The sequence below is a fragment of the Hyperoodon ampullatus genome (assembly GCF_949752795.1).
Source record: "Hyperoodon ampullatus genome assembly, chromosome: 5".
NCBI lineage: Eukaryota > Metazoa > Chordata > Mammalia > Artiodactyla > Ziphiidae > Hyperoodon > Hyperoodon ampullatus.
Genome location: NC_136918.1, coordinates 59,710,321 through 59,771,268, shown reverse-complemented (window position 1 = coordinate 59,771,268; position 60,948 = coordinate 59,710,321). Strand labels below are relative to the sequence as shown.

At 42.4% G+C, this 60,948-nt stretch overlaps 1 protein-coding gene across 1 annotated transcript; it reads right to left on the bottom strand.

The window, feature by feature from the left end:
* Positions 1–458: 458 nt before the first annotated feature.
* Positions 459–26,168, bottom strand: LRRC31 (leucine rich repeat containing 31; the record flags this gene model as incomplete). Its single annotated transcript, XM_079704653.1, is given in 11 exon segments — positions 459–790; positions 5,791–5,958; positions 10,893–11,055; positions 13,887–13,891; positions 13,894–14,055; positions 15,057–15,224; positions 15,444–15,513; positions 15,517–15,602; positions 18,341–18,508; positions 20,255–20,398; positions 25,994–26,168. Coding segments are annotated over 11 exon segments (1,473 nt in total). The 5' UTR covers positions 26,001–26,168.
* Between the last annotated feature and the right edge of the window lie 34,780 nt (positions 26,169–60,948).

Here is a 60,948-nt window from a genome sequence, read left to right as displayed (position 1 = left end):
ATTAAGATACATATAATGGTAAAGAGCATGAAAATGTTCCACAGCTAGTGTCTTTCACATTAGAATTTTACACACACATGCACATACACATAAACACACACCCTTATATTTAAAATATTTAGGAAAAGAGAGGCAGAAAATTCCAGGGCAAGACAAAAGGAGATGCAGTACCAGAATCTAAGCATTTTTGTCAGGGCTTCTAAACAGTAAGTGAACTAACTATATATCAAAACAAATGAAAATCCATTGAAAAGTGTCATTCTTGTTTTATAAAATAGAGAATAAAGACATGCTCACATTAGATTATTATAGACAGTATATATTTACAAAGCTCTTGTACTGTATATCCCACCAAACAGCCCAGAAACTGGTACTCCTTGATTTCACCGGGACTCACTCTTGTTCTTTTCCTCCCCCTTAGGATGGTGAGTAGCTTAGTTGAGCCTTGAGAAGTCAGCTTACTGAAACCCACCATGGTCAAAGTGAATGCTGCTTTTGTGATCTTGGTCAAAGCCTTCTAGTTCTTCCTCCTGTGAGGCTGGGAGGACCCACCTCTTCATTCCTATCTCGGTGATCTCAGGAAGTTTGGTCACGGCACATAACAAGTGTCTAAACCATTGTCCACATTCCTGAAAAGCTGATGGCTGAAAGCTAATATCCAGCTCGGTTAACTCTTTGAGGAGCCACAGGTTTTGGCAGAAGATGGTCCATTCTGCATCACAGATGCTCTCATTATAGCTCAGGTCCAGCTTCCGCAGCCTGGCCAGGTGACCTGTCTGGATTACCGATGCTGAAAAACAAAATCACTCTAAATGCTAAAAGCCAAGGATACTTTCTAGTGTGACCATTTCCCACTTCCAATAACACAACACAGTAGCTCCAGGATTCGTAATGAAAAGACTGATACTTAGTAATGAAATGTTATTAGCTAGCAGTTTTATTCAGGGCATCTGAAATTACTCTAGTAACAAATTTCCTCTCTGCATTTCATGTATAGCTTGAAAATGGATTTTTCTTTCTCTTTCCAAATCCCATTCCAAAGAGTGTCTTTTTTTGTCGAGTTCCTGCTCTCTGCTCCACTGGAGTCTCAACTCTTACTGCAGACTTTCTCTAATTAAAGGTGAAGAGTGATGGCTCACTGGCTTTAACTCAGGACCATTTCTGAATAGTTTTCTTGCTGTTTAATGCTGTTTAATTATTCATTGCTTATTCATTGTTCATTCAACAGTTATTTAATTGAGCACTTTCCATGGGCAAAATATGCTTGGATAATTTCTAATTCATGGGTCAATTAGAGACTTTAATACATGGATCAAGTTTTCCTTTGAATAGCACATATCACAGTACTACCCATAATGGCTCTCAATAAATAACAGTTAATGATGAAGCTAAGAAAAGGAGCTAGGAGAGACAGCCAAAGCAGACAGGACATGCTTCCCTTCTCAGCCAAAAACAGGAATGGATTACAGAGATGAGATGTGTAGAATCTCAGAGTTGGAAGGGACCTTGAAGGTCTCCTCATTCAACCTGATGGATGATCAGAGAGAAATCCCTCTCACAGCTTCTCTACTGGGGACCAGCCCAACTCTGCCTGAAGTCCCTCTTCAGGTTGCCCCAACAGAGGGAAGCAACTCTCAGCGGGAGGAAGCCATGCCTCTAGGCCCTATCTGACTTTCCCCACTGCCCACCTCAGCCTGCTGGGAACTTCAGTTCCTTCCTTGTGCCAACCATGCAATGTTGGACAACAGTCAGGTCCCCTCAAATGTCCCCCCTATAGGCCTAAACATGCCCTGGTCCTTCAATCATTCCTCACACATCATGGCTTCCACACCAAGTGGGATGCTCCATCCCCATCATTTTCATCATCCCAGTCAGGACACTCAAGAGCTGCATTTGGTCCCTAGGTGTTCATGTTGATCGTGTCCCTTCCTATCTTTCTGTCTCGGAACATTACTCACCATGTTCTCAAGACCTAGCTAAGAGTTAAAGATAATGTGCATGCTTTTTCCCTTTAGAAAATTTTCTATTACAGACATTTTCAAACATATAAAAAGTAGATGGAATAGGAGTGAGAACTCCCATGTTCCCATCAATCAGCTTCAACGCTATTTTCATTACACTGATCTTGGCTCATCCAGTCCCCTTCCCCTACTTTTTGTTTGTTTGTTTGTTTTTTAGTATTTTAAAGCAAATCTCAGACATTGTTTTACCTTTCCTATACTATTTGAATTTTCCAATGATGTGAGTATTCCATTTATTATATTTTAGTATTTTATATGCGTTATATATTTTTAAATCTGGGTAATAGTATCATGGGTCATGAAAATACTATTTTTGTAGCTTACTATATGAAAAAAACCAATGCTGTTATTTACAAAAGAATAAAACACAAACTACTAGGGATTAACAAATTCTTAAAGTTTCTATTAGAAATAATCAAAACAGTTAAGTGGCAATGCTTAAAGCCACACACAGCAATACTTGTCATTGACTAAAAATTGAAAGAACAAAAAATACCCTTGACAAAATGTAAAAGTATAAATTTGACCTGAGGAAGAAAACCTGGTAGTAAAAATTAAGAAACAATAAATAATGGCTGGAGCTATGATTAATAAAATATGATGCAGACCAAAAACATTAAAAATTGAAGAAGCAAATTTTAATAACTTTAAATGAAATAATTTAAATATGTTTAGTGGTGTCCAGTTCAGGAAAACAAAACAAACCAAAGGCTTATTTTTTTAGAAGATTGATAATATTGATAAACCTCTTGTGGTAATCAGAATTCTAAGGTGACCCCAAGATTTCCACCCTAATTCCTAGGACTGTGTATATGATGGATTCCCATGATTGGGTTATATTACATGGCACACCTGAGTTTAAGAAACGCAGACCCAAGCGAGGTTAACCTACTCACAGGAGCCCTTTAAAAGCAGAGAATTTTCTCAGCAGGTGGTTGAAGAGGAAGGAGGTCACAGAAGAAGTAGTCAGAGTGATTAGCAGACATTAACAGGATTATAAGAAAACAACTTTATTTCCATAAATTCGACCTAAGTAAAATAGGCCAATTCCTTGGAAGACACAAAGTGCCAAAACTCAAGAAGAAAAAGATAACCTGAATGGTGCTATAACTATTTTTTGAACTGGATTCGTAATTTAAAACTTCTCACAAAGAAAACTCCAAGTTTAGACAGGTTCAGTGGTCAATTCTATGAAGTTTCAAGTTAATGAAAAAATAATACCAAGTCTACAAAATCTTTCCAGGAAATAGAAGAGGCAGGAACACTTGCCAACTCATTTTCTGAGGTCATTATTACCCTGATACCAAAGCCAGAAAAAGATATTACAAAAAAACTATTAGGCAATTATCTCTCATGAACATAGCCACAAACATCCTCAACAAAATATCTTCAATTCATTATAAGAAATCTAGCCAGATTAGGATTCCTTTACCTGATAAAGGGCACATCTACAAAACACAAAAACCTATAGCTAACATTATACTTAATGGGAAAGACTGAGTGCTTTTCCCCCAATATTGAGAACAAGGCAGGGATGTCTGCTCTCACCTCATTCAACATCTACTGGAAATCCTAGCCAGTTAAATAACCAAGAAAAAGAAATAAAAGGTATAGAGACTGGACAGGATGAAATAAAGCTGACTCTAATTATAGATGACATGATTGCCTATGTAGAAAATCCTACAGCAGCTACCAAAAATCTCATAGAACTAATAGATGAGTTTAGCAAGGTCTCAGTATAAAATGTCAATATACGAAAATCAATTGTATTTCTACATACTAGCAATGACCAATTGGGAATCAAAATTTAGAAACCAGTACCATTTATAATAGCACCAAAAAATTAAATACTTAGATATAAATTTAACAAAGTATATGTAGGATCTGCATGGTAGAAACTACAAAACACCAATGAAATAAATCAAAGAGGACCTAAATAAAAAGAGAAATATACTGTGTTCATGGATGGGAGTGCTCAATATAGTTAAGATGTCATTTCTCCCTGAATTTACCTATAGATTCAATGCAATCCCAATCAAAATTCCAAAGGGATTTTTTGTAGATATTGACTAGCTGATGCTAAAATTTATATGGAAGTGTCAAGGAACTAGAATAACCAAAATGATTTTGAAAAAGAAGAACAAAGTCAGAATGCCCATGCTACCTGATTTCAAGGCTTACTATAAAGCTATAGTAATCAAGACACTGTGGTATCAGTAAAAGAATAGATGCATAGACCAATGGAACAGAACAGACCAAAAATAGACCCTCACAAACTGGTCAATTGATTTCTGACAAAAATGCAAAGGCAATTCAATGAGTCTTTTCAACTAATGGTGCTTGAATAGTTGAGCTGTCATATGCAAAAATATTTTCAGCTCATATTTCACACCTTGTACAAAAATACTCAAAATGGATAATAAGTCAAAATGTAAAATGTAAATGTAAATTTAAACCTTTTAGAAGAAAATCTAGGAAAATCCTTGAGAACTTGGGTTTTGCAAAAAGTTCTAAGATGCAACACAGAAAGCCCTACCCATCAAATTAGCAAATAGATAAATAGATCTTTATCAAAACTGAAAGTCTTGGGACTTCCCTGGTGGTCCAGCGGTTAAGACTCCGCACTCCCAATGCAGTGGGCCAGGTTTGATCCCTGGTCAGGGAACTAGATCCCGCATGCCACACTAAAAGCTCCCTCATGCTGCAACGAAGGTCCCGCATGCTGCAACTAAAACCCGGCACAGCCAAATAAATAAATATTAAAAAAAACAAAAAACTGAAAGTCGTGCTATGCAAAAGACACTGTTAAAGGGATGAGAGAACAAGTTACAGACTGAGAGAAAATATTTGCAAGTTATAGATCTGATAAAAGACTTGTATCCAGAAAATCTAAAGAACTCTCATTAAGAAGAAAACAAACTATCCAGTTTTTTAAATTAGGCAAAAGATTAGAACAGACACTGCACCAAGGAATATATACAGTTTACAGATAAACACAGATAAACACATAAACACATAAAAATATGCTCACCATCATTAGTCATTAGGGAAATGCAAAATAAAATCACAATGATTTGTCCACATCTTCTAATTACAGTGTTTGGCCATAACACTTGTTTTGAAAACACGTATTTGTTCCAACTAGATTGAAATATCAGAGAACAGTGTGAGCATAACACAAATTTCTTGTTTGCTTATGCATAATTTATCCACAGGAAACACTAGGTGAACACAGAAAACTGCACCCAGCTGAGCCAAGGTGGGTATAGGCGTAAACACAATCCACACATGCACACACCTCTCAAGGACAAGAAGCCTCACCCATCCACATCCAGTGTTCCAACTTTCTATTCTACATCAGGTAATCCTCCTTCTTCCACCACCATATCTATGTCTATCTCCTTTTTATCTTCTTCTTTTTTTTTAATGTTTGGCCTCACCTTGTGGCTTGTGGGATCTTAGCTCCCCAGCCAGGGGTCGAACCCTCGCCCCCGGGAGTGAAAGCGTGGAGTCCTAACCACTGAACCGCCAGGGAAATTCCTCCATCTCCTTTTATGAAACACTTTCCACTGTCTTTTTGGTTTTAGAATTGCCCTTATCTGATTTAACCAGCTCTCTCCTAAGCAGATGTCAGGGACCAGGGAAGCTGCACAGAGGGCTTAGCTCCAGGCCTCGCTGCCTTCTCCACCTCCCTTGCCCTGGACCGGCAGGGCAGGCATGCTGGGCTCTGAGTGCCAGGACTGCTTTGGATGGAACCAGTAGGTAAAACCCAGAAGAGCCACGTCCTCTGTCACCAGGGAACAGCTGCTCAGCCTCAGCACCTGAAGGGACGTTGAAAGCTTTAGCGTTTCCAGGAGCAGCTTTAGGTTGCTGCCAACACACTTATTCCAAGAAAGGCTGACTATTTCCAGAGCAGGGAGGTGAATGGAGGCTTCAGCTGAAATTGACAGCGATAAGAATAGCAATAATTTAGGTTTCCTTAGAGGTCATAAGTCTTGAATTTGAGGAACCTAGGCTAGGGCAACATATTACTCTCAGTGAGGTTAAGACAGTTGTAGAGACCATTTCTCCTGCCTGAAATTCATGGCCTCAATTTAGGTTGTCTACTTTTATTTGGGAGAAATGTTGGAAACTTTAGAAAAGTAAAACTTGATTAAATGGGGACTTCCCTGGTGGCGCAGTGGTTAAGAATCTGTCTGCCAATGCAGGGGACATGGGTTCGAGCCCTGGTCCAGGAAGATCCCATATGCCGCGGAGCAACTAAGCCCGTGCGCCACAACTACTGAAGCCTGTGCGCCTAGAGCCCATGCTCCGCAACAAGAAAAGACACCGCAATGAGAACCCTGCGTACTGCAACTAAGAGTAGTTCCAGCTCACTGCAACTAGAGAAAGCCCACGTGCAGCAATGAAGACCCAACGCAGCCAATAAATAAAAAAATAAATAAAAATTTTAAAAACTTGATTAAATGGAATTCACTATTGACTGAGATTTCTTTCCTTCACTTCACATTTAAGAGGGAGAACGAGATGAACAGTTTTCACAGCTAGTCACGATTTCCAGAGCGTGTCCTGGTTTTACATGTCCTGGTCGCTGTTGAAATTCAGAGACAACGCCAAACCTCCCTAGAACTCTGAAACACCAAAATGTATTTGTGTTTACTTAACTGCAGTTAACAGAGACAAAGAAGGGAAATAGTGTATATTGGAAAGATTTTTAAAGGAAATTCAAAGATTTTCTGCTTAGTTCTTGGTTTCCCCTAACATTAAAATTAACCAGAGGGCTTCCCTAATGGCACAGTGGTTGAAAGTCCGCCTGCCGATGCAGGGGATACAGGTTCGTGCCCCGGTCTGGGAAGATGCCACGTGCCACGGAGCGGCTGGGCCCGTGAGCCATGGCCGCTGAGCCTGCGCGTCCGGAGCCTGTGCTCTGCAACGGGAGAGGCCACAACAGTGAGAGGCCCGCGTACCGCAAAAAAAAAAAAAAAAAAATTAACCAGAGCAACTTATCCACGAGGTATAGCCATTAATTACATTTTAAACTATTCTGCCTTCTTTCTAAAAAATAATATATGTTTGAGGGGTAGATATATATTCTTTTTATAATAGCTAACAAGAGCACTCTCCCACTCCTATGGTACAGAGACCTATCAATAAGAAATTGAACTTTCTTTTCTCAAAGTGATGTAGAGAAATATGTATTTACTTGATTTACTTCTTTTTTTATTGTTGATTTACTTCTTAATTCAAATTGAATTAAACAGGTCTCCCTCGACTTATGGTGGGGTTACGTCCCGATAAGTTGAAAATATCTTAAGTAAAAAATGAATGTAATACACCTAACCTTCTGATCATCATAACTTTGCCTAGCCTTCTTAAACATGCTCAGAACATTTATATTAGCCCATGGTTGGGCAAAGTCATCTAACACAAAACCTATTTTATACTAAAATGTTGAATATCTCATGTAATTTATTGAATACCATACTGAAAGTGAAAAACAGAGTGGTTGTCTGGGTACAGAGTGATTGTTAAGTTTACCCTCGTGATGGCATGAGTATTGCACCACGTATATATTACTAGGCCAGGAGAAGATCAAAATTCAAAATTCTAAGTATGGTTTCTACTGAATGTGTATTGCTTTTACACCACCTTAAAGTCGAAAAGTATGAAGTCAAACCGTTGTAAGTTAGGGACTGTCTAAAGATTTATGTCAGATGATGTAATTTTGTGTAATATCTACTTGATTGTGATCCATTGATTGTGTAGCTATAATTGAAAAGAGTTGTGCCTTCTGATGGCAGAAGACACAAAGTTAAAAACAAAATTTTCTTTAAAAATATTCAACATTTTCCATCTAGGAAGTATATTTATGAAATCTCATGTTGTCCCCAAATTTATTTTTTGTGGAATTTTCCTAACAACATTAGTCTGAGCAGTGGAATGTGGGGTGTGTGTGTGTGTGTGTGTGTGTGTGTGTGTGTGTGTTTACTTAGCCATTTCGGGGATTATAGCCCCCTTTGAGAAATTTGTCTGTCTGTCTGTCTGTATGTCTATCTATCTACTAATCTGCCTATCTACTTACTGACTTACTGAACTAATACCGAAAATGTGCTTTGAAGGATGCAGTGAAGAATAAACACAATCCCTGCCCTCAAGAAGGTAACAATCTGGGAGAAGTATCAACATTAAAAAACCACACAAGTAAATACATAATTATAAATTCTGATAAAGGCTATAAGGAAGATACAGGGACTTCTAATTCAGAGAGGGGCTGTCTTAAAAGGGGACATTTACACTGAGACCTGCAATCAGAGCTCCCCAGGAAAGACTGGGGGGTAGGGAATTCTAGAGAACAGGAAGGTAAAAGTCAGGAGAGAGCTCGGTGATATGAAGGAACAGAAAGAAGCCAACTGAGGCTGGGTTCAGGGAGCAAGGGGGAGAGCCGCCAGGGGGCCTGTTAGATCACATGAAGGAATCTGGATTTTACCAGAGGTTCTCCAGGCAACCACTGGCTTTTACAATAAAATTTACTTTTTTTTTTTTTTGCCACACTGTGTGGTATGTGGGATCTCAGTTCCCCGAACAAGGATGGAACCTGCACCCCTGCAGTGGAAGTGTGGACTCTTAACCACTGGACCACCAGGGAAGTCCCAAAATTTATTTTTTAAGTAAAATTTATAGACTCTCTCCCCATAATAATATTAACAACTGGCATTTATTGAGCATTTACTATGAGCCAGGCACATTTCCAAGAACTTCACGTGTAATAACCCATTTAATTCTTACAACCCTATGAGATATGATCCTATTATTCCATTTACAGACAAGGAAACTGAAGCACAGAGTTGTTAAGTACCTCAGGTCATGAGAGCCGGAGCCAGGACTTGCTTTCAGATGTCTGATCCCAGGTGCTTTGGAGCCAGAAAAATGTACCATATGTTCCCCACCAACAAAGGAATTGGAATCAGTTTTAGGGAGTTCACAGCCCCCTGCCCAGGCATAACTATAGACTGACTCTCTTAAGGAAGGAGCCGTGGACCTCAGGTTAAGAAGCATACATATCCTGCTACTTTTCCCCATCCAGACACGTGGCCAATGAGATGAGCAGTGCTGGGGGAAGGCTGGGAGCAGTACATGGCAAGGACCAAGACCCTGTGGTTCGAACAGAATACTTGGGCTGAAAAGGAGAGCAGGAGTACCCTAAATAGAGAGTTCTTAGAATTTGGGATAAATTATATGTACTTATTTTTATTAACGGATATTAATAAATAACTACTTGTTATTTTTTATTAATAGAATGCCTTTATTTCATTAAAATAGCCCTGTTGGGTCCATAGGACAATTCATTTTTAAGGGAGTGTCAACAGACATAACCCTTGAGGGAAGGTCAGAGAGAAGGGCTCTGTTTTCACTGTTACCCAGGAAGCACCAGAATCCAACCGCACTAGTCTTGTGCATGTGTACAAAACAGAATTAACCTAACAGGCCTGAGACCACTATCCCTACAAAGTCCTGCTGGCAAGGTTGGCCCTTGGCTGACATCTGGGAACTTGGAATTTGGAAGTGTTGTCACCATTCCCTAACTTATAAGGGGGGGTTGTTGTGCCTACAGTGTTTGTGTACAAATAAGATGATTTATGCTGAACACTAGCTTTCCTTCTGTGAGTCTGGAATTTTGGTATGTGCTTCGTAGAGGGTGCCTGCATGACCAAGCCCCACTAAAAACCCTGGACTTGAAGGGTCAGGCGAGCCTTCTCAGGAAACATTTCAGACCATGTCTTCACAACGTGCTGCAGGAACGGAGCGCATCCTTGTGACTCTGCTGGGAAAGGAATCTTGGAAGCTTGGGCCTGGTTTCCTCTGGACTCTGCCCCATGCATGTTTCCCTTTGCTGATTTTGCTTTGTATCCCTTTGTTGTAATAAATCTCAGCAGTGAGATCTGTGAGTCTCTCCAGTGAATCACTGAAGCTGGAGGTGGTTGAGGACCCCTGGCACCATGTGCTTAAAGTGTTGGATGCCTGGGTGGTATATTTGGGAAAATTGGGCAAAGTCCCTTTGCCTCAAAATGTCTCCCTCTACTCGTTGACAGTGCCCTTCCCCCAGCATAGGCAGAAATGTCAGATTTAGTAAATCCCTGATGTAGGCCAGGCTGTATCCATGGTCTTCAGGAACGCCAAGATTCCTGAGAGAGGACAACAAAACCTGTTGGGACTAGGTGCTAGGCAGCCAGCTAGGCTCACACACTAGTAAATGCCTCCCTTTCCAGCAATTCCAAATTATACTGTACAAATTACCAGAAAGGTCAGCCTTCAGAGTTGGTTATACAGCCGTCCCTCCGTATCCACAGGGGCATTGTTTCCAGGACACCCTGCAGACACCAAAATCCATGGAAGCTCAGGTCCCTTATATAAAATGGCACAGTATTTGCGTATAACCTATGCACATCCTCCCATATACTTTAAATCAACTCTAGATTACTTATAATACCTATTACAATGTAAATGCTATCTGTGTAAATGGTCGCCTGAATGAGACAAATTCAAGTTTTGCTTTTTGGAACTTTCCGGAAATTTTTTTCCGAATATTTTCGATTTGCTGTCAGTTGAATCCACGGATTTGGAACCCATGGTTACAAAGGGCCAACTGTGTACACTTTAAATTTTAAATGTTAAATTTACAATGCCAGAAATCATTCATGTGGCTTTGAAAGTCACTTTCAAGAAAGCATATTTCCTGAAAAAAAGACAAATTAATACTTTACGTTGCCTACAGCTGAGCCTTGGAATGAAATTCATTTGTAGGCAAAGAGAGGCCTCCCCTCTCAGATGTTATGTTACCAGTGCCTGCAGGGATTTGGGGAATGCTCTTACCCAGGGCAGTAAAATTCTCACTTTCCAAAGCACAGTTGTTGAGTAACAATGACTTCAATGCTGGTAAAAATCGGAGCCTGCTGAGTAGGTTTTCAGAAGAGCTGCCCATCTTTCTGTTGGCAGATAAATCCAATTCTTGAAAACTCGAGAGAAAAGGGATAACCTGGGCTATTAAAACATCAACAGTGACATGTTTTAGGCAGCATCTCACAAAGGGTCTTCTGGGTGTTTGGGTCCCACAGTCTGCACAGGCTCCGGACGCGCAGGCTCAGCGGCCATGGCTCACGGGCCCAGCCGCTCCACGGCATGTGGGATCTTCCCGGACCGGGGCACAAACCCACGTCCCCTGCATCGGCAGGCGGACTCTCAACCACTGCGCCACCAGGGAAGCCCCCACTGTCTTCTTGATCCGCAAGCACAACTCTTCCCTCTCTGACTCCTGCCCTGCCTTACACACAATTACACACCACATACACACCAGCCATTCTTCCCAATGTGCAGCTTGGGCTCTTCTCCAAGCCTCTCTCAAGGCTAGAAGTTAAGAGCAAAGACTTTGGAGACAGAACTGCTGGTTCTAATCCTGGATTTGCTACTAAAGAACTGTGTGGTTTCGGACAAGTTACTTAACTTCTCTGAACCTCAGTTTTCTCAATAAGAATAACAATACTACTTCACAGAGGCAATGGGAAGATAAAACGACTTGGTATATGTAAAGTGCCTGGTACAGTGCCTGGCACACACTAAATGCTCAATTAATGTTTGATACGATCATTCTTTTCTCAGAATAGAAGTCAGAAGTACTAGAAAGGCAATGAAATCAAGAAATCAGAACAGATATCTGTGGCTAACAGCACCGGAGTGGGGTCCTGAAGGCCCTTGCTGTGCCAGGAGTTACCCCTGCTTCGCTATCTTTCTGCTGCTTTTCCTGCTTCCAGACCTTTGCCCTAGTTCTTTCCAATGTGGCAAATGCAGTATCCTGGGATCTCTGTTGGGCTGGCTCACCTCCTCAGAATCTTCCAGGGCCACCAAACCCACAGTAACCCTTTGGTCACTATTACATCTCCCTATTTTCTTTTCCTCCCAGCACCCCCGTTACGTGATTTGTTTGTGTATGTGTTTGTCTTCTGCCCTCCCTCCACAAAGGTGAGCTCTGTGTGTAGGGGCTGCTTCGTGCCCAGAGTGTGCCTCAGAGCCTGGAAACCAGAAGCACAAATGTTAGTGGAAGGAGGGAAGGACAGGAGAAAGGAAGGGGAAGGGAAGGGAAAAGGGCAGGTACTTGCTCTGGTGTCTCCCTCTTCTAATGCCCCCAGCACCTTGTACTTCACCACGTATTTGGTTTATTGCTGCCCCCACCAGACTGAAGCTCCTGCCTGTGAATTTCCCTCGGCCCACAGAACAGTGCTTCGAACAATTAGATGATCCATCAAACGTTGTTGGCTAAATGACCTGTAATTCCATTCCTTTGGAGCTATCGAGAATGATCAGATCAAAGAATGTTCAATTCTTTAACATCATAAGGTATAAACAGGATGTATTTTCAGTTCCATCTTTTCAAAATTAAGCAGGAGAACAATGCAATTCACTACAGTTATTAAATAACCATTACCTTTCTGGGACCATTTACCCATGTTGGTGGCTGCAGATCTAGATAAAAGAGGCTAATCCCTCTGTTGTACTAGCGTTAACAATTCAGATCCTCTAGCACTTTAATCCTCCTCTGAGCAATAAGATGAGACAGGACGTTCGTGTTATTCAGTTGTAGCAGGGAAAATTCCTTATTTGGAATCTGGTGGATTGCTAATTCAGGAGTGTCTCCACAGGTAGGACATTCATAAGAAAAGGGGATGGTGACACTTCACAGTCTCCACCTGGAGCCCAAAAAGGGATTGTTTACTACTTTTAAATCTCCATGAAAGCCTTGAACTCTTCTCATTTTCCCCAATTGAGGGATAAGAGTCTAAGAAATAACTTAGCAGGGTTAAAAATCAATATTAGACCTAAAGACCTATTTTACCGTTTTTCTCCCCCAATTGTACTAAAAACAACAACAAAAAATTCTTTTTCTCGTTCTTTATTGATTGATTCATTCAATCAATCACATTCTCAACAAGCACTTACTGGCTGCCAACTATGTGCCAGACCCTGTGCATGAACAACAGAGAGATACTGAAAAAAAAAAAAAAAAAAAAAAACCCATCCCGACGCAGGACCAGCCCATAGCACGGAGGGAGAGCATGGCTGGTGTGCATGAGCGTCAGCACACGTGCTGTGGCTGGAGTAGTCCATGGGGGGAAGGAATAGAGAATGCAGTCAGAGTGACAGAGGAGCAGGAAAACCATCTGGACTCTTGTAATAATCTAGGCATGAGGTGACAGCGGGCTGGACCGGGGTAGTAGAGGTCTAGATGGTAAGCCATGGTCAGAGTCTGGATGCATTCTGAAGGTTTATTGGGGCTGCAGGTGGAATAAAACCCTTGATCTCAAGAGTATGCTTGCTGTTTGTTAGGGGAAACTGCACTTATACATTACAGGTTACAGGACTATGTCTGTGGTAGGAAAGTAAGCGTAGTGACCTCAAGTTGTAATGTACAGTCGTTATGCACCGTCCCACTGACTTTCTGTAACTTCATTTGTATCTAAGTGCCTCGGCTTCACTTGATTAGCGAGAAAGACTCAACACCCTTCGTTTTGGCTTTCCTTCTACATCCCTATTTGTAACACACTTTGTAACAGTAACAGATCCATTTGTAAACAGCCACATAAATTCAAAAATTTTCTCCCTCAAGCGCCACATCTATCCTTTACAGATGTGTGTAGGAGGAGTTTAGATCCACTAACAATTACTGGGCGCTTAATATTTGCCAAATACTATATTGGGGCATTCACAAAACTTTTATGATGTGATCCTTCTGGTAACTTCATAAACAGCACATCTCAAATTCGCCAGGTTTGCAAGCACATGGCAAGGCTCCAAGAGTCCTCGGCTCTGCAGTACCTGCTCAGCCACACCATGTCGTCGGCCGTCAGCGAGCACTGGTGAAGATCCAGCCCCTCCAGATGCTCGAGCATGGCCAGCCCCGGGGAGTCTTCAAACCCTCCACTCATCTCCTTGTTGCAGGAAAGGTCTAGTGTCCTCAGCTCACACAAGTATCTAAAAGCAGCACCTACAAAGAAGGTGAGAACCCCATTCTGACATATTACAAGGTGGTCGGCAGGAGAGGGGGCAGGTGTGGAGAAGGGAGACTGAGACAATACGTACACTATGTTGACAAAAGCCCAGACAGTGGGATAACGGTCCACTTTGTACCATCTACCCCTTTGGACCTGACAATGGCTTCAAATACACACTCCCTGTGATCTGCATTGATCGTCAATGGTTTTGATCAAAATCTTTCAACTAATGAATCTTCCCCTACTATCCTTAAGCATTGGTGCTGTCATAGCATTCTAGACTTATCCAAACTGCCAGGGAGAAGGATTTTACAGGCTCTAGAAGTTGAAGGGATAAATACACATTTCATTTCCTATTCTTTAATGTGGATACTCCATAGCAGAGTAAATTTTAACTACAGATGTCACTGAAGCTGTTCTTTTTATCAGTACCAATTCCTTCCTACTACTAAGCATAAAATAATGCTGGCATTTTCAAAAGTAAGAGAAAAATGGACAGCTTTAGTAGCACACTTATTTTGCACAGTGTCTCTCTCAGACCTACAATATCCTGGCCTTTTCAGAGTCAGCCGTTTTCAAAGATTATTTTTGTAATCATGAAAGTACATGCTCACCGTAAAAGACTTAGAAAATCAATAAAACATGAAGAAGATTTAAATCACCCATAATCTTATTCCCCAACATAACCACTATTTATGTTTTGTTGTATTTCCTAACAGCTTAAAAATTCCATATAGTATAAAGTTATATAGAAACTTTAGCCATTCCTAACTCACCCAGTAGGTTTTTTTTTTTTTTTCAGTACGCGGGCCTCTCACTGTTGTGGCCTCTCCTGTTGCGGAGCACAGGCTCCGGACCCGCAGGCTCAGGGGCCATGGCTCACGGGCCCAGCCGCTCCACAGCATGTGGGATCTTCCCGGTCCGGGGCACGAACCCGTGTTCCCTGCATCGGCAGGCGGACTCTCAAACACTGCGCCACCAGGGAAGCCCTCACCCAGTAGTTTGACACTCTTTTGTGATAATCCACATGAATGTAACTTCAAGACTTTCAGATTTAAGGTACTTTTTAATCCCTGAACAATACTGTTGAGACTGCCACCGATGTTTCTGTTAATAGAAAGATCAAGTACTTCAAGGTTTTGCAGCCTAAGTAGCAACTGACCTGGAAGGAAGGAAATCCAAAGGACAACTCAGTAAAGATGCAGGGTGTGAAAGTTGGGGCAGGTAGGAGGGAGGTACATCTTCATATGACCTGGGATATAGTGAACCACTCTTTCAATTCAGGGTGAGAGAAAGCACAGCTAACGTTGATTTCCAAGCTATCCAATCATGGGTGCCTTCACATTTTTTCCTGGGAAGGACTCTTCCAAATTCCACTTACCCACAAACGCCCCATCTTCTGACGTGAGGGCATAGTCCACAAGCTCAGGCATTTGTATCTTGTTCCCTTCTCAGAATGTCTGGAGGATCAGAGGCAAGTTTCCTCCCACTTTACTGGACAAATTCAACTCAAGTTCAGGCAGTGCTTTAAGTGCTTCTCCTGTTACAAAATGGCCCAAAGATTAGGTTGATCGCTAATCCGCAAAGCAGGGAATTCATTTCAAAATCAATACAGCCATTGTTTAAGGAGTATTGAAGCCGGGCCAGCTACTGGTTAGATGCCAGGGAACAGGGAGGAGGAAAGGACCCAGTTCTTACCTACTCCCAGCACGGTGAGCTTCTATATGTACAGGCATAGCAAGTCTAGTCCCTCCAGAGTTCTGAAGCCATGCTGGTAAGTAAACATTGTGTTAAAAAAAAAAAAAAATCCACCTGTTAGTAGGGGTGGTTTTACCGAATTGTTTTTATGGTAGTAAATATACTTTGGCCAGAGGAAGATTGGCCAGAGGTAGAAGCAAAGCAGGGCACTGGCCACCACAGAGGAAAAGCTCACTTTGACATCAAGAATATCACATACAACTGATCCAACCACTGCAGGGAGGAACCAGTAAGAGAGCATCGGGCACTAGCGTCTCATAACAGTGATGCAGCCTTGGGGTGGAGGAGGATGCAGTGAGGGGGGTGAAACTTGACATTTCTGATACCATTTCACACAGGGAACATCTGAGGGCTACAGAGTGGAAGCTGGGAGAGAACAGGGGAAGTGTGGGGAGATCAGCCCTTAGGAATAATTTTCACTGCTTTGGGGGTAGAACAGAATGGTGAGCCACACACATGACAAATGTGCTTTCTCAATGTCTGGAGTCAATTTTAGCACCAGTTAAGAGTGCTGGAAGGTCCACTGTGTCCAGAAGCCTCTCTTCCACCGTCCACTACTGGGCTGGAACTTCTGCCACTGGTTATTTATTGCATGGTTTAAGGTTTTTGGAGTCCAGGAGCCCCAGGTTAAAATGCAAATTCTCCAGGAGTTATAATATCATAAGCCAGGGATAAACAGGTGTCATTTTGTATGCCATTGCCAGTCAAAGGGGCGTGGATATGTATCGCCCTGAGGCATCCCCCAGGATCAGGGAGAAAGAGTACATGATTGTCTGCAGTGCATATGGTACTGGAGGGCCTAGGCATTTGCAATCCTGCACTAAGCAATTGTAACAGGTGTAATAATGTTGAAATGCCTCCTGATTTCTGTTTTCTTATCAGTAAACCATTTATTCTCCTTATACTCCATCTGCCATTAAGGCTAAGCAGAGTATGGATGATAAGATAGCCCCTCCTGGTGGAGAGGATGCAGAAGTCCTTCCAGAGAGGATAAAATCTCGGGGAGAGGGGAAAGGACACAAAACATTAGTGACGAGGGTGCAGACTCTCTCCTGGACCAGATGAGTTTAGAGTGGGTCCCAGGGCAGAAATTCCACTTCCTGGTTTCTTAAGGATGGTGGATCATGAAAAAGATTAGATTAGTCATAGAAAATAATCTATACTTCTTTTCATGACTGAGTAACAGTATGTTAAATTTGAGACCCTGGTACACGATAACCAGCTGCTGACCCGTGGGGCTATATTGATCATGAAAAACCACAGAAAGGTAATTTTGGATGAGGGAATAGGGAAAGAAAGAATTATCGATTATTGAGCTCCTACTATGTGTCAAGCACGTAGTAGGTACTTTACAGAAATTATTAATGCTCACAATAATTTTTTTTTAGTTGGCTATCACCCCTTTTCAGAGATAATAAAACTGAGGCTCAGAAAGTTAAGTATTTTGTCCATGGTCACAAAGAGAATTAGAAGTGGGACTAGGATTTGAAAGGACCTGGCCAGCTCTGAGATGTATAACGTTCTTCCTTAGCTATAGGAAGGGTGAACCAGAAACATCAGCTGGCCCCTATTTCCTAGGGAAGGATTAGCGAGAAGACATTGGCATAAATTTTGTTGCTTTTACAGAAATCTTTGCAGAGATGTAAATGATCAAAATACATGATCGAAATAAGAAACTTCAGACAAAAAGAAGACAGAAAAAGTACTAATTGCATCTAAAACCAGCAAGCATTCTAGATAACCCAGCATTCATAACCCAGTAAAGCAGCTGGATTAGTAGCATGACAAATTTTATCTTATGGGGCTTCCCTGGTGGCGCAGTGGTTGAGAGTCTGCCGGGGGACGCGGGTTCATGCCCCGGTCCGGGAGGATCCCACGTGCCGTGGAGCCGCTGGGCCCGTGAGCCGTGGCCACTGAGCCTGCGCGTCCGGAGCCTGTGCTCCGCAGCGGGAGGGGCCACAACAGTGAGAGGCCCGCGTACCGGGAAAAAAAAAAAAAAAATTATCTTGTGTTCTATGTTATCCAATGTTTGATATACTATAAACTAACTTAATTGAGGTTCTAGTCCTATTTAAATCATTGCTTTTAATTGAAAAATCTTGTTTTGATCATTTTTTTAAAAATGGGAATGGGAAAATAGAAGAGAGAAGTACTATTTTGGAATTGGAAAGGAACTTAATTATTATCTATCCCAACTCCTCTAATTTACAGATGAGGTAACAGACCCAAAGTGAGCAAATTTTACAGTTACTACCTCCACTTAAACTCCATGAGAACAGAGGCTTGGTCAGCCTGTTCCCTTCTCTATCCCAGGGCTTAGCACGATGCTAGGTGCAGGTTACACAGCTCCTTAGAAGGTATACAAGTGCTCAACACAGCATCACATCATGTACAGTCAGTGCTCTCATCCTCGTGCATGGGCACTTGAGGGGGTGGTGACCCAAATAATTCGCCCCTGAGGGTTTGGGTTGCAAAGATCCTTCCAGGGGAGCCATCTCTTAAGGGAAGCATTCATCATACCCAGTGCTCGAACATCATCAGCAGTAAGTCTGCAACTACCCAGCCTCAGGATTTTTAACTTGCTGACAAGATGCATTTGCTGCATGAATAAATGGAGGGTTCTGCCTATGAAATCATTCCAGGAAATATCCAGTTTTTCCAAGTCTGGGAGAGAAGGCAGCAAAGCAAGTAGAAGTGAACACAAGAAAAAACAGATTTGCACGTGTAATTTGTGATTTGTAGTGAATAGGATCCACTGCCTGTTGCTCTGTAAGAGGATAGAAGGAGTGTGGACTTGCTGACTTGCCACAAAGCAGGGATCTCTCAGCCGCACAACTGGAGACATTGTGATGTTTGCTTTACCTATTTCTTGGGACGTTTTCTATTTCTGCCAAATAACTGCACTCTGAAAATGCAGTGGTGTTTCCATAAGATTTCATAAGAACTCCTTTATTGTAGTGGAAATTGTAATTCTACTGCTAGGACTGTTACTACCACTGTCACTGTAATGTGTATACGGGTCCTTTTATTTTGCAAAACCCCCTGACACCCGTCACCCTGTCGTCCTATTGGACCCTCAGGCTGAAGGTCTGGGGAATACTCCATTGGCAGGACCGCTGAGACTGAGGGTGCCCGTTACCTTTTCTTTCTTATCTTGATCACCTGGGTGTCACCACCTTATAAAGTTCCTGTTATACCTACATGGGCCAACATGTGCAGGTTTAGACTGGCACAAACCCTGACCGGAACCTTCTCTGAGTCTCCTCCATTGCTCACGAAAATTGAAGCTACTCTCTGTGAACAAGATTCTCAAAGGTCGTCTTTATCTCCTAAAGCAACAAGACTTAAGAGTGGAAATGCCAAAGTCAGGGGGCGAAAGTGTCTTTGCTTGCTTGCTTTTAAACATCTGTCTTGAATGTTAAAATAGTGGCAGCAGTCAGACGCTGCATGGTGAGCTTCTAGAGTTACAGGCATAGCAATTCCTGACTTTCCACAATTCCGAAGAAATTCTAAAAACATGCTTAGGGGGCAAAAAATATCTTTTCTTTCTACTAGCATTCAAAGCACTTTAGCAACTTCATCTTGTTCACCATGATCCTAACTTTATAAAGTATGAAAGCTTATTGAACACATTAAGAAGGAAAAAAACAGGATTCCTGGGGCCCACCCTCAAAGATTTCAATTCGGTGGGTTTGGGTTGGACTCAAGTGCCTGAATTTCCACAAGTTCTGCAAGAGATTCTGACATGTACATAGGCATTTGAGAATCACAGGCATGGTTAGAGCTCCCTCATAAGAGATCTGTCTCAAATATAATGGTATGGATTTTAATTAAAATACTCAAGGACCCCTCACTCAAAACGCAGTTCTTTTGATACCTCTGTTGGTAGCCACACCTAATTTGATTCAAGACTTGATTTAAGGTATCTGAAAAAAGAGCGTTTTTTAAAAAGGTGGTGACAGTGGTGTTGGGAAGATGGTTCTTCACAACCAAACTCCTGCTAGAGTGTCACCAACAGTAGTTGCACTTTTGTGTAAAACGGTGTGAGCAATAATTGCTGGTAGTGATAGATTTCATTCCACAGATAACAACGAGATGCCCCTTTAAATTCCCAGCAGGGCTCAGTTTTATGGATGAGTTTACATCCTGTGCAGGAACAGATGTGTTTCAGGGAGCTAGAGGTGATCAGTAGAGAAGTAAAATTGCTCAGGAAAAACAAACAAACCTCCCTCTTAAACTCGGCTCAAATCTTTGAAGCTTGAGGAAGAATCAATTAACTTGTTTAAAAAAAAAAATAGTGTTGTAGCTGAGCTTCCTGAGTTGTCTGGGCCACCCTGCAGACCTCGGATTACCAAGTGAGGACCCAGCATTTACCCTGCTCATCCCAGTCCAAAGGCCCTCTGTGCCTCTGCGCAAGGTCAACTCCATACAGACCTGGCTCCCTCACATCCGCTGTTGTTAGTCTACAGTTGTTCAAATCTAGACACTTGCCGACAGGGTTTTTGCCCAGCTTCTGCAGGAACGGCTCATTTTCCTCCATCCTGGATCTTAATTCCATTTCTGAAGTGATAGTCTTAGCTGTATTATAAAAATAAAGAAAAATTTGCTGTGAATGACAGAGTGTATTAAAGATGCATAATGATCGCCATAAGACAAGTGAGAAGACGGACAACAACACTGAACCGGTCCCTTGTGAAACCTCACCTCAGAAGGGGACAAAACCTGACCTCTGTTCCTGAGGTCGGTGCTCAACACTGGCCGCTCCAGTGACCCATTTCCTAGAAAGGAGCCTGAGGAACTCGGTGGCTTTTCTTTTGTGGCCTGACCTGGGCTTCTTGCGTGTAGATGGAGCTTTGGTCTTGGACAAAGAGGTAAACTTGTTAGCACAGCGTTTAAGACAGCGCTGCTGGAAGGATGCACAAACATCTTTGGTGAATGCAATGCTGGGGGTATGCCCAGGCACTGGCCTCCTAACCAGACAGGTGAGGAAGGGGAAGCACTGCAGTCACCACTGATGAGCCTCAGATGGCTAAAGGGAGCGAGTGAAACACTCGCTGCTCATTTCCTAGACCCTTCAATTGACACATCCGGAGAGAGTAGTCCCTGGGAGAGCTTTTGTATTTTCTCAACTCCTGCCAGAGAATACACTTAGAAAGCCTCATGTGTCCTCGTTATTAGGGACTTTTTATGTGGCACCCTTACCAAGTTCCACTGTAATAATACCACACTACATGATATCACTACAATTTTTAAAAGTTAAATAAATAAAAAGCTATGATTTTACTGAGTGCCTACTATGTACCAGGGCTTTACCTACTGAATGTGTCAACATTTAAGACACATGTGAAACACATCACACTTTTGTAAGGAAAAATGAATAGGCATGTATTGACAGTGACTTTAAAGAGGTTTTGTAAGTGAAAATGCACAGTTTAAAACACATACAAAGAGTATACTGGAATCCAATAGGAAAGCATAAGTTCTGAATGTGCAGTAATACTCTACTACCCCTGACAAAACGTATACAACCACATAGCAAAAAAGAAATATATTAGTACCAGTGGAAATGAAAAGATAATGGCCTTACAGTAGTAGTAAATTTAGACTAAAATATTAGCAGGATAATAAAAACTCCCCCTCTCCTCCACAGTGTGTCTGGTGGCTTGCTATTTTTGTTTTGTTTTGTTTTGTTTTCTTGGTAGCTTGCTATTTTTAAGAAAACCACCTACAGGCTGTACATCTTTGTGGGGATGGTTGGTGTTGTCGCATTCTACCAGTAGGAGGCAGCATCATCTACCTACCGTTTACCTCTTCATTTTGGTCTTCAATTTTTATTATGGTACATCGGATACAAGGTATTTTGTTTTGGGTAGGGTTGCCAGATTTAGGAAAAATAAAAATAGCACGTCCGATTAAACTTAAACTTCAGGTAAACAAAGAATCATTGTTTAGTAAAAGTATGTCCCAAATATTGTGTGTATTTTTTCTGGCAACCCTAATTTTGGGTGAGGAGAGTTGTGGATGGAGGATGTGAGTACAGGGCATTTTGTGTAAACTTAATGCAAAGAGTCACAATTACACATAGATTTGGAAACTGAGACTCAGAGAGACTGTTAAGCAGTAAGCAGCAGAGGCAGAATTTGAACCCAGAGCAATTGGCTCCAAAGCCCATTATGTGCAGCTGCTTTTTAAAATTTTTGCTCTTAAAAAAATTTTCTCTGCATTGTATCTTATTGCTCTCTCTTTTGTTTTTTAGCTTTTTATCTCCATAGGCTCAACCTACAATCATGCTCAAGTTCCAGCCTCACCAAACCTTCTTTTTCTTTGTTTTCTCCTCAAGCCACTGTTTTGTCAATCATTTCCTTTACTGTCAAATGTTTGGAAAGAATGGTTTGTATTTGCTGACCCCACTTCTTCACCACAGTTACCAATTAACCCTCTACATTCTGGTTGCCACACTCACCTAGCCAAATAAATTGTTTCTCAGAGGTCACCACCAATGACCTACATGTGGTCAGGCCATTCAAGATGGCTGTTCTCTTGCTCTCTGTCCATCCCCTGTTCCACCAGGCCCTGCTTCACTCACATGACTATCCAATCCTCTTAGTTATAGGGCTTCATCAATAACTGCCTGCGTGCTTGCCCCCTGCCCCTGCTGCTGGTTTCCGTGGTAACTGATGAGCCCACCTGACATCAATTCCCCTATAAATGGTAGCCTCCTTCTCCACCAAGTAGTGGAGGCTGTTGCCATGTCCTGTCGGCTGCCAGCCATCCATGGAAGGAGTGTTGCTCCAGGACCTTTGTGGAAGATGCCCCTTAACCAATGAGCTTTGATGTCTCTGTTGTTGTCTCCAGGTTTTTCTTTGGTCTCAAGGCTGAGCAGCTACAAGATTTGCAGGCTGGTGGGGTGCGGTCCACCAACCAACCAGTTGACAGATTCAGAAATCTCTTCTCAGACCACAGCCTACTTGGGCGCTCTGTAATATTTATATGATTGGCAAGTCCAAGGCAGCACAACTGGAAAACCTGGTTCAACTCGTGGGTCCATCAGGTAAGCAAGTCACTTAACTTCTCTGAGCCTTGGTTTACTCATCTATAAAATGGAAATTATAATTCCTGCCTGGTTCATTTCTCAGGAACATAGTGATTAAAGTTACTGAGGCCTCCCAAGAAGATGGGACTCTGCAATGCCTTTTACATCAGAGGTACTTTGTAAGCATTTGTTGAATGAACAAATAACTGAGTGAATGAATGAATATTAGTTTTACAGTTCCTCAATAACCAAAATAAATCAAGATGACAAATCTTTATCAAACCACCTAAGTATAAATATGAGTACCAATTTATGAGGCCCCTGGACATCTCCTTACAGACCATATATTTCTTTTTTTTCATCTATAAAACACTTTCTTCAAAAAATATCTTACGTCACACCTCAATATATAAGACAGATGAGTCAGAGTTGCTACAGGTTGGCTGAGGAGGGAGGGCTGGCACTCCGTGGAGGGTGCAAAGTGACCACACATAAGCAGCTCCGTGGAGTGACTCGGGGCCTTTTCTGGCGGCTTTACTGCTGAACCGAGCTCTTGCTTCTCCAGGTGATTCTGTGAGCCAAGCAGTATCTTCTCATTAGGTTCTTTTCCAAGCTAAACCTGTAGGGATTTGTTTCCGTTGTTTACAACCAAGAATTCTGATGCTTTCATAAAACATTTTTACATGTTTGTAACATGGGTGATGCTGTACAGGGAACCAAGGTAACAAGTTCCTGTTGCCAAGGAGCTACCTGTCTGATGGAGCAGACAGACAAGAAAGCCACAGAGGATCCAAAGTCCAGTGGGTGCATCTTTGGAAGCTTCCAGGTGAAGGTGGTAGATAAATTGCACCTTAAAGGGTGAGTGAAAGTCAGCCAGGTGGGTGGACATGAGGGAGGGATAAATGGGGGAGGGGTGCAGAGGGAGGATGCCACAAGGGAAGGTCTTTCTAGGCACAGGTACCCAATTCAGGGGAATGTGGCCAGTTCAGGAAACAGTCAGTCAGAATGTCAGGAGTAGCAGATGAACATAAGATTGGGGGCAAGGCAGAGGTTGTGAAGAGATATTCAACTGATCACAAATACCTTGAAGACCATGCTTGAGAGTATAGACTTTCTCTTCAAGGCAAGAAAGACTCAGTGAAGGATTTTAAACCGGTGAGAGATACTGTGGTATCTGTGGTTTAGAAAGAGCACCCAGTAGCAGTGTGGAGGACAGGCTGGCCACAGAGCAAGACCAGGAGCAGAGAAACCAGGGAGAAAGCTGTGGCAGTGGTCCAGGCAAGAGACAATGAAAGCCAGGACAGCAGCGGAGAGGAGGAATGAGGTCCCAGAGCTGTTTGGAGGACAGAATTCACATGACTCCAGGGGCCACTGGATTTGGGGAGAAATGGAAATGGAGAAGCCACGCATGGTGTTGCCCAGCTGGGATAACCAGCTGACTGGTCTTGCACGATTAATTTAATCATGGTTATGGGTATCCATTAACCATGTTCCTGAAGCTCCAAATCATACTTTAGAACAAATATCAACAACTTTCTGATTGCCCTCTTTTAAAGGAAGACTTCTTAATTTTCTACTTCCCAAAATGCATTCAATCTGCTTACAGGTAAAATGATATTTTTGGTATTTGGTGCAAATAATCTGACAGACATGAGGGTAAGTATAAATGAAACAAGATTGGCCATGGATTGGTAATTGTTAGAGGGAGGTGGTCATGGGGACTCATACTGTTCTCTCTTCTTTTGTATATGTTTGCATAAAAAGTTTAAAGTGTTTTAAAAATACATTTAATCTAATAATATAGTGACGGCATTGTATATGACACATAACTTTAGAGAGAGATTTGGCAATACTTTCATAACCCTTGTATTTGTAATCTCTGTTCTGGGAATTTGTGCTAGTTGGCTGAAACAGAGTAAAGCAGAAAATAGGGGAGAGGGAAAGCCAAAGATATTCACTAAAGGGTAGAAAAGGAACTTAAGTAATTATGGCATAGGCATGTAATGGAATATTATGCCACTGTCAAAATTAGGCATATGAACATTATGTAACAATATGAGAACTGAGCAGTATAATAATATGTCTCAGGGGCTTCCCTGGTGGCGCAGTGGTTGAGAGTCTGCCTGCCGATGCAGGGGACACGGGTTCGTGCCCCGGTCCGGGAGGATCCCACATGCCGCGGAGCGGCTGGGCCCGTGAGCCATGGCCGCTGAGCCTGCGCGTCCGGAGCCTGTGCTCCGCAACGGAGAGGCCACAACAGTGAGAGGCCCGCGTACCGCAAAAAAAAATAATAATAATACTAATATGTCTCAGTAGGATCACAGCTCCGTGTAAGATCAAGCGGGCTTTATAAGCTCTTATAACTGTACAAAGTACGTCCGTTTGGCCCAGCTACCTCTCTGACTGGTCTACTACTCTCATCCACTCTCCATCTCTCACCCTGCTTCAGCATGCCTAACTTCCTGGCTTGCTCTCAAGCACTCCAGGCTCACTCCCATCTTGGGCCTTTGCATTTACACATCCCTTTGCCTGGAAAACTACTCCCACAAATACCTGTGTAGCTGGCTTCATTCATTCTACGTGGCTGACTTTCAGATCTCAGCTCAAATGCCACCAAATCAGAGACTCCTTCCTTCCAACCACATCTAAAATAGCACCCCCAGCCCATCATTCTCTGTCTCCTCAGCCTGTTTTGTCTTCATATGACTTATCACACTGAAATTATATCTGCTTTTGGTTCTTTACGTATGCAAATGTTCTCTTTTTCATGGCTGTACTGCTAATAACAGTGACTGGCACATAGCAGATACTCAGTGTTTGACTGGTTGGTTGACCATAAATGCATGTATATGAATAAAAGGCTGAAAAGAATCTTGAAGAAATGACCATTTGTGTTAGAATGAAAGGAAATAGGGTATTTTTCTCTAAACCTTTCTGCAACATATTACTTTTGATAATTTAAAAGGAAAGTGAGGGGAATTCCCTGGCGGCCCAGTGGTTAGGACTCCACGCTTCCACTGCTGGGAGCCTGGGTTCAGTCCCTGGTTGGGGTCCCACAAGCTGTGTGGCATGGCCGAAACAAAAAAGTAAAATGAGCAAATTATTTAAAGCATTTAACAAAATAAATGTTTAGAACAGACTCATCATATTAGGTTTTGGTGTCTCGTCGCTGGGTAGAAAATCAGTTGTTTTAAGGTCATTGCTCTCTTTTCTGTTTTCAGCCTTGGGGGACCTGAATTTTGACCCCCTGATGCATTTGTTGACAAATGAAGTCTGGGGTTTAGTTTCTCCATCTGAGGAACTCTTGTTCCCTGTTTGACTCACGGACAATTTGAAGGGGGTCTTTCTCAATAAGCCATCTTCCTGTGGTTTTCTGTTTTCTAGGATTTCAGAAGAAAACAAGAGTCTGTCAAGCCTGTGTGAAATCCTAACTTCCCTACACCTGTTTTTATTTCCCCCTTACTTTCTGTTTTTGTTGCTGGCAGTGTTTAACATAAAAATAAGAATGATGCAACCCAGGATCCTGGAACTAACAGGTGGTAGCAGATACAAATCCAAAGCAAATTTGAGTTTTAAACTTTGCCCTATTTTATTGTGAGATACAATTCATTAAACCCCACTTTGGCAAGTGCATTAAATGTGTCAATACTTTTTAAATTTCAACAGTCAATTTAAGTTCCCTTCCGGGAGAGAGAGTGTCAGAGCACTCGGCATGCCTCTGAGCTGTCTGGCCCTTTGAGAAACTGTCGCCCAGAGGAGACTGCCTCCAGAGACCCCAGTCTCATCTCTTGGCTTACCGTTTCTTTTTCTCTTGGCATTCTAACCTTCTCTACTGCAGCCCTTCACCCACACCCCAGGAAAACACATTGGCAGTAAAGAATTAATTCACTCCATAAACAGAACTCACTGTTCTCGATACTAAGAGATTCAATGATAAACAAGACATAGCTCATGTCACTGAAGTCTTAACCTGGTGGAAAGATGGTTACACTGGAGCAAGGGCTGTCAGGGAGGAGAGACCCACGTAGTCAGGGAACCCACAGTTGGACCAAGCCTGCCTTGGAGCACAGCCTTTGAACGATGAGTGGCATCGCCTGGGTTTTGAAGAACTGAGATAGCTAAAAAGAGGAGAAAGAGGGAAGTGTCCCAGGCAGAAAAGTCAGGCTCAGAAACTTCCAGGTATGAAGATCTAAAGGAGCCTGGGGTTGCCTCTAGGAGTGAATTCTGGTTTGCCTGGAGCAAGAATGGAGGATGGAGGTTAGGGGTAGTTCTGGTATGATTTGAGGCTCAAGATTCATAAGGGTCAATCTATGAATCCCTCTGGGGATTTGCTTACATTTTAAGGGAGGGTTCAAGACTTAAACTAAAGGGATAAAACTATAAATGGAATTTTAGATTCTGTTAATAAAATTTAGATTCTGTCCTTAGGCTAGGGCCTAAATACGTATTCTTAAAGTTACAATGTTCATAGCTTCTTCCCTATAAAATAGGTCTTACAATGTTCCAGAATGGTTCAAGAAACATTTTGCACAAGGGGATCCTCAAAATGACTTTGCAGAGCCCACCTCCATGCTTGGGGGATAGAATGTTCCATATACCCGGGGTACTATTTTATTTTATTTTATTTCATTTATTTTTTGCGGTACGCGGGCCTCTCACTGTCGTGGCCTCTCCCGTTGCGGAGCACAGGCTCCGGACGCACAGGCTCCGCGGCCATGGCTCACGGGCCCAGCCGCTCCGCGGCATGTGGGATCCTCCCGGACAGGGGCACGAACCCGTGTCCCCTGCATCGGCAGGCAGGCTCTCAACCACTGCGCCACCAGGGAATCCCCCGGAGTACTATTTTAGAAGTCACAACTGGGCATCCTCTTTTTTTTTTCTCCAAACTAGAAGCAGGATCCGGCCCACCAGGTTTACGCAGGAACAGACAGCAATGGAACCAGACAGGTGTCCCAGCCACAGCCCCATAGCTGACCGAGCCTCAGTAGGTTGGGTGGGAAAGAGAGACCTTCAGCTTGTGAATCCAGCCACAACCTGCTGCCCTAACTGCCCCATTCTGATTCCACCATCACCCCGGGGGCGCTTTTCCTTTCACTGGTCCTCTGGCTCCCACCCAAGACTTACCTCTATGGTCATTTTCACCTTTGGGAGGTTTATACACTGCTATTCTTTGGAGAGCCATCACAGTAAATGCTTTTACTCCCCACCCCCCACCCCAGTTGCTGTGACTCCATCTCCCACGTCTTAAGAAAACACTGCTGGGGCTTCCCTGGTGGCGCAGTGGTTGAGAGTCTGCCTGCCGATGCAGGGGACATGGGTTCGTGTCCTGGTCCGGGAAGATCCCACATGCCGTGGAGCGGCTGGGCCCGTGAGCCATGGCCGCTGAGCCTGCGCGTCCGGAGCCTGTGCTCCGCAACGGGAGAGGCCACAACAGTGAGAGGCCTGCATACCGCAAAGAAAAAAAAAAAAAAGAAAAAGAAAACACTGCTGGATGGTGCTCCAGGATGTGGTAATTTCCCCAAGTGAAACCCCACCCAGGTGGTGAGGCCCCACTGGTTTCTCTGTGCAGATGAGTACACCACAGAGCAGGATGGGAAAGACCAGGGAGCCAGGGAAGGTCAGAAAGTACACAGGACTCGAGTGATCAGAAGAGGAAACAAAATACCGTAGGGAACAAGGAAGGCAGAAAGGAGAGGAAGGCAAGAGAAGGAAGCAACTGAGAGCTAACAGGGAATCCGAAAAGGAACAAGTGCGAGAAAGGCAGATTTGTGAGAACAAGGGGGAGAGCACCTGCAAATTTCTTAACATACAGTGGGTTAAGCGGTAGGTTACCATGCTCGTGCTTAGAAAAGAATTTTTTTCAAAATGTATTTGGGAAATTTCTCTTTATATACAAACTTGTGCAAGTACTCAGGCTTCCCACACCAACTCGAGCTTTAAGGATGGCTTCCCGCTTGTCTCTGCACTGGGTTTTACTCTGTGAAGGTAAATCTTGGAAACCGAATTTGGGGAAATTTTCAGATCACAACATAACCAGACTACAGCAGCTAAAAACTAGGGTTTTGCCTCTCCTCCCAGGATCAGAGGCATTCACTTAAGAGCCCTCTGGGAAAACTAATGGCTGTCATTTAACAGAGTAGTTACTGTATTATATTTACTGTATTATCAGTAGGTAAGGTTACTTGCCATGAAACCCCAAGGATAATACATATTTGGCATGTAATTTCTCTTGCACTGAAGCGATTTTTGTTTTTGTAAAAGTGAGGTATACTTTTTTCTCTTTTCCATCCTTAGGTTTAGGCTTAATGTATATTTTATTTTATTTTTTAAACATCTTTATTGGAGTATAATTGCTTTACAGTGGTGTGTTAGTTTCTGCTTTATAACAAAGTGAATCAGCTATACATACACATGTTCCCATATGTCCTCCCTCTTGCGTCTCCCTCCCACCCTCCCTATCCCACCCCTCTAGGTGGTCACAAACCACCGAGCTGATCTCCCTGTGCTACGCGGCTGCTTCCCACTAGCTATCTATTTTACGTTTGGTAGTGTATATATGTCCATGCCACTCTCTCACTTCAGGCTTAACATATATTTTAAAGCATTTTTGAGGAATGCTTTCAAAGGCCTTAAAATTTTTGATCCAGTGTTTTCAGAGTGAATCATATTTTCAGTGTTGCTTCTTAAAGGGAAATGCATTTTCTTTCTCCACAAAACTTTATTAAAAAGCATAACACATGCTACAACATGAATGACACTTGAGGACATAAGAGAAGAAAGCTAGTCATAAAAAAAGGCAAATACTGTATGATTCCACTTACATGAGGTATATAAAGCAGTCAAATTCATAGAAACAGATAGTAGAACGGTGGTTGCCAGGGGCTTGGGGGAGGGGGAAATGGGGAGTTGTCTAATCTGTACAGAGTTTCACTTTTGTAAGATGAAAAAGTTCTGGCGATCTGTTGCACAGCAATATAAATATATTTAACACTACTGAACTGCACACTTAAAAATGGTTAGGATGGTAACTTTTATGTTATGTGGGGCTTTTTTACCACAATTAAAAAAATTTTTTAATATATTTAAAAAACATGATTCATGGGCTTCCCTGGTGGCGCAGTGGTTGGGAGTCCGCCTGCCGATGCAGGGGACACGGGTTCGTGCCCCGGTCCGGGAGGATCCCGCATGCCGCAGAGCTGCTGGGCCCGTGAGCCATGGCCACTGGGCCTGTGCGTCCAGAGCCTGCGTGCCGCAATGGGAGAGGCCACGACAGTGAGAGGCCCATGTACCGCAAAAAAAACCAAAAAAAAAAAAACATGATTCAGAAGGCTAGGACTCTAAATGTAAAGAAGTTTTAAGAGTACCTTAATCAATTTCTGCTTTTATTTTTCTTCTTATGTATGTACAAGTACGACATGATTTTTAAAAATCCATACCTAAATGTCTAAATAAGTTTTAATAAGTATAAAGTTAAAAATCCTAGGTAATTTTTAAAATCTTACTTCAGTCACTCAGCTCTAAAGCATTCTGGCGGCATGCAGTGTCTTGAGTTACATGTCTGATGGGCTTACTTCAGCCCTATTCAGACCTCTTGTCTTGAAAACATTATTGTAGATATATTTCTAGCATTAGTTAATATTACTATTCTCAGTTAATTTAAGCAGAAAAGGGATGTATTAAAAGGATGACAAAACTTCTATTAAAAAGATGACAAAGGTAAACATGTATTTACCTCCACTCCTCTTGAACCCCATTTAAACAATTAAGGAATTAAAAAAACACAATCACTTCATGAATCTGTAAGGATAAAGAAAACTGGACAGATTCCAACAAAATTTTGGAATCTAGAGAGCATGAGGAGGGTACATTTACCTGACTTTACAGTTAATTACCTGCAAAGTTTGGGGTAACAGATTTTTCAAATTTCAGAATCCCCAGAGGTTCAGTAAGTGAACCAGTAATTATACCAGGTAACTCTGAAGGAAGAGGTAGGAATGGGTAGGGCTGAAAACAGGATGATTAGTTTAAAAGTATAAGAAGTTAAACTATTAAATTCCATTTCTCACCCTGGGGCAGACAGGAGACCGCCCTCATCCCCACCCTGGAAAAGATAGAAAGTTTATTTTCAGAAACTGTTGAAACACAGAGGATCTGGATTCAGAGACACTGGTCATGGTTTGAGTACCGTATTGGATAGGGGGTGAAGTAAAGTCTGTGCACGGAAGCATGAGATCTCCCCCTAAGCCCCCTTTAGTTCCTCTAAGAACACACTGGCAACCAAGCTTAATCACCCTCTTCCTCGGCCCAATAGAGGCAGGTGCGGGGACACCTACCTGGGAAACTGACCAGCCGAAGAGAAAAAGCCTGCAGATATTGACTGTGTAGAGTCCCTCAACTAAATGAATCTGTTGCTGCCCAAGCAATTACAGAGAAGCCCACTGATTGACAAGTCCTACCTATATACATAGAGCCCCTCATTCTACAAGCGCTCGGAGGACCAAAGACCTCAAGATAGTTGAGGAAAGACTCTGATATGAAAATGAGGTGCAGAAACTGTAAGAAAAAGGGAACTTGGAGAAAATAAGGACAAAGTAAGGAGAAGAAAAAAAAGTTTTTAAATCACTATTATACTTAGAGAGTTCTTGGGCCCATAAGCCAAGAATCAGAAGATGTAAAAAGGGGGAAATCTAGGGAATAAAGGAACTTCTAGAAATTAAAAATGTGATCATTTCTGTGCAAGATTAAAGTGGCAATCATGTAGTTTTGAATCCACCTATTCCTCTAACAGTAACCACCACCACAACAAACGCACAACAAGTATCTACTATAAAAGTAGTAAGGTATCCTGTGAACTTCGAATACAAGGAAAGGGCGGATTAACTGACAGCAGAAAGACCCACAGGGTATCAGCAAGTGGGCAGGAGGAAGTCGAAAGCAGGCAAAGGGTCTTCTGGTGGCACTGAACGGCATCCGACTTGTAATCAAACTGCCAAAGGTACTTACCCTAAAATCTAAATGTGCCCACTCAGCATAGAAAGCGAATTGGGTTTTTGGGGAACAGTGCCACTGCTAGGTTCTAAGGGTGAAGGCAAAGGAAAGATTAGATGGTGTGGGGCAGTCTGGGCCCTATTAAATCTCAGAACTAACAAATTGACTCTCCTTTCCAGGACAAAGTCCCTCACGGAGAAGGATCTGCTGGCAGTAGAATCTAAATTGAGCAGCACAGAGATACTATGAGCAAAGGCAAGAGACGATCCAGATGAAGTGGGAGAAGGTAGTTTCAAAAAGCATAAGGCAATATTGTTTGACTCTAGCATAACAACACCAAAGCCATCGAGCTAGAAAAGCAGTCCTGGTGTACCCTCCTCCCCCAAGGTACACCATGTGGGCCTCTTCATAGGGCTGCCTGATATATTCTCACAAACTGGCAGCTGACATGCCAGAGCACGATTCGTGGGTGAAAGCAAGGAGGAAGCTGTGATGCCTGCGATGAGCTGGTCACACACCATCCCTCCCACCGTATTCCATTCATTAGAAGTGAGTCCCTAAGTCCAGCCCATACTCAAGGTGAAGAAAGAGCTCCACTCTTTGAAGGAAGGAGTATCAAAGAATTATGGGCATTTAAAAACTGCTCTAAGATACAAAAGGACTAGAGAGAAAGCGAGAGCTGTGAATAGAAGACAGGCAAAGAGAAACCAACATTTGTTTGTCAGCAGTTTTGAGGAACTGCCAGACTGGCAAAAGGTAAACACAATCCAAGTGTCCATCAACTGATGAATGGATAAATAAAATGTGATTTCATACAATGGAATATTATTTGGTCCTAAAAAAAGTAATGAAGTACTGATATACGCTAGAACATGGATGAACCTTGAAAACATTATGTTAGGTACAAGAAGCCAGACACAAAAGACCACATATAAGATTCCATTTATATTAAATATCCAGAATAAGCAAATATATAGAGACAGAAAGTAGACTAATGATTGCTTAAAGCTGAGAGGGGTAAGGGAAAGTGGGGTAGGGGAAGGTGATAGTTAAAGGGTAAGTGATTTCTTTTCGATGAGATTAAAATGTCCTAAAATTGTTTGTAGTGAAGGTTGCACAACTGTGTGGATCTACTAAAAACCAATGAATTGTACACATTAAATGAGTGAATTATATTTTGTGAATTTTATCTCGATAAAGCTGTTACTAAAAAATGAAGCTATTATTAACTACAGGAAAAAATGTATATACATTTCTGACATACTTTATGGTTAAGGTGTGAACAGTTTTTACATAGCTGTAATAATATAACAGTAAATGTTATATTACAAAACTCTGGAATAACCATATTGAAGGGCTGTGGAAAGGGGAAATTTGTAGAAGTTTACAGAAATAAATTCTCATCTGCCCTACCAGGGAGACAATAGATAGTACCTAAGTTGAAATGACAGTGTAAGTGTATTATTTAGAAATACAGATGTAAATAGTAGACAAAAGAATAAAAGAGTTGGAATATGTTGCCTGAATAAAATCTTATGACATTTAGGTTTTTCTCAACTACTTCTTTTTTGTGTGATCCTGGACATCTGTAACCTCTAAGACTCAATACTGTCTTCTGTAAAATAGAAGTTATAATAATAACATATAATACAGAGCATTTTGTGATGATTAGATGAGATGATCCATGTCAGATGCTTATTATAGTGCCTGTGACATAGCAAGAACTCAATAAATGTTAGATTCTGATGTCATCATGATCATAATCATTATCACCACCAGGACTATGAGGTAGCTGGCATTTATTCCAACCATTAGGGCTAATCGGATGCTCATGGGAAGATCTAGAAATAACCGCCAGGGAGTAGGAATGATGGTTTCTCTCTGCTGTGAGGCCCTCCACTTGTACCCAAGGACCCTCTGGGGTCCCAAGGTAACAGAGGACAGAGACCAGTCTTGAGTGTAGGACCTTAGGTGCAGCCAATACCTTCCTGGCCTCTCCACAGCCCCTAATACTTAGTCTCTTATATCATCATCCACCCATGCATCCCTTATTATGCAGTGAGTTATCATGAAGGATGTAGTAAAAAGCCTGCCCATGGGATCTTCTCTCCCGTTTTAGGGCTGTTGGTCATTAGTTGTTTCCTGCAGTGAACCCATCTCCTTATTGGCAAATTGTGACACAGAGGTCCCCCAACCCCCAGTCCCCGGTACCGGTCCACAGCCTGTTGGCAACGGGGCCGCACAGCAAGAGGTGAGCAGCGTGCCAGTGAGTGAAGCTTCATCTGCCGCTCCCCAGCCCTTGCATTACTGCCTCAACTATCTCCTCCCCCATCCCCCGCCAACGTCCGTGGAAAAATTGTCTTCCAGGAAACCAGTCCCTGGTGCCAAAAAGGTTGGGGACCGCTGTTGTAGCATAAGGAACGTATCCATTTGAGCTCAAAAAGTCACCAGATGGGTTTAGATGCTCCCAACATTCTCCTTAGCTAGATATCACCTCCCCTGTGCCCAGCTCCAGGAGAACATCAAGACTCACAGAATTCTGAGAATCAAAGTTCTACCTAGACATATCCTGATCATGAAAGCAGCCCAAGATAAAGGAAATGCAAAGAAAATTAGAGAGTTGTAAAAGCACTGTCCAATTAGTCACAGAAAATAATATAGGCCTGGAGAGGTTTGAAGTATCTACCTTTCTCTGGTCCTTAAGCTGGAGGCTCAATGCAGCTCATCCCAATTGCATTACTTATGCTCCCTTTTAAATGTTCTCAAAACAGGAGCAGCTTCCTTACAGAGGGACTTAATGAGACAAATAACATTTGTATAATAAGCATGTATGTGTACCTTATGCAGTGCTGGGTTCTGACAAAGCTCATCTGTGATAAGGAACTTGCCCTCTTACAGCTTCTAATGTTCCTACAGCAAGGAACAGATGGAGAGAAAGGCACATGCTTTAGCCAAATGCAAAAGAAGTGGAGTAATACACACTTTTACAGTGGCTTTATTCTTGATAGGGGAAAAGACAATAGAAAGACAAGGAGAGTGGCACTAGATAAGTATAGTATTTTAAAGAGCTAATGTGAGAATTGGAAGATTTTCAAAAGTGGGGATCTCACTTTGATTCTTTTGGTATGTGGTGTGATGAACACCATGAATTACACGCTCAAAATCTCTTTCAACCCTGTCCAGCAGGTTTTCCCTACTGCAGAGAGTACAAACTTAAAATGCTTTTTCCCAGCCTCCCCCAGAGCTAGGCTCTGGATGTGATTTAGGTTCTGCTGAGCTGCTGCATTTGTGCAAGCCTTGAATTTGCAGCTGAGGTACATGGGGAGAGGGACGGGTTACGTGATGTCCAATTTCCTGATGTGTGTGGTTTGGGGTCAGCAGCTGCAGCAGCTGCTTCCAGTTTCAACAGGCAGTGGCCTCATTGTGACAGGGCAGCAGTTTTCTTGGTGGCCCAGTAATATGGGGTGGCTTTAGGGTCTTCCTGGAAACACAACTCAGAATCCATTTTCCCATGATTCCATAACTGATATAGTACCTGTAACAAATTCCTTTTTGCCAATCTAACCAGAGCAGATCCTGGTCTCTTGAAGAACCCTGCCCAGTACAGGGTGGGTGGGATGGTGGGAGCTACAGAAGAGTGGGAGACACCAGTCAGGAACCTCATAGGACAGGAGTACGTGCTCAATCTCTCAAGTTGCTTAAAGCTCTCTCAGCAAGAAGGAACTCCGTGCCATTCCACAAGGGCTTCTGGGGTGGAGAAAAGTATGATAGGAGGGTGATACATGACCATTAATTGTTTCAGGAATACCCAAATAAGTTTTAGAAAAAGAGATTGGAATCTTTAACAAAGCCCACAAGGCCGTACAATGTGATTTCTACGTGTTTCATGAGCCTGGTGGACTGTGCCCTCACTTTCTCTTGTCCAGCCATGCTGGCCTTTTCTTCTTCAGATTCACTACTCCCTTCTCTGCCTCAGAACCCCAGCTGCGGATATTCTTTAACTGGTAACTCTTACTTGTTAAATGAACTGTCTCATTAGACCTCAGGATGTCCATGTGATGTGCTCTCTTGACATGTTCTACCTCCCTTTATGAGTCACAACCAGAGTTAAATGCTGATTTATAGAAGTCAAAAATATTAATAGATGTCTGCCCTGCAGACAGGAAAGTCCATGAGAGTAGAGGCTGCCATATCCTCAGTATCTAAAAGTGATTTGCACACAGCTGGGGCTCAGTAAGTATAGGTTAAGTGTACGCACTCCATCTTCCTGCTCCGGTTTTGTTGCAACTCTATCTGAATACCTGCTCCCATGACTGTTGCAGCAAAGGAAGATAGATTGGAGACTTGGCCACCAGTTCCTAAATGTTTCTGCGAGGGAATGACATGCATCACCTCCATGAATACTTCGTTGGCCAAAGCAAGTCACAAGGCCACCTAGCTTCAAAAGGGCAATCCAGGAAGGGAAGGAGAACTATGAATACTGGTCTGCTGCAGCCCCCTACCCTAGAAGCTGACCGAAACATTAAGGTTAGAAGGGGGAAAGTATTGATTATTCTATAACTCGTGACTTGAGTCTTACTTCCTAAAGCAAGCACATCGTATTCTTTGTTCTGAGGCATATTTTCCCCATTTCACTTTCATTGTCATGTTCTCTACTGGCTAATGTGCATTCTTATCTAGGCAGTCCTAAGCTCAGGGCTTTACCAGAAATGTCCCTGTGAAAATGAACTTTAGGCCAATAGCAGAATGCGCTTACCCAAGCTGGCTCATCGTCTATTCATTGCCTCAATGAGGACAAGCACATTTAGTCCCTTTGTTACATATGGCCCCTGGCTGTGCTGCTGTTCTCATTCATTTGCCTTGAAATTAACTGCTCTTGGAGCTTGGCAGCATGGGGCCAGCATCCACAATCAACCACGTATGGACTGACCGTCTGTTACCCAGAGTTCCTTTACCAGGTGTCGATAGGTGCAGAGAAACACAGTTCATGACTCTTGTCCTCAAGGAGCTAACCCTCCAACTGAGGAAACGAGATGTAAATCCCCCCAATACTACCTAAATTTATGGCCGTGTATGTTTAAATACAGAATGGGTTGTCGGGCAATGAAAGAATTTCAGAGGCAGGAGAAAGAGGGGGGAAAGGGAGGAAGAAGATCAGCCACAGTTGTGGAGGAGAGAGCCCCCACCGTCAACGGGTGTGGAGGGCATGTTGCTGAAGCAGCGGGGAGAAATCCTGAAAGCAGGGCCAGTGGTGGCCTCCCCTTGGTCCAGTCGTCTCTCGGTTCTGACTTTGAGTGTTCCCAGGTCATGACTGCACCTGGGATTCCAGAAATTCTACATCTTCTGGAAGTCCAGCATTTGGATTAACATGAGAATGCTACTCCACATCAGAGATCTTTGTGTCCCGACTGACATCATCCGAGCCCACAGCTTGCTGCAGGCATTGCTGGGACAGCCGGGTGTGTGCAGGCCTCACAGGACAGCGCTGCCTTGGCTGAACCCAGGAGCTCTGCTTCTAGGCCCTGGAGCTTCTCTGCCGCCACCTTGAGGGAGGCTGAAGGGAGCTGCCCAGAGTTCTACTGCAGGTGCAAGCCTGGAAGTGCCAGGAAGTTCACACCCGCCTTGGACAAACCTTGGCCAAGGGGAACTTGGGGGCCGTGCAGCAGGTACACGCTCCCCTCTTCTGTCCCTTGAGCTGACAACTGTGAAGGCGTTTTACACATTTTCTCAGGAGTTCCCCAGAGGGGAGTAAAGTGTGAAGAGTAACCTCCTGTTTAACACACACTGTACTAACTTTTCTTCCTTCTGTTTCACAATTCCAGGTCCCCCAATAAGCAAATCCTATGCCCAAGTTAGGACACACACACCCCCAAAGAAAACTGTTTTAACCTCTTTACTTCTTCAGTAAAGCATTTACCCCTTTGCTTCAGTTATTAATTAAAAAATTAAAATTAAAAAAGGCTAATTCTTTGCATCTTGCTCTTATACTTTAATAAACTATTCTGGAGATCTTTTCATGTTAGGACAAAAATATCTATCTGATTTTTAAAATAATATTCACTCTATGGAATATCATAATTTATATAATCAGTTCTCTATTCACTCTTCTGATAAATACTTTCATGGACAGCTTTATCTGTGTATATGTCCTCTTTTCCCAAACTGCCCTTTATCTTTATTTTAATATCATTTCTCCTGACCCAAATATTGGGAGAAATATCCTGGCCTGCGCTTTATTAGGATAGGTCAGGATTGATGGGTTTCAGGCAGCAAAGCCGAGCTGGTAGGGATTTTTGCAGGCCATACAGACGTGCCTTTAAACTTGTGAGAGTTTAGCCAACTGAGAAGTGAGAAGAAAACAGTCCACAGAAGAGACCAACCTCACTTCTAACACAAGTTGCAAGTTCAGGGGTTCCCAAGACCACTCTTAGGGTTTGATAATTTGCTGGAAGAATTCACAGAACTCACTGAAAGCTGTTATGGTTACGCTTTAATACAGCTAAACACTACAGATTAGAATCAGGCAAGGGAAGACGTACACAGGACAGAGTCCAAGAGAGTACGAAATGCTGTTTCTGTTTCCTCTTCCCATGGAGTCATGACACTGTCACTTTCTTGACATTGATGTGTGACAATACGCATTGAATATCATCAACCAAGAAAGTTTACCCCAGCCTTGGTGTCCAGTCTTTATCCAGGGGGTAACCTCGTTCCAGCCCCTCAAGAGGTCTACTGATACCACCTCAAAACACCCACCCTACCTCACTTTGTGACTAATTGCCTGGCTCCCAGGCTAACAAAGACTCTCCTGTCAAGAAGCTGAGGACAGTGTTAGGTGGGTTCCCTTCTCTCCACACCCTCTCCAGCATTTATTGTTTGTGGATTTTTTGTGACAGCCATTCTGACTGGTGCGAGGTGATATCTCATTATAGTTTTGATTTGCATTTCTCTAATAGCGATATTGAACATCTTTTCATGTGCCTCTTGGCCATCTGTATACCTTCTTTCGAACCCTCCTACAGTGTTGGTGGGAATGTAAATTGGTGCAACCACTATGGAAAACAGTATGGAGGTTCCTTAAGAAACTCAAAATAGAGCTACCATATGATCCTACAATCCCACTCCTGGGCAAGTATCTGGAGAAAAACATGGTCTAAAAGGATACATGCACCCCAATGTTCATTGGAGCACTGTTTACTATAGCCAAGAAATGGAAGCAACCTAAATTTCCATCGACAGAGGAATGGATAAAGAAGATGTGGTGTGTGTGTGTGTGTATATATATATATATATATATATATATATATATATACACACACACACACACAATGGAATATTACTCAGCCATTCAAAAGAATAAAATAATGCCATTTGCAGCAACATGGATGGACCTAGAGATTGTCATACTGAGTGAAGTAAGTCAGACAGAGAAATATCGTATGATCATGATTATATGAGGAATCTAAAAAAAAAATGATACAAATGAACTTATTTACAAAACAGAAGCAGCCTCAGAGACTCTGAGAATGAACTTATGGTTACCAGGGGGGATGGAGGGGATAGTCAGGGAGTTTGGGATTGACAGGTATTCACTGCTATATTTAAAACGGATAACCAACAAGCACCTACTGTATAGCACAGGGAACTCTGCTCAATATTATGTAACAACCTAAATGAGAAAAGAATTTGAAAAAGAATAGTTACATATGTATGTATAACTGAATCACTTGGCTGTACACCTGAAACCAATACAACATTGTTAATCAACTATACTCCAATATAAAATAAAAAATTTTTTTAAAAAAGCAGCAACTGAGGACAAAGGCCAGACCTCTTTTTGCAGTAAAAGATAGACTCTATACTACACAACACCAAAACAGAATTGACTCCATTAGATTTTTCTAGGGAAATATCCAATTAACAATGTCTAATTTTTTTTCCCAAGAAAGTTATTTAATCAAGCAAAATGGGAATGACCATCAGTTTGCTCAATAGCAAAAAGTATCCTTGACAGCAGTCAGCTCAACATGTCGCAAAGAAGCCCTGGTCAAATGGTCCTCCCAACCTCACACCCTGCCTGAACATGGCAAACAGCAAGCTGCACTGGTCACATATTTTCCCCTTGGGCTGGGATCTCTATTTATTTTAAGGGAAATAAAATCCTTATGTTTCTGAATCATTTACACTTAAATCATTAAAAAATTTCACAATGGAAATTCTTTGGTTCTCTCCTTCTTTAAATCTTGGGGAGTGGGGTTGTGGGAAACAAAGAAGTTTTCTACTAGCAGGTATTTCAAACATTCAACATACTGCAAACTTAGTTTCAGGCCAGGAAATCATGAAGAATAGTGCTGGTGTTAGTGATACCACATGACTCTATTCTTCTAGAACTTGAGTGCTCAAATCACACCAGATCCACAAAGCCTTCTCCCAGACAGGAGTTTTCTTAGTCCCTTTGGGCTGCTTTAACAGACTGTGTGGCTTATAAACACAAATTTATTTCTCACAGTTCTAGAGGCTGGGAAGTCCAAGATCAAGGTACCAGCAGATTCAGTGCCTGGTGAGGACCTGCTTCCTGGTTCATAGACAGCCATATTGATCTGTGTTGGTACATGGCAAAAGGGGCTAGGGAGCTCTCTGGGGTCTCTCTTAGGACACGAATCTTATTCATGAGAGTTCCACCCTCACGACCTAATGACCTCCCAAAGTTCCTACCTCCAAACACCATGACATTGGAGATGAGGTTCAACACATGAATTCTGGGAGGACACAAACATGCAATCTATAGCAGAAGGGATCTCTCAGCCTTTTGACTGTTTTGCCACACCTCTGCTCTGATCTAATATGATAATAATAATGCAATATTATAATAATAATACAATGCGGCATCTCTGTTCTGATCTAATATTATCTTGAGTGCTTATCTCTACAACCAAAGTGTTATCTCTACTCCAGAGTAGGAGGACACCTCATACATGTGCATACACTGCACATTGCCCAGCACAGCACCCTTTGATGATACTGATGACAGAGCACGTAGTGGGGTTCAATAAACATTTGTTGACAATAAAACAATTTATATTTTTGCAGGTGCTTTTGCATATATTTATTTGTTCTAAATTTAAAAAACAAGCTCCTTTACCCTCCTGTCCTCATTCTTTAGTTACAAAGTACTGTACCACGAGTTTCAGTAAAGCCCTCAAGAATAGTGTTCTATACCTATTTATCACATATCTTCTGCACTACGCTGAAAAAGATGAAAGTAAACATGATCGAATGCAAAAAGAAGCAATCTGAGTGTAGGAAAGGAGGGATTTTGCCATTGGAATTTTACTATGGTTTTTAATTTTTTTTTTCTTGCTGAGAAAGTAAGCAACTAACCTCAAGAACCACTGCACAAAAAAAACCTACTGACTTTTTTGTTCCTTAAACAGGCTTTATGTAATTTATACATTAAATGAAGTTAGACCTTTCCTGGAGGTGCAATTACCACTAGTTCTCAAATTCTGTGGTGAGGAACAGTATCATTAACACACAATACCGGGTTTCTGCACATCACATTAAATTAACCCACTGGTTCAGGCATGACTGACTGGAAGACCATGTTCTGCCCTAAAAGAGCCCTTAATGACTAACTATTGTTGTCTACGAAAACAGTGAAACTCTGTGCCATTCAAGAAAAATATGGTCAGGGGACTGTTCCTTTGATGGCTTATGCAACTCCAGGTGTTTCATTTAGTGGGCCAGTTTTCAGAATAATTTGGCCATAATAAAGATTTTTTTTAAATCCAGTTTTAGATACATCTTTAAGGCTCTGAGGACAAACATTAATCAGATACATAAGCATTCCTTGTAATTTTTGGCCTCATATCCACTTTCCCCTACATTACTGAGGCTCCAGCTGTTTTATCTGGTAAATATTTTGTAAAACTGGGAAGGTTGTTGACCCTCTTTCAATGGTAACTCTTGTAAAACAGGATAGAGTGTCAGTTGGATGCTGTGACAAGGGTGGTCCTAATGACATGGGCTCAAGGTCTCTCCCAGAGAAGAGCTTTGGGGCTGGTAAAAACCCTCTCACTGGGCTTCCCTGGTAGCACAGTGGTTAAGAATCCACCTGCCAGTGCAGGCGACATGGGTTTGAGCCCTGGTCCGGGAAGATCCCACATGCAGTGGAGCAACTAAGCCTGTGTGCCACAACTACTGAGTCCATGCACCTACAGCACATGCTCTGCAACAAGAGAAGCCACTGCAATAAAAAGCCCACTCACCGCAACTATAGAAAGACAGCACGCAGCAACGAAGACCCAACACAGCCAAAAATAAATAAATTAAATAAATTTTTTAAAAAATGAACCCTCTCACTGAGGTCCTTAGAGTGAAAACAGTTCTCACTTTAACAATGCTAAGATGTTATTTGCCTTGTTCACTCCTATGCTCTCATGACTGTACATGACATGTGGAGTTTTCCAGAGGCTATATGATATGTGATGTCACAATAGATTGAATGAAGAAGGAAGAGAATCCAGCTGTCTTTTTCTAAGCCAGAAATTACAGAGATTGGCAAAAATGCAAAAAGTGCCATTCTTCTCACTAACTTTTTTTGAAAATATCTTTTTTATAAAAATATTTTTTACTTATATTAACATGCAATGGGTTCATTGTTATTTTTAAATGAATTGATAAATGTTTTTGAAATTCTGCTTTAATTTCTAACACAGTAAATATTGACATACATTCCATTTGAACAAAAGTTTTTTAAGGCACCCAAAACATTTTAAGAGCAAAATTGATCCTGAGGCCAAAAAAGTTTGAGAATCACTGGTGTAAGGGAAACAGCTTTGAATAGAGATATCCCTGCCACTTACTAGCCACCTCTCCACACATCCCACCTCGAAGAGCACGCACCCACCCACACACACACACACGCACACACACACATACACACACACACATCCCAATCAAGCTCTTTCCCATCGCCTACTGAAGGGAAAAAAAACAGTTTAATTCAATAAGTAAATATTAAGTGACTCAACAAAGCAATTAAAAGAAAAAAATTCCCCAACTGAGTAATGAAGGTAGAGGAAAACAGAATATGTCATCCCCAAATACCCCTCTTTGACATAAATTTATTTTGAGCTGAAGGCAATTAAGAAGAAGCAAACAGAGGAAAAACTGTCTGTACTGTCCACTTTTTCTGCCTAAAGACAGGATATAAATTCTCCTTTACTAGAGATGATGCTGAACTCATAATTATGAGCCCAGAGAAAACCCAAGGAAGCTGCAAACAAACCTTACTCCCTTATTTTCCTCCTATATGTTTACCTTCCCACAGTTTGCCACCTTTGGAAACCTAAAACTGCTTTCCTTTGTCTTGTCATTTCTCTACAAATTTATTGCTTTTTGTTGAAAATGCTATAAAAGTAGGAGTTCTAAGCCACCTTTTCTAGTTTTTCCCAAGTTTTTCCCATGCATATGTGAGATGTTAACAAACTTGTTTGTTTTTCTGCTATTAATCTGTCTTTGTAGAGACCCAGCTGAGACCATAGAAGGGTAGAAGGAAAGATTTTTCCTCTCCTACGAACATACTCAGTTTGGGTATGGGAGCAAGGAAGGGAAAGCGTGAAATAGAACTAAATGCAAGTGACTTGGGGGTTATTTGGTATTATGCTATTTTTGTATGCATACTCAAATGAACTGTATTTGGATATTCAAAAAATTTTAGTTTTTCTATTAGCTTATTATGGGTGCTCTAACCCTTTTGTTTTGAATACGTACTATTTTATTTTCTTTTTCCTTACCCATTTTACTGAGGTATATTTTATCACAATAAACTGCACATATTTAGAGTACATAATCTGATGGGTTTTGACCCATGTACATACCTGTGAAACTATCATCACAAGTTAATAAACATATTCATCATCCCCCCAGTCTCCTTTTATAATTCACCCCCACTCCTCCACTCATCAAACACTAATCTGTTTTCTGTTTAGTATAGATTAGTTTGCATTTTCTAGCATTTTATATAAATTAACTCATTGCAGTATATACTCTTTTGCAACATTATTTTGAGACTTAATCACGTTGCATTTATCATTAGTTTGTCCATTTTTATTGCTGAGTAGTATTCTACTGTATAGATTCACCAAAACCTGTTTATTCTACTCACTCATTGATGGACTGGGTTGTTTGCAGGTTTTGGCAATTGAAAACAAAGCTGCTATGTCCACTTGCGTAAAAGTCCTTGTGTTACCAACCCTCCCCAGTCAAGCCCCAACAAGGGCCCTCCTGCCCAGTATCGCCAGTGCCAGTAGAAGGAGACCGAGTTCGGTTTAGAAGCAAAGGGAAGCTTTATTGTTTGATTAGAGAATGGAGAGAGGTGAGCTCGGCCCTGCAGCACTCACTCGCCGCAACAGGCCGGCAGGCCCTGGGCGTGGCTGCTTTATAGGGATCTCGTGGAGGGCGCGGGGCGGGGTTGGGGGGCGGAGTTCTCACTGGGCAGGCGCACATGTGCTGCTCGTGGCATTCACCCGTATCAGCGCCAGGTGCAGCCCCTCTGCGCACAGCCCACCACCGCCATCTTGGATTAAGGTGTGTGCGCAGCGTCTCTGCACATGGCTGGGGCTGAGGTGCTGGCTGCTGCCGTTTTGCAATGGGAACTCTGCTGAAGTGCTGGGTGCGAGGTGTCTGCTCGCGGCTCCGTATGAACAAGTGGAACTAGACTAAACACAAAGGAAAGGAAAAAGGTGAGACTTTATTTTATTACCCAGATTCTGTTTTTATTTCCTGGGAATTGTTAATGGGCTTTGGCAGTGACAAATCCCTCCTCTGTCTTTTGTCCTGCTCCTCATTTTTGAGGGACGCTTCTCTATCTTCTGTAATCCTTTTTATTACTGGAGTCTGGGAGGTTACTGTGTATCCTGCCAGCCTTTTTCCCTCCCTCATAAAACTACTTCTGTCCATGAACCATTCCTCTTTAGGGTTTGGGGAGGCTCGCTTCCTAGGTTGGGGGAACTGGCATAGACTGTATCTATTGTTTCTACACAATCACGTTCCAAGGACCCTGTTTCTGTAGGTAGTGAAGTGGCAGGATTTAGTGTGTGACAGGTTTTTATAGTAACCACTGGGTTGTCTAATGGCTCTATGAATGCCTGTTCTTGGGCCATGCCTGTTCTTGGGCCTTCCCTGTTACCCCCATAATTTTACAACTCGTTTTAAAACTAATTTTATTATATTTTATTAATTTTGAGGGAAAATAACTGTTGGCCTAGAATTCTACATCCAGATGAACAATTTTTTTAAAAGTATAGTTGATTTACAATGTTTCAGGTGTACAGAAAAGTTATTCAGTTATGCATATGTATACGTATTCTCATTCAGATTCTTTTCCATTATAGGTTATTACAAGATATTGAATATAGTAAATATTCAAGTATATATAGTATATACAAGGCCATATAGTAGGTCCTTGTTTTTTGTCTGTTTTATATATAGTAGTGTGTATATATTAATCCCAAAGCCCTAATTTATCCTTCCCCTTTGGTAGTGAGTCAGTGAGTTTGTTTTCTGTCAGTGAGTCTGTTTTCTGTCAGTGAGTCTATTTCTGTTTTGTAAATAAGTTCATTTGTATCATTTTTTTAAGATTCCATATATAAGTGATATCATGATTTTGTCTATCTCTGTTTGACTTATTTCACTTAGAAATTTACAACTCTTGCAATCGAATTTGCCTGGTCTGGTCTTCAGAACCAAGTAAGTGACACTGGTGTCGACTAAGAATTTGACAGGCTTTCCCCTTATGTCCAATGTTAGCCAGGGCACCTCGGGGGCCAGATGGAGCACCAGCTTAGGAGCCCCATGGCCCCATCATTCTTCATCTGTTTGGACTATCTGCTTTCAAGGGTAGTGGCCAGGATCTGCCATTTCTATCTCCCTTTGGAAGTGGCAAGGGCATTCTCCTTCCAGTGTCCCTCTTGTTTACACGTGGCACACGGGCACTGATGAGGTCCTAGTTTCCTTGGCTTGTTATCCCTCGGTGGGGACTTGGGGTCACTCAGTGGAGTCTGGGCAGTTAGTCCAGATTCCCGTGTGACCAGTTGACATTGAAGGGCAACAGCCAGGACGTGGGCTTGCCTCCACATCTTTTTATCTTCTGACTTTTCTTCCTCTGTATCTCAGTTATTAAACACCTGGTAGTCAACCTCAACCAGGCAAGGGGTAGAGGTATCTGGTTCTATTTCCAGTTTCTGAAGTTTGCACCTGATGTCGGGGCATTTTGGGAAATGAAACACGACCTCAGGACTGCATTCCCTTCCAGTGACCCAGGGTCAGTTGCAGTATATGTTCAAAGGCATTCCCTGAGGCTGTCTAGGAGTGCCAGAGGGTTTTCCGTTGACTCTTGATTGATTTTCCTTTGTCTTACTCTAATTGACAGGTGTCTTTCCTGCTGTTTGGATTCCCTTTAGGATCATATTTGGTTAGCCTTTGCCTTCTACCCCCTTATCCATTGTCTCAGTGGTCCCAGTTGCGTTTATTATCTGGGACCCCTTGACTTCCTGGTCTGAAAATAACATGACCTACATTGTTTCTATTCTCTGTCTGCTTCCTCTCAGGCTTTTAAAAAGACCATGGCCTTTTCTTCCCCCATTAGGAGTACATTGAGGAGGCTCTAGATGTCAGCCCATGTGGGTCATGGGTCTAAAAGATTCCACTAATCAAATTCAGGAACCCCTCTGGATCTTCCCTCAGCCCCTTACTATGCCTTTTTTTCCAACTACCATCGGGGTGTTGGAGTGATTTGTTGGCACGCAAATGCCACAAGATTTGACCCAAATAAGATTTCCAGTTTGGGAAATTTGGAACCAGCACCAAACTGTTACTGGATTCCTCAAGAGACCCAAATAGGAGTGAGCTCTGATTGGGGGTTCCCCTTGACTTTCAGTCGGTGCTTGAAGACGGGACTGCCTCCAGGCCAGAGCAGCTTAGCTGAGGCGGGTGTCTTCCTGCCAAGTGAGAGCTAAACGCATGAGGGATTCCCCCCGCTCCCAGGGTACTCACCAGATCACGAGGGTTGATACCAGGAGGAGTGTCCGTGGAGCCTCAGTTGATAAAGAATCACCCAAGGCTTGTCTCACAAGCAGAAGGGGGAAGGAGCTTGGACTATTAGAAGGAAAAGAGATCAGGGAGAGGTCAGACGGTGGGTGTTTCCTGTTCTTGCCAGCAGCTCACAGGGCTTCCTGATAATGGGGCTCCTGGTCTTGCGAGCAGCTCATGGGGCTTCCCAGCCCGTTCCAGGGAGATTGTCACTGACCAGAAGCAGTCAAGTCACCGGTCTTGTACCTATAGGGCCCTTTCATACTCAGGCGTCCCTGGGGCCTTTTCCTGAACTCAAATCCTGTGCCCTCATTCCGTTTTGTCAGGCAGTCTTTATTACCTGGGCCTTTTCCCCATCTAGCCTCTTGACTCACGCGGCAGGCCACTTTCCTTTACCAGACTGTGATGATGGAGGATGCACTGTTGACCCCTGGAGGTTGGCAAGGAGGGCAAGAAGCCCTGTTGCAGCTGCTACTGCCTTGTACAGGGGTCACGAGGCCAGCACTGCTGGCGAGACAGTGAGCAAGACTGCCTGGCTCCGTCTTGTCTGGTAACGTGGGAAGCCAGCCAGAGGCAGTGGGCAGACACGTGTGAGTTTCAGTCTCCAATCCCCAACACTGCCACAGTATGATCCCCTCAAGGAGGTGCAGTCCAGATGACTCTGGGGGCCACGCTGTGTGCTTACCGCACCTGGGTATTGGGTTGCTGGGCAGAGTTGCTGTGAATTTGGCCAAAGGCTGCCGCCGTTCTACCCCATCAGAGTGAACTCAGAGATCAGAGTCAGTCATCCTTATGCAAACCTCCCAAAACCTCTGCCATCCTCCCTCTGGAGCTGGGGTGAGCCTGGAGCCTGGTGGATAGGTGCGGCTGAAAAGGCCACAGTCCATCCTTCATGGTCGCCAGAATTTGTGTACTGGTGTACTTGATGCCAGTAAAATGAGACTGAGTTTAGTTCAGAAGCAAAGGAAAGCTTTATTCTTTGATCAAAGAATGGAGAGGTGTGAGCTCAAGCTCTAAAGTACATGTTCTCTCTGAAAGGCCCTTGGCTGGGTTGCTTTATGGGGTTCTCATGAGCAGAGGGAGGGCTGGAGTGCTTGCAGGTCGGGCGAAGTTCTGTGGTTCACGGCACTTCACACTGAAGTACCAGAGGCAGCATGTCTGCACACGGTCCACAGTCACTGTCTTGAATTGAGGTGTCGTGTGCAGCACTTCTGTACACAACTTGCCAAGTTGGGGTGTCAGGAGCAGCAGTTCTGTGCTGGGAACCCTTATCCGATGTGTGAGGCACAAGGCCGCTACACACGGCCCCCTAAAAGCAAGTGAAACTAGACTAAGCACAAAAGAAGAGGTTAGATCTTATCTCGTAGATACCATCTTATTTTTCCCCAGGGACCCATTGGGCTTTGCCAGTAACAAATGCATATTTTTATTTCTCTCAAGTGAATACTTGGCAGTGCAGTGGTTGACTCATATGACAGATGTGTGTTTAACTTCATAAGAAATTGCCAAACTGCCAAACTGTTTTCCAAAATGATCACACCGTTTCACCTACTTATCAGCAGTGTGTGAGAGAGTTCCACTTGTTCCTACATCCTTGCCAACACTGTATGGTCAGTCTTTTAAATTTTAGGGAATTCCCTGGCAGTCTAGTGGTTAGGATTCCGAGCTTCCACTGCAGGGGGCCCGGGTTTGACCCCTGGTCCAGGAACTAAGATCCCGCAAGCTGCAAGGCGCGGCAAATAAATAAATAAAATTTGGCCAATTGAAGGTGCATAGTGATAACCTGTTACTTTTCCTCTATCTCCTGATGCCCTATAACACCACTATTTTCCTAATTTTCTAAATATTATTCATCATTCAAGGCCAAGCACAATATAGTATGTCCTTCAATGAAACATTAAGCAATCGTAAATAAGAGTCCTCTGTTTATGCTGATAAGGAACAAACTCCAAGACATATTATGTGAAAATAGTAACGTCTAACATATTACAGTGCTTTCTACATGCTAGGCAGTGTTCTGAGCATTTAATATACCTTACCTCATTTAATCCTTAACAACCTTAAGAGGCATATACTCATACTTTACTTCATTTTAGAGATCGGTGAACTGTCTCTGACTTTTGCCCAAGATCACACTGGTAAAAAATGACAGAGCCAAGACTGGAACACAGGCTCCAGAATCTCAGCTTTTTTTTTTTCCTTCCAGTTTATTAAGATACAGTTGGCATACAGCACTGTATAAGTTTCAGGCGTACAGCATGATCATTTGACTTAGGTCCATCATGAAATGATCACCACAGTATATTCAGTGAACATCCATCATCTCGTAAGGATACAAAAGAAAAGAAAAAGAAAACAAATGTTTTTCCCTTGTGATGAGAACTCTTAGGATATACTCTCTGAACAACTTTCATATATAACGTGCAGCGGTGTCAATTACATTAATCATGTTGTACATTACATCCCTAGGACTTATTTATCTTATACCTGGAAGTTTGTGCCTTTTGACAACCTTTCTCCAATTCCTCCTCCCCGCGTCTCCCACCTCTGGTAACCACAAATCTAATCTCTTTTTCTGTGAGTGAGTTTGTTTGTTTCTTGAAGAATAATTGACCTACAACACTATGTTAGTTCCTGGTGCACAACATAGTGATTCAGTATTTCTGTACATTATAAAATGATCACCACAATAAATCTAGTCACCATCTGTCACCATACAAAGATATCACATGATTATTGACTCTGTTCCCCAGGCTGTGCATTTCATCCCCATGACATTTATTTTGTAACTGGAAGTTTGGACCTCTTAATCTCCCTCATCTATTGCTCTCAGCCCCCCACCCAGAGCCTCAGCTTTTGATAGCTTGCTACACCATACCACCTCTGTGTTTCAAGGCACAGCCTAGCTACAATTTGTAACTCCAAAGGGAGAGAAAATATCTACTCACATTTATTTATATATGCATGAGATATCTCTGAAAAAATATACAAAAAAGCAGTAATGTCAATTGCCTTTGAGGAGGAAACTTGGAGTTGAAGGATAGGGGAGAGAGGAAGATCTTTGAAACTTTGAATTTGGAATTTTGGATATTTTTACTCAAAATAGAAAATAAAATTTAAGTAATTAAAAAAAAAACCCCACAAGTCCAACTTTTTTCCAGAATGTCTCCCAGATACTCAATTCCAGATCCATGTTGTATAACAAATGACATTTTTCACGTACTCGCCTTTCTTTCCCAGGTTATAAACACTTTGAATGAAATACCACCTTCATACTTATAAGTCTTGGAGTTCCCTGCAGTACTCAGCACAGTACTGGGCATTAGCAAATGCTTAATAAAAACTTGTTTATTAACTGGTAAACCCATTCCCAAGAAACTGAAATCCTGACACGAATCCAGCTTTATGTAGCAAGTTGTCTTCTGTGATGAAAACACGTGGGACTGGGTCAGCTGAGGAGAGGATCAGGCACATGCTGATCAGCAAAAAGAGAAGCAACAAAAAACCTTTTTTAAAAAAAATTTGATATTTTATATTTGAAAAATAAATTGAAGTGGTCATCATGGGAAATACAAATGCTTTGCTGGATTCCGTACAAGTATTTTATAGTTTGAAATTGTTTTTACTTGTTTACATAATAGAGCACAGTTGTCTTTTCAACGTCTGTCTGCCCGCCCAGGGCCTCTAAGTACTTAATCCAGCTGGGAAATCACACAGAATAGATTTTTCCATGATGATGTAGTTTACTTGTCTCCTTCTTTTATTTTTTTAATTTTATTTATTTATTTATGGCTGTGTTGGCTCTTCGTTTCTGTGCGAGGGCTTTCTCTAGTTGTGGCAAGCGGGGACCACTCCTCATCGCGATGCGCGGGGCTCTCACTATGGTGGCCTCTCTTGTTGCGGAGCACAAGCTCCAGATGCGCAGGCTCAATAATTGTGGCTCACGGGGCTAGCTGCTCCGCGGCATGTGGGATCTTCCCAGACCAGGGCTCGAACCCGTGTCCCCTGCATTGGCAGGCAGATTCTCAACCACTGCGCCACCAGGGAAGCCCCTTGTCTCCTTTTTGAATAAATTAGTGATGGTGAGCATTTGTAGAAAAATCATTTAGAATCCCAAGGTATTTTATAAATGAGGCAGTAAGGGTGGTGGGTTATCATCACATAATTGAAGAGCTAGCCAGCCCTCCTGAAGGTGAAGGTGATTGTGACGAAATAAAAAGCTCAGGCCTTTTGTTTCCAACTTTGAGAACTGAACTTTTGGGATAAATCTCTAGTATAGATGCTAAAATTGGTCAAATTTTATTTTTCAGTAAGAGTGGTTGGCATTACAAAAACAGGGCTTAAGTGTTTGTACAGAAAAAAGTCAGTAGGTGAAAAAATTCCCCATCTCTTGAAGAGATTGTCACAAAAAATTTGCATATTCTCTCTGCCTGGTCCCTTCAATCAGTAGGAAAACTGATTCACCCAGAATGTTAGCAGTACGATATTCTGCTTCCTAGGCATATTTATATTCTTCTAGGGTTAGCAACCCTTAACTCATAGAAATGAATAACTTAGAGTAAAATTTCAGGTGATGAACCATTTAGAAGTTTCTGCTGCTTCTTAAAGATGATCTTACTCTCTCAGGTCCTTTCAGCTCTTAACTTTCGTTGCTACAATTGCAAATTATGAGTAAAATTCCATGTTCAAATTTAGAAACTGTCAAAGGAGAAATTTTTATTTTATCCAGGTTTGCTTTTTTTTTTTTTTTTTTTTTGCGGTATGCGGGCCTCTCACTGTTGTGGCCTCTCCCGTTGCGGAGCACAGGCTCCAGACGCGCAGGCTCAGTGGCCATGGCTCACGGGCCTAGCCTCTCCGCGGCATGTGGGATTTTCCCGGACCGGGGCACGAACCCGTGTCCCCTGCATCGGCAGGCGGACTCTCAACCACTGCGCCACCAGGGAAGCCCCCAGGTTTGCTTTTAAACTTTTACAAAAGAGAGGCAGAGAATGTGGGCACCATTTCAAAAGCCAGACGCTGTTCTGACATTTTTTTATTGTTTTGGAGAACAAAAGACTGTTTTTGTAAATATCAGAGTTGATTTTATATTCAGACACCTTGAAGAGATAACAACAGGCTCCTTGCATAAACCACCATTACTTCCAACACCAGCCTTACTTATTAATATTTTACAATTTCTAAACATGTTTCAGAGTTATTGACAGGCATGAAGGTTTGCAATTTAGTTGAATATCAAAACAATTTGGCAGTAAGATAGTCCTCATAAACTGAATATCATAAAAGCACAACTGAGGAAATCTGTTACTCGTGATGGAGCAAAATCTTTACTTGAGTCTTTGAGAGTTTGTCTCAACCAGATTACTTTAAAAAGTCCTCTGTTTAGCAGCCTGAGTCATAAATATTTGTTTATCCTTTGGCTTTGTTTATCAGCATAGGAAGGCAATGAAAAAGTACTTTTCAGTAATTTGCTTTATCAATTCTTTTTAATCAGCTGATTCCTTTCTCAAAGGAAGTCATACTTTCTAACTTAAAATTTTTCCTTCTCGGAGAGATAAATATGATTCTGTTTCCATATCTATGAAGCCAGCCTGTGTGTCTCCTCTTCTGAACATTTACCCAACTCAGGCCTGCTCACCAGATTGTTGGACATTGAAAGAGCCTGGTGGGGTGCCAGGACACTTTAGGAATCTCAGCTGTGCTTAAGGCCAAACTCTTGGCAGGAAACTGGGCTGAGCTTTCCAGGCCCCAGTATTGGAGGCCAGCAGCCTGGTCTCTTTTATGATGGCTGGCTTTCACCAGACAAAGGTGGAGCTCTCTGCCATTGCCAAGATATTGGCTAAGAGAGCCATATCCAGTGATCTCCTAGGTGGCCATCATTTTTAAAACATTATTTATTTCAGCTTTATCTCATCCTTTAAAATTTCTATTTGGGGTGTTATTATGCACATAATATATTAAATAATAGTACATATGTATAATTTATAAATAAACATACAGTGGTGATTCACACTTGAAAATATTTTCTAATGGGAGTTAACAATAAAAAAGTTTGGACACCACTGCTCTATGAGTGAAAGTTCTGGAAAGAGTGTCTATGCCCTTTTCCCAAAAGTAGTTAAAAATCTTATGTGCAAGACTCAAGCACCAACTTGAAACAGCACCAACTGGCCAAAGATGGAACAATTTGAGCATTAAGACAAACATTAAATAAGTTTATTATAAAAGTCATAATGACATTTTAAAAATAATCTCATTGGTCACCTTTGGAGAATATTAGTGAACCAACTAAATATTTGGAAAAGAATAAAGCTTGAACCTGCCTTTCCTGTATGAGCTGTATCCTTACACTCAAGGAATAGTAGACTTAAAGTATCATCATATGGCAGACCTCAAATGAGATAAGATCTAGGCTCTGACTATCAGTAGCACTAACATCACAAGAAGAGAGAGAACTGAACGTGATGTGCCTCCTGGTAGGAGATCCAACACCATCTTTGACGAAATATCGAATCTGAATCAGATCAAGCATCTAAATCTCATAACAAGGTTTCAGGAAATACAGAGGCCTGTGAAACATACTAACACCACAGGAATGCAATAAGCAAAACCAGACTGTGGGAGACTCGACAGAGATAACCTGTTTTCTTAAACAAATATATTTCGAAGAAAAAGAAGGGAGAGGAGAACCTACAGCTTAATAGAAACTCAAGGCACATAAACTAAATGCAACAAGTAGACATTTTTTGGAGTCTCATTCAAACAAATCAACTTTTCAAAAAGTGATGAGAGGGACTTCCCTGGTGGCACAGTGATTAAGAATCTGCCTGCCAGTGCAGGGGACACAGGTTTGATCCCAGGTCCGGGAAGATCCCACATGCCTCAGAGCAACTAAGCCCCTGTGCCACAGCTACTGAGCCCGAGTACCACAACTACTGAAGCCCACGTGCCTAGAGGCCGTGCTTCACAACAAGAGAAGCCACCGCAATGAGCAGCCCACGCACCGCAACGAAGAATAGCCCCCGCTCACCACAACTAGAGAAAGCCCACGTGCAGCAACGAAGACCCAATGCAGCCAAAATAAATTAATTAATTAAATTAAATAAAAACAAAAACACTTAAAAAAAAAAGTGATGAGACCGTGAGGGAAACTTAACACTGACTGGGCAATAGATGCCACTTAAACTTATTATAGGTGTAGTAATGGGGTCACTGTAATTTTTGGAAGGTTTTTCTCTTTTAGAGAAATATTTGTGGATGGAATCATATCATACCTGGCATTTACTTCAGTATAAACCAGTGTGGGGAAGGAGAAGTGGACGGCATCACTGAAACAAGAGTAGGCACGAGTTTGTAAGTGTTGTAGCGACATAATTGGTATACTCAGGATCATCCTTCTAGTCTGTCTCCTTTAGTGTATGTTTGAAATTATCCACAATAAAAAGATTTGTTTAGGGCTTATGTCCAACCACCATCCCCCTTTGTATTTCTAAACCGCATACCAAAGAAAATGTTCTTCAGAAACAGGAATTTCAAAGGCTCTAGTGGAATCCAACAAAATGACATGAAATGGACCAATCTCACCTCTAAGGAAAAGTCAAGAAAAAGAGGCCTTGATTATCCTGATTATTGTTCTATACAGGATTTCCACTCTAGAAAGGGAAATCCCGTAGCACTTAGTGCTCTCAGTTAAGTATTCCATACAGGAACCATAAAGTGTTGTTGAAATAAATGAAACCTTGCTGTTCATCCAGATGTGCTGAGTCAGTACTCCTCTCCATCCCTATCTGACCTCTGGAGGCCTGGCCAGAGCAGCAATGCTGGAGACAGGCTTCAATGGATCCATTCATCAGAATATTTTAAAAAGGAGACAACTGAGTGTTTAACCCAATTTTATTTGTCATGTTTTAAAAATATTAATGGTTGCTGGGCATATAATAGTGCTTGTAAGTGTTCATTGAATGAATATTTGTGTATATAGTATTTTACAGGATTTACACTTATACTTCAGGGGAGAAGACATTCTAGTCATTCACCAAAACACGGCCTGGACCGAGAACACAATTTATGGGGCATAACCTCATCGTGATAGTGAGAACTGCTGTCCCTTTCATTCCTTGATATTAATGTTCCAGTACCTGGTGCTCTGAGGGCTTAACTGGATGCATTAGTTTCCTACAGCTGCCATAACAGATTCACAAACTGGGTGGCTTAAACAATAGAAATTTATTGTCTCAGTTCTGGAGGCTAAAAGTCCAAGATCAAGGTTTGGGCAGGCTTGGTTCCTTCTGAGGGCTGTGAGGAAGAATTGGTTCCATGTCTCTCCCCTAGCTTGCAGTGGTGTGCTGACAATCTTTACTGTACCTTGGCTGGTAGGAGCATCAGTCTGATTTCTGCCTTCGTGTTCACATGCTGTTCTCCCTGTGTACATGTCAGTGTCCCAAATTCCCTTTTTATGAGGACACCAGTCATTGGATTAGGGCCCATCCTAATGACCTCCTTTTAACTTGATTACTAGGCCCTATCTCCAGGAAGGTCACATTCTTAGGTACTGGGGGTTAAGACTTCAACATATAAATTTCGGAGGAACGTAATTCAACCCATAACATGGGGTGACTCTTATTTTCCCAGGCTCTCTGTCCTTGGGGATGAAAACTCTTGAGTTTTCCAAGGAAGCCACTGGACTCCAAGGCCCCAAGCTTTCCTTCCTTTTCCTATTGGCTATAAGGCAGGCTTCCTGGTCTTCCTCCTGAAGCTTTCTCAACAGATGAAGCTGTGGTTCATGTTGCCTGTTCCAGCTCTTGGTGGCCTGGGTTTGTGGCTACTACTTCCCTGTCACTGGAATATGATTCTCATCTCTCTCCTTTCACTGCAATAATCCTTAAAGCTACGGAAGAGTTTCTCCCCTACCAGCAAACACAGTTTTTTTGGCCTAACTTCCAGTGGCCTGGTCTTATACTGGCTATTACATTCTTTTTTTTTTTTTTTTTTTTTTTTTTTTTTTTTTTTTTTTTTTTTGTGGTACGCGGGCCTCTCACTGTTGTGGCCTCTCCCGTTGCGGAGCACAGGCTCCGGATGCGCAGGCTCAGCAGCCATGGCTCACAGGCCCAGCCGCTCCGCGGCATATGGGATCCTCCCAGACCGGGGCACGAACCCGTATCCCCTGCATCGGCAGGCGGACTCTCAACCACTGCGCCACCAGGGAGGCCCTGGCTATTACATTCTTTAAGCCCTCCTTCAAAAGGTAGCCTACTTGTTTGAGGGACTTGGGATATATCTCCCAGATCTAGAGAAATGTGGGCAAGTAATAGCGCACCTCTCCTCTATTGTCCTTGAACTCTTCTCCAGGGATCAATTTTCCTTCCTTCATTCAAGACATGATACATCCTCTGCATTTCAGGGTACCACAGTCCCCCTAAATCAAAGGCAGCCTTCATCACATCTTTGTTTAAGACTCATCTTGATGTTCTAGGAGTTTGTAACTTCCCAAAATTCACTATCCCACTTCCCAAGACCCCGAGGGGGCCTCATGCAAACGGGAGTCCTAGTAACCAGCCAGGATACTCAAGATTTCCCATGGCCAATGTGCAAACCAGGTGTCCATTCAGCTCTCAATGTGTGAGAAACATCTTCACATAACCATCATTCCTGCTGTTCGGAATCTGTGCTCAGAGCAAACAAGCAAAGGAAAGCGTCCCCCTTTCAGATAATGTAGAGTTCCAGCTAGATTGGCTGCATTCTTAATCACAGTGCCTCTAAAACTAGAGCTAGAAAGATGACAGCTATGGACTCATGTTCCTTTAGCCGAAGAGTGCCAAGCATCATTAGCAGAGAACTTCAGGGAACTTATGCTCACCTTGTGTTTTCAAAGAGTAGACAGTTATGCTCCAGGTCACCACACAATAGTAATAATTGCATACTGAGACCTCAATTGCAAGAAAAAAATGAGTAACCTGGGGAGACAGGACCAGGGGCTGGATAACCAGGAAAAGACCCAGAAATTCCAATGACTCAGACCTGGGGGTGGAGATGCGGAGAGGAAGAGGGAGTTGTGCTCCAATCCACTCAACTCCCACCTAAGGCTGTGTGTGAAGGTGAGAAGCTTGTGAAGCCAGACAGACTTGGGTTCAAATCCCAGTTCTCTTACTAGCAGTGGGAGCCTAACTGTATCCTTGCCTCAGCATCCTCATCTATAAAATGAAAGTAATAATAGTACCTGCCTCACAGGTCTGTTGTGATGAATACATGAGATACTGTGTAAGAAGTACAAAGCATAGGGCTTAATACAGAGTAAGCACTCAATAAATGTTAGCTATCATCATCATTCTTGTATTAAGTCCGAGGTATCCTTGTGTCGTAAGGCTCTGTTCTGCTGAAGGAACATTGATAACCCTTTTGGCCCTAGCTGCCTGCATTTATGGACAAAGAATTTCCTCTCTCTAAACTCAGATTGGCACCTTGAGGTCAGTGTTATCCTGTGAAAAACATGCTGGCATGTTTCTCCCAAACGCCAGGGCAGAACTGCCAAATTTCTTTGGCATTTTGTAAGATGGAGGTGCTTTCTCCAGTGTTACATTTCATAGTCACCCTCTCTTCACACCTCCCACAGTTTGACGAGTATGGCTAGCTCATCCGTCTCACCAAATAAGACAAAATGTCCACAAAATTGGAGTTGTGTCCCAAAATGCACGGCTGGAAAGACTTGGATCCGAAGGAGCTTTCTCTAATTGAGAACAGGGACACAGGCAGCCTTTTACTCATGAGTGATAGGGTGAAACTCTAGCTGCAGATGCCCAGCTAGAAAGGCTGTTGCCATGGTTGCTGAGGCAGGCATAGAGAAGAAATACCATTTTGCACTAATAGATGGAAAAGATAATATCTCACCCTTGTTTCTCACAGTGTGTCTTTAGAAGGGCAACAGCAGTTGAATAGAAAATAGGAAAAACTAGTAACAAGAAAAACTGATGCATTAACCCTAGGGACAAAGAGGCAAAATTACTTATTTTTCTATTATATATAAGCCATCCCAGAAAAATCACTTGACATGCCAGCAGTTGCTTGTATTCGCAATTCACTTCTCCTCTTCTTGACTGACTGGTCTTGGCTCTATGGCTGGCCCCTGATTGCCCCAGAGTCTCCTCTGGGCCCTCCCCATGTGGGGGAACTGGAGGGAATCACGATCCCTGGTTAATCCACACGGAGACCAGCTGCAGCTTGTTTTCCCTCTGAAGCATATTCCTCTTTCCATTTGAGAGCACCTGGGTTTATGACCCCAGGATATAGCACAAAGCACCTATCTTTGGTCAGGGGTTGTCCCTGTTGTGTCAGGGTGATTTTGTTTAGATAAAAATTGGGTACATTTGATTATTAATTTTTTGGTGAACCTCTGCTGCATTTTTGACTGGAAACCTGAGAGGGGGACACTGCAAAGAAATGAAAACAGAACAGCGCTTGTGCAAAATGGTGACTAAGGTGTTTATGTGTTGGTGATGGGGGCAGGGGGTGGTGCCTGGGGAAGCTGCAGTGGTGTGTGTCAGCTGAATAATAATAATAAGGGCCAGACTGTGTTTCCCTCAACACTTCCTACACGTGTTTTCAAGCATTTCGTCTCTAATCATTTTCCAAACCTACTCAAAGCTACAAGGTATTTAGAACCTTCCTTTAGGTGATGAATTTTAAAACCTCCCTTCTATTGTAGGAAACACGGTTCTGACACGAGGAAGCAAGGACAGGCGGCACTAAAATTTAGCTTGATTCCCCTGGGGTCTGAAGTCCAGTTCTTAGAACTACACCCAAGAGCAACGACATTATTTCCTTTAGTCATTATTATCCTTCCAAGATACTGTCCTTATGACTATCTTTAAAATTACATTCTAGGTGACATGTCAGGCAAGCTCTCGCTTTATTTGCCAACATTTCTGTTGTGCTTTACAGTCACCATGATTTCGACATCCATTTCATCATGCATGTTGCTACCTGGCTTCAGTGTGCCTAATGCTCTCAGATTCAAGAGAACACAGACCCTATCCCACAGACCCACAGTGCTCTCAAGGAGGGCAGGAGGGCAAGCAAAACCCCACAGCAATGAAACAAGGGTCACAGCAGAGATAAAAACACTTGGAGCGATCTCATGTCTGTGTGGTCCTGCAGCTGCTGTGCTCACCCTCATCAGACCCGAAGCCCCCTTCTCATAACAGACATTTTGGAACACCCCTTAACATCCTGACGTGGAATTCCTAGACTATATAACCTGCTTACACACTTGCAGAAAACCAAGGTAATGTCCTAAGTGTAATAGGAAGGAGAAAAGCAAGGAAAATAACATTAAAAAGTCATATGTATTTTAACATGCAAATACTCCAGCACAACTACACTGTAAGATACATGAAAAGTCAGCTGCTTATACCCACTTATATTGAAAATGTTTTATTTAATTTTTATGTGTGCTTACATTATTTAATACTTTATTATATCAACATATTTAAATTATATCTAATATTATGTTATTTATAGTCAATGTAATATTTTTGAGTTTTTAAAGTACTCGACTTTTTAAAATCAGGACTAAATTAGTATATTGTACAGATTAGAATGTTGTAAGATTTTATAGAGAGAGTTGTAGACATATAATGACTAAGAATGCAGAATGATATGATGTGTTGATTTAGTGACTCAAATAGCATGAAGGGCATTGCTGTTTATGATGTGATTATTTTTGGAATGATGAACAACTCAAAAAAATTTGGAACGGAAGAAAGCAATTTTCCCTCAACAAACATCCTAGTTGAATATCTGGAAAATTCAGTGTATGCCAAAACCACTTTCTTCATGTAAAGTGGAGTTCAGTTCTAAGTTCTGCTAATTATAATTCATCTTCATAAATTCCCAGCAAAACAGTTTAAAATTGTGTACGAAACAATGTGATTCTTTGTTGAGCATGACTGTCCACACATTGCAGGATGTTGCCTATCCCTGGAACCACCCAGAAATGCCATAGCATTCTCTAAACAACCTAACAACCCAAAACCCTCCATTGGGTTCCACAAAACCCCTGAGGAGGTACCACTGTCCCCATTGAGAATCCCTGGTCTAAGATCCCTGCTAGCTCTGAAATTCAGTGGTTCTATCTATATACTTTACCCCCAAACTTAATCTAATTAATTATTTTTTTATTTATTTATTTTTTTTGCGGTATGCGGGCCTCTCATTCTTGGGGCCTCTCCCGTTATGGAGCACAGGCTCCAGACGCGCAGGCTCAGCGGCCATGGCTCACGGGCCCAGCCACTCCGCGGCATGTGGGATCTTCCCGGACCGGGGCATGAAGCCGTGTCCCCTGCATCGGCAGGCGGACGTTCAACCACTGCGCCATCAGGGAAGCCCCTAATTAATTATTTTTAATTCCTAGTGTGTGCCTTGTCAATGAGGTAGGCAAAGATAAACTTGTATCTTGTTCCTTTACAAAGACTTTTACAAATTTATCCCTAATGCCTAGCATAGCGCCTGATATATGGTACATGCTCAATGAATATTTTTGAGTATATGCATACATATAGGAAGGATACTCAGGAGGTGTAAAACATGAGTCTTTTCCTTACATTCTAATTGAAGATGTTATACATTTCCAGTACATTCTAATTGGGAAATTAAGAACAACGTGACAACAATAAAAGATCAGTGCAAAGTAACACTTCATTAAGAGGTACATCTTATGGTAGAAGCTATAAGTATAATAAAGTGGTAAGAGAAGTTGCTGAGGTAGCCAGAGAATTCATAGAGTCAGTGGAATTGGAGCTGGGCCCTAATGGAGGGATTGTATGAGGATAGGGGAAGGCTTTCCAGAGAAACTGAGAGGATGCAGGGCCCAGAGTCAAGAATGTGCAAGGGCTGTGTGAAGACAGGGCTGGGAGGCACCCGGCTGCACTGGAGGTGCAGCAAGGTTCACGTTAACGAGGTGTGGGAACATTGTGGTGAGGTGTACAGGGCCCAGATTTAGAAGGACTTGGAATACCAATTAGTT